General features: G+C 45.7%; 3 long non-coding RNA genes across 4 annotated transcripts; 2 read left to right on the forward strand and 1 right to left on the reverse strand.

Annotated features, from left to right (window-relative positions):
• Positions 1-17726: 17726 nt before the first annotated feature.
• On the reverse strand, positions 17727-35310 carry LOC107154980. 2 transcript variants are annotated; one of them, XR_007342116.1, is made up of 6 exons: positions 25682-35310; positions 25163-25226; positions 24815-24909; positions 22181-22254; positions 21272-21325; positions 17727-19476 (listed from the first exon to the last, which is right to left on the reverse strand). It is a non-coding gene; the product is annotated as an uncharacterized LOC107154980 (long non-coding RNA). The 2 variants fall into 2 exon arrangements; XR_001505131.2 differs by having other exon boundaries at positions 21272-22254.
• Positions 35311-35676: 366 nt separating this feature from the next.
• Positions 35677-39699, forward strand: LOC125611881. The gene is made up of 3 exons (XR_007342117.1): positions 35677-35754; positions 37753-37886; positions 38217-39699. It is a non-coding gene; the product is annotated as an uncharacterized LOC125611881 (long non-coding RNA).
• A 3236-nt stretch (positions 39700-42935) lies between these two features.
• On the forward strand, positions 42936-49582 carry LOC125611882. Its single transcript, XR_007342118.1, has 3 exons — positions 42936-43267; positions 45229-45410; positions 47247-49582. It is a non-coding gene; the product is annotated as an uncharacterized LOC125611882 (long non-coding RNA).
• The last annotated feature ends 22507 nt before the right edge of the window (positions 49583-72089 follow it).

Below are 72089 nucleotides of genomic sequence, written 5' to 3' on the forward strand. Positions count from 1 at the left end.
AAACTGAGGGACAGGAATGAAGGGTAATTTCTGAAATCACTTAAATAATGAAGACTCATTTGAATGGCCAAATAGGCTAAGTGGTAAATTAAATTTTCTCTGGCCCTTTGTGTGTGTATATATATATATATATATATATATATATATATATATATATCACTGTATTATCTATTGTTGCATAAGCCACCTCAATTGTGTAGATAAAAACAGCTCTGTGGGTAAAACAATAATTTAGTATACTGGGTTGTGCAATTTAATTCCTAGTGTTTGTAAGGCCTAAAGTTACTGTAGCTCTGTTTGTTATATCAGAATGAAACAAAAACATGAAGACCTGTTGGATTTTCACCTAGTTAAACAGGAAAACTTTCATTTCTAGACAGAATTTAAAGAGTCAAGGAGGAGGCAAAAACAATATTTGTTTTTAATTATGCCATTCATTTCTTGCCTATCAAACATGAATTTTGCCCCTCCTCCTTGAAGTGATTGACAGCCATGGGAGCCACATTGGTGCTGCCCTGGGATTCTGGAGAGAGTCCTGGTAATAACCTGCACTGAAATGCTGCAAGCCAACTAACACTACTAACTACACAGTCTAAGTCTCAGGACTCAGCCTACTTCTCCTTTCACTTAAGAAGATGGACAAATGGGTGCTGTTGCAAGGACCACACCTGAAATGCATATCCAGCCATCTCTGGGGGGCTCCAACAACCAAACCCCAGGTACCATGGAGGGAGGTCAGATTTCATAAAGTAAGAGAAGCACACTCTACAATGAGCCCTCACTTTTCTATGATCCTGGTAAACTACTTATTCCAAATAACCTCATCACACATCTGCCCTGAGTCCCTGGATCCCCTTTCCATTAAAAAGGGAAACTAGTCAGACCACCATTGTATCTCCTTCCTCAAGGACCTGTCAACCCCAGACTGGGAAGATTTGTTTTCTCCAACCTCCCCAACAGCATCTTTCTAAGGGAACATAGAGGTGTCATTAGCTGGAGGAGCAGGTTCAGGACTTCTCAGGCTGGACCAGGGAGAGCCAAAGAGAAGGCAGTGTGGTCAAAATTAAAAAATTGCTCCTCTTCTCAACTTAAAAATAAAAAAGGAAAACTTGATTAATAGATCCTTGGTAGGCTGGGTCTCACTGCTATTATGAAGCATGCAATTCTATGATATGTTACTATTAAATAGCACACTGCAAGGATATCTGATCAGCAATAATTGGTAGTAGAGTATCAATCAGCAAAATAGTAAAGTTCTTTCATTGAATCCTCTATCCCAGATGCATTTACTTCTAAGATCTGTAGCAAAAAAAAAAAAAAAAGCAAACATTTTAACAAGGGGAGCAGATGTTCTTGCTTTCCCTCCACTTCCCTTCTCACTTGCCCCTCACTCAAACACCTTGGGAAGGAAGCCCTGGAAATGACCTTCCTTCGCTGTTTGGTGGAAACCCAAAGGTGGAGTGGAGCAGAACAAGTGTACAAAACATATGCATGTGCTAGGGACTGGAGATCGTTTAATTACTGCAAGAAGTGGGAGCAGGTAGGCGGGAAGAGGCATCCAAGAGGGAGAGGGTAGAGGAGCCGAGAGATTATGCTTGCATTGACCCAGATCCTGAGAGAGACCCAGGATTTCCTATTCAGAGGATTAAGATGAGAGACCATTCACAAATCAAGGCTCACATCTGGAGCTTGGCTGTTTCTCCCCGCCCCCGCTCCCCCCCCACCTTTCTCCCTAGATATAATCCAGGAAAAAATTCATTAATGGGTTCAGTGCATTTTCAGAGGCCTAACAGAGAGTGAGGTGACCTAAATACACAGTGGCTGGGAGGCTCAAGGGACAGCTTGCCCTGGGAACTAACTGGTTTTCCCTCTCTCCTTCTTTCCCTGCCTGCCCTTCCTCCACTGACAAGCTGGATGGTTAGAACTGTGTTGTCACCATTTCTCTTTCTTTTTTCTCATGTCCCTCTCTTCCTCTCTCAAATATCTTACTATAGTATTCACTCATATAACATGAAAACCTCCTCACTATGAAATTGTGAATCAATACCTTCCCTTGCTCTTGAGGGTTAGAGATGTTTGAAGTGTGTCTGCTTTTCTCAATACCAGCTCCAGTTCTTGATTTCTAACTTTCTGCTCGTGCTCCCAGACCAAAAAAGACACAAAATAAGCATTTTATATTCAGTGGCTTTTCTACCGTGATGACAGCCCACATTGCATAACATATATTTATGAATTTAGGGTACGTATCAAGATATATGCAAAAAGAAAATTTTTCTAAAAATGCTAAGCAAATGTAAGACAGTTTTGTTATTCTATAAGCAGCATAATAAGTCTGGAAAAGTGTAAGTCTGGAAAAAACATGGGACCACTGAGTAGTTCTGTTATAGTTAAAGCTTGGTCACGGGGTTTCATAAATTGACTTCTAGACCACTCATGTATAATCAAATCAAGCTTTTATTGAATCACACCGGTGGCGACTGACCAGAACATAAAGCTATTCTCCTGATCAGCCCCGAACAATTGCAAGGGCGCTCCTTATAAGCCCGAGAACCGCAAAAGGGATGTTCCGGAGGTCTAGCCAATGCAAGCAAGCCAGGTTACAGAAGCCGGACAGTGCAGTCAGGTGGCGGGACACTTAACCAATCACAATTAGCCCAGTCACCCCAGTTACAGAAACAGAGCCCCATTACCCTAGTTACGGAAACAATGCCCCATTAGGTAGTTCTGTGTTCTTAAACGTTTCTATAGCAAAAGGAAAAGAACATCTTGCCTTGATCATGACCCTTCTACTTGGCATGGTTGTTTTACAAAATGAAGTCACAAAACAAAATGGAGTCACATTTGCTTTTTCTATCACAGTTCATGCAGGCCAGGTCTTTGCATCTGTTTTTTCTCAATGACCCTATGAAAATAAATCCTCTTTATTCTGATTTGGCAAAATGTTGGTTTAGTCATGGAACACAATTAAGGCTCACCTATGGCATCAATGTGGCTGGCTGGTTCTAGAGATGAAGGCTGAGATCGGATGGCTTTCAGGGCCTGGTTACTCTAAGTGTGGTCCATGGACCTGCCATGTCGAGGTCACCTAGAAACTTACTAGGAAAACAATTTTCCAAGCCCTCTCCAGGCACACTGAATTAGAGTATCTATGTGGCCCAGAAATCCATTTTAACAAGCTCTTGACATGATTCTGATACCCACCAAAGTTGGGAAACACTATCCCATGTGACATTCTGGTCCTTTTACTGGATACTATGGTGCATAAGGAATCTGGAAGCTGGGAAATAAACTCTGGAAAATGGCTTGGGGCCTGGATTGACATAGGCCTGTACAGAGTCCCCACAGCTCATGATGACACTCAGCTTTGCTAGGCCCATTTCTTCATCTGTAATGAAGTATTACATGTCTGGCAAATCATACATAGCTGGCAAATGCATATACGGGCCCTAAATTATACACATTAGTTGTCTAGAGTGACCAGAAAGGTAATTACTGGCCTTTCTCTTTGTTGATCCAATGAGGAAGTCATGATCTTCCAGGTTAGTGAAAATGAGACAAATGGATCCCTGGGTATTAGCCTCTGCAGATGCCTTGATGCTGGTATCAGGGCAAGAGTACCAGGGCCTGGACCTTCCTGGTGGTAGTAGTTTCCTATTGTTGCTATAACAAACTTCCAAACAAACAACATAAAATTACTATCTTGCAATTCTGGAGGTTAGCAGTCCAAAATGGTTGTGTGCTAGAATCAAACTGTTGGCAGGGATGGTTAGAAGAAAAAATGGAGGAAAATTCATTTTCTTACTTTTTCCAGCTTCTAGAGGATTCTACACTCCTTGGCTCATCAAAGTGAACAATCATTTTCCTTCATCCAACCTCTGCTCCTTTGACATGTCTCCTCCTCTGGCGCTTCTACCTCACTCTTCTATCTTTTAAGGACCCTTGTGGTGACATTGGCCCCATGCAGTATAATCCAATGTACTCCAAAGTATCCAAAATAGTTTTTCTAGTTTAAGATCCTTAAATGCAATCACATCTGCAACATCCTTTCTGCCATAGAGGTAATATGTCCAGAGGTTCCAGGGACTGGACAAGGACATTTGGGGGAGATCATTATTGTGCTTACAGTATTGTTCTTAATCCTATGAAGCATTCAAGGAGATTCCCAGGATGGATCTTGGAGTACTGCAAAGGATCCAGGAGGTTAACTAATCAAATCATCTCCTTTTGCAGTTAACAAACATTTGGAGATTTGCTCTGGAGATGCAGCAGAAGCTAAGCAACCCGAGACCTTGGTTTTAAACCTAGATTTATGGAATCTAGCTCCATGGTGCCACCCAGATTTCCTTGAAAATAAAAGGTGACACCAAAGGCTGAATCATCCCAAGGCTTCTTCTCTAAAAGCTGTCTCTCTACTCCTGAAAGTCCCTGTGCATGGATGGAATATTTGCAAATCAAAAGCCTGGTCTCTCATTAGTCACTGCCACTTCTCATGAAGCAGGAGACAGCGTGATTTCTCACACACAGCAATCATTTCTTTCTCTGGTAAAGACAGTAATCTTGGGAAGAGCAATTATCTCAGCAGAATTACCAACCTTGCAGTATGACATTATCGACTGTTTGAAATTACATGGTGTTCATTTGCTGCTATTTTAACGTCTGCCTTCTTCTGTTTCCCCCTGCCCTAGCCCAGTGCTGAATCCCCCACACTCCCACCCTCTTTCTTTCTTTTTATTAATCTTGGGAAATAACTTTCTTATTTTTAGTGGATTGATGCCACTTGTGAGAATATGATAATGAGGATCAGAGTAAGGATTTTCACACTGAGCTGGGGCTCAGCCATCACTCACTGGATTTTTCAATTGAGTGTTAGAGCTTTTGTCTCTGCAACAAAGACATGGCTGATGAAAGCCCCCAAGGCTGGCTTCATGAACTGCCTGGCTATTCTCAGCTCCCCAATAGTGTTCTACTAGACTGAGTGATCTTGAAAGTCAATTACCAAATGGTATGGGCTGGTATTCTAGAGCTCAAGAGTAAGACAAAATTGGAATGGGGGGGGGGGTAGAGAGAGAGAGAGAGAGAGAGAGAGATGATGATAGGTCGAGTAAGGGGGTAGTAAGGGCAGGGGTGACTTNGGAGGGAGGGGCAGAGAGGGAAGGAGGGGGGGGGGGGAGAGAGAGAGAGAGAGAGAGAGAGAGAGTTATGCTAAGGGTGAGGAGGGGATAGCTGCTAACTCTCTTAATAATGTAATGAGCATGACGTTGGCAGGCAGAAAATCAGGATTTGAGTCCTACTTTGTACTTCTATTAGTGACAAGGTTTGTGTAAGTAATTTGCCTGCTCAGATCTTTTTTTTAATCCATTAAATGGGAAATATTGCATTGAAATCATAGGTTATAATGGGTCTCCTATAAAATGCACATTGTGATTAAACTGAGGTCTACTGGAACATGGCAAAATACATAGCTGGTCCTCATCCTCATTTCCAAGCATATAACTCCTAAAATGCTTGCAATCTTCAAAGTGAAATTCTTCTTTTTCTTTTCTTTCTTTCTTTTTTGGTATGTTAACAAGTTGGCTGGTAGCTGGCAGCCCCTAGTTTAGCTATAGGATGGGGGCTGTTACCAGAAAGACCAAGGCAGGGTTAGAAGGTTGGAACTTTTTAGCCTCAGCCTCCAACCCTAGGAAGAAAAGAAGGGTGAGGATTAGGTTGCCCCACTAATGGTCAATGATTTTATCAGTCATGTCTATGTAATGAAACCCTCTCCTTAAAAAGAGAGAGAGAGAGAAAGAGACAGAGACACACAGAGAGAGAGAGAGAGAGAGAGAGAGAGAGAGAGAGATCAGAGAGCTTCTGAATGGCTGAACCCATGAAAGCTAGAGTCTGCCCCAGGAGAGTCTGGAAGCTCCATGTCCCCTCCCGCAGTCATACATTACTTCATTTGTATCCTTTGTATTATCTTTTATAATAAGCCAGTAAATGTGACTATTTCCCCAAGTATTTCCCCAAGTTCTGGGAACTCTGGGTCAGAAACACAGGTAAACAAACTGGGGCTTGTGATTGGCATCTGGAGTGGGGGTGGAATGACAAGTTTAGGGAACTGAGCCATCCACCTGTGGGATCCGATGCTGTCTCCCAGGAGACAGTGTCAGAATTAAATTCCGCTATTGCAGCCTTGATTGCTAGCTGGATGAGCAAAACCCCACCACACTCGGTGTCAGATGCATGTTGTGAAATATGAGACTGAGTTTGGTTCTTTTCCTTGTATTTTCAGAATTATGTTATCATAGTAGTTAATGATAGATAGCAGACAGACATGAGCAATGGGAACATCAGGTTAATGGATAATTTTATAGACTGGGCTGTCGGGAGCTGCCACATAGGGGTGAGCACGGACCCTTACCTTTGAGCAATGGAGGTATGAGACTGGTTGCCTGCATGCAGAAACAGGTGGATCTCACCTCACTCTGCAGGGGAATAAAGCTCTGGGAGTGGGTGTCACACAGTGAGACTGAGCTACACCGCCCCCCCCCCCAAACCCAATCTCTTGCTTCATTTGGGTGGAACTTTCTCGAGTGTCTTTCCCCTCAATAAATAGGGCTTCAGGTATGCTCGCTCTCTCTTTTGCCAGCTTCCCTTGACTCCCTTGTGGGAGCTGGGGCAGAGGAGCCATGGCTAAACCCCAAGAAAAAGGTACTTTCTGTCCCTGTGTGATTATTTCATGCCAGCCCAATTCACCTGGTGTGACCCTGACTAATTTAGTCACATGTCCAGGCACTGGGCCTACTGTGCTGACCCGCCTCCCCACACACACACATGCTTTTTTTTGTAAAAAGCAATTTACCTCTGACTTAAGTCAATAGGATATGCTGCCTTCCTCAGCAAACAACCTGTTATCTGCAGGAGAAATGCAGACCAAACACTCTTTCAAGACAGTTAGAAGAGAAAGTACTCTAAAGGGAGACTTTTGTGACCTTTACACAGACCAGATTCCAGGACTCAAGGAAATGGGATAATTAGAAGCAAAGTCACCAACCATAAAAATCTGTAAGCACAAGTTCCAATTAGAACAAGTCAGCATGGGCCCAGCTGACCAGAGTTGTCTTGAGTTTTCAGCAAATCTTATAATATCAAAATCTCCCCTTCATGGGATGAGACCCTATGCAATGGGAACTTGAAGGTCTGACTCGATCCTGCTGTCAGTCAAAAATTACATGGTGCACCTGGGAGGGAGTCTCTGGAAACTTCCCTGAGACCCCCAATAAAACTGACCTATAAGAGAGACACACCATCCCTCTCTTTGAGAGGAAATGCTCTCTCCCTTTCTCCCTTGAGAGTGTCCCTTTATCCCTTTTCCTTTCCCTTCAAATAAACTCCTGCCTGCTATTATGTACAACTTGCTCAAAATTCTTCAGACAAGATTAAGAACTGATGGTTGGTGGTTGCAGACCCCCAATGGTCAATTCAGCTTTGCAGGCACAGGCAGATCTTCCTGTATATTGGGTTAACATTTCTTGAGCTGTTATCGTGTGTCCGAACTTTTAATACACTGTGACATTTAATCCCCCAAACAATCCTGGATGGTAGATGCCATTATCAATCCTCATCTTTAGATATAGAAACTGACAGCTCATTAGGTTAAGGAGATTGTTGAGGTTCTATTGAGTGGTAAATGGCAGAGCTCTGCTAACTGCAGATTACTGTGCATTATTGGGTCATCCTTTTGAAGAGCTGTAGGAGAGAGGACCTTTTCCACTGGATTTCCCTTCCTGTCCCTCCGTAGCCTTCCAATATGCCCTTGGTTCCCTCAAGTCTCTGACCCAGTTGGAGAATAACCAGGGCAAGTTATGAAGGACAGCTCCAGGTCTCTGCTTTTTATCACACAACAACCTCTAAAAGGAAGGAGGTCCAGCATCTTGTCAAAACTAAGTGACTCAAAGAGGTGGAGATCTTTTATCTGGTTTTCTGTGATTTCTGATGTTGGGGCAGACACATTGCTTCTCCAGGACAGAATTCTTCCCACCTGATGGCTTCTCTCTCACACAGTCAGATCCATGCACATGGCTGAGATCAGAGGAAGTGAGGTGAGAAGGAAGCTATCAGGAATCATGGTGGGCATGGTGGCACGTGCCTGTAACCCCAGTGACTCTGGAGGTTGAGCAGGATCGCAAGTTGAAGGCCAGCCTCAGCAATTTATCGAGACCCTCAGCAATTTAGTGAGACCCTCTTTCAAAGTAAAAAACAAAAGGGGTGAGTGGGGCCATAGCTCTGTGGTGAGTTGCACCTGGGTTCAATCCTAGTACAAAAAAAAAGACTCTTGTGAATTTGGTTTTCAAACTCAAAAGAAGGATCCTCATAGAGGCCGTGATCATTGTTTTTGAGAAAGAACTCAGTCGCTAGGAACTATAGATGGACCATGTTAGCTTTCCCCCTCATGATGAACTTTATAAAGACATAGTTTTTCAGGACCTTCCTTTGGGGAAACTCTGGATCCTTGACCCCATCACCCTCTCATCACTGAACAGGAAGTAGGAGATGGGCTAGGACGGGAAGTTCAAATCTTTGAAGGAAGGAGACCTGTGTGCATGGCTATCAGTGTGAAACCTGACTTTGCAGAATGTAATGGTTGTGTGATCTTGGGTGAGTCACTTAACTTCTCTGTGCTTTCATTTTCTGTATCTGTAAAATGAGAGGAATTATGATGGCATCTTAACCTGTGGGGTTTTTGGAAAGATTAAATAAGTTAATATTTGTAAATTGCTTAGACCAGTGTCTGACACACAGCAGACACTATGTATAAGTTTATTAATAATGACATTTTAGGGTGGAGGTACCTCCCATGCCAGGAGAAGAACCCAACACATTCCTCCTTAGGAAGGCTATAATTAGAGCCAACCAAAGGCAGAAAAATTTCCTGTGAATTAGGGACCCGTGGTAGCTAATCAGTAAGTCAGAATGTAAATATATAGACTCTAGGATAAGACAAATCTGAGTTTAAATCACACTCCACCACTTACTGTCTGTGTTACCTCGAGCAAGTCACTTTACCTCTCTGAGCGTCACTTCTGTCATTTGTAAGAGGAGATGAGGATAACTCATTTACAGGGTTATCCCCCAGATGGTGATATATGTATGAAAGTAACTATGACCCAGCCAGCCCTCAATCAGGGGTTGTTATTGTCACCACTGTCCCCATCTTCACTGCCTAGGAAGAATAACAAGAACACAAGGGTAAGACTTGCGAGTGTAAGCAAAGACTCCAGGTAGCACATCAACATTAAAGGGCTGGGGTGAACTTGAAGGTCGAAAAGTGCATTCAATATCATAATATAGATTAATAGTTAGAAAGAGAAAAAAATAACACTATTATTTTTAAAATACAGACCAAATAAAGTGATGTTCAACTTATCTCTCTGCAGAAAATGACTCCTTAGAAAATTGCCAGATAGGAAAGTCAAGGTGAGGGGACAGGCTGGGAAGAGTTTAATTTATTCAAAAGGTGTCATGTCTCTCTGTAGCAGGTATTTAAAGTGACCAAAAACTCAGGCATATGGTGGCTATGAATTTTTTTAAAACCTCAATAAATGTTTTAAGGCCAAAGTATTTAATGGATTAAAGAGGGACATTTTCTGATTCAATGTAGAATACATGAAAAAAATGAATTCTATTCATTCATTCATTCTAATTTGTTATACATGACAGCAGAATGCACTTCAGTTCATATTACACATATAGAGCATAATTTTTCATATCTCTGGTTGTACACAAATTAGAGTCACACTATTTGTGTCTTCATACATGTACTTAAGGTAATGATGTCCATCTCACTCCACCATCTTTCCTACCTCAGTACCCCCTCCCTTCCCTTCCCTCTGCTCCCTCCCTTTTGCCCAATCCAAAGTTCCTCCATTCCTCCTATGCTCTGCCCCCCCTCCATCATGGGTCAGCATCACCCATCAGAGAAAACATTCAGCCTTTGTTTTGGGGGGATTGGCTAACTTCACTTAGCATTATCTTCTCCAATTCCATCTATTTACCTGCAAAAGCCATGATTTTATTCTTTTTTAATGCTGAGTAATGTTCCATTGTGTATATATACCAAAGTTTCCCTATCCATTCATCTGTTGAAGGGCATCTACGTTGGTTCCACAGTTTAGCTATTATGAATTATGCTGCTATAAACATTGACGTGACTGTGTCACTATAGTATGCTATTTTTAAGTCCTTTGGGTATAAACCAAGGAATGGGATAGCTGGGTCAAATGGTTGTTCTATTCCAAGTTTTCCAAGGAATCTCCATACTGCTTTCCAGATTGAAAACCTCAATAAATTTATGTGTGAAAAAATATTAACTTCTGATCATTATATTTATTTTTAAAAATATTGAGTGTTCATTTACAGAGGCAGAAAATGAACCCAGTCCTTGGTAGGTAAACCAGTCAAATTCAGCAGTGTTGACATGATCCCCCTAGAAGTCCTAAATTCCATTTCAGGTTGACCACTCAGTGGTTTTCAGTACATTTCTTTCATTTACTTTCCTTTCTCCTGGAGTTGATGCCAAGCTTGGATGGGGTGGCAAACGGTGCTAATGCTAAGGTAGGTGCAGCATTCATGAGGAACAGGCATGTAGACCCACATAAGCCTGGGCCTTAGACTGCTGTCTAAAGAGACTGTCATTTCTCCAATGGTTTTTGACAGATCCCTTCTACCCTGGCAATCTGTTGATACATCTGTGTCCTCACCCAATCCCTGGGAGGGCTATCCACGTCACCTGTGATATGATGTCCCTTCCTCTCTCTGAATCCCCTGGTAGTCCTCCTACATTCCCCCTTCCCCTCTTCCCTTTCCGTTTCCAGTATGGGAATAGGACACGAGAACTTTTAATTGCCCTCTTTGTAGGATGACCAGGCTTTACAAATAAAGATGCTTAGCTACACTCCAATTCCATAGAAATACTAAGTACATGTTTGGGCATTGTACCATATACTGCCTGGGACATGTTTATGCTTAAAATTGTTCATGGTTTACCTGTAATTCAAATGAAAGGGTTAACCTGCATTGTCATCTTGCATCTCCACCTCCTGGGCTATGACAAAGCCATGGAACACCAGGGAGCTATCTCCAGCACTCCTCAGCGTAGGCACCACCTGGTCTTAAGGCTGCTACATGGTGCCAGAGGCCTCCCTTATATGGACCTCAGTGGAGACGAGCCACATGGGAACAGAAAAGGCTATGTATTTAGAGCTCTTCAAAGTAAGGGAGCAGGTCATTTGTGTTTCTGCAAAACTCAAAAGCAGAAAAAAGAGTGGGAAAAGCTTTATTGGGGAAAAAAAGGGAAGGCTGCAGGTGTGCCCTGGGAGGCTATTCGCATGGGAAGCTGAAGGTGGTGTAACTAGAAGTAGGCATCCTATGCCATCCGTGAGGGGTTCATATTTGACTTATTTGATTGGTCCAAAAACAGAAGCAGAGACAAAAATTAGGAAAGATGTCAATTAATAATTAAGTCCTGGCCACTTGAGGTCAGTTGTTACATGGCACTGTAGTTTGGATCTTCAGTATACCCCAAAGGCCCATATATTAAAGTCTTAGTCCCCGAGAAAGTGCTTCTTAGGAAGTAGTGGAAGCTTTAAGAGGTGAGACCTAATGGAAGGTCTTTAGGTGATTGGGGACGTGTCCTTGGAGAGGATGGTGAAACCCTGGTCCCCCAGCACTATCCTTTGCTTCCTGAACATGAAATAAGCAGTTATTTTCTGCCATGTGCTACCTGCTACCTCACCACAGGCCCCAAACTAATGGGGTCAATAGATAGGTCATGAACTGGGACCTCCAAACCTCAAAGCCAAAATAATCCTTTCTCTATAGGACAATTATCTCAGGTATTTTGTTATAGTAACAGAAAGTTGGCTATCTTAGAGGTGTTACTAATTTTGTTCCTGGTCCCAATTGCTAGAAATAGTAGTCTGACCTCCTACAAGACTGTCTGACTTCCAGATAGCAGGCTGATTTCCTGGGATGGCTCCTATAAATAATGGGTTTGTTTTCTGGATGGGTTGTTGCCGATTGTGGGCCAGAGTTTTATTTTCACTCATGATCTGGCTATTATTGATTTGTATATTCAGTCCCTCATCTATAAAGATTTGTTACCTCCCTGGCCTTCCCTGAAGTCTCTCCCCACTTAGATTCCAAACAAAATGAAGCACAGTTGCCTAATCTCCAGATCTTCTGTCTTCCCACAGCTTTATAGGGTGGGGGTAGGAAGGGATAGGAAGAAAATGGAAAGCCCTGACCCGTTACACATTCTAATCTCTCCTTACAAGACAACTTCTCTTCCTTTTTTTCTCCAGAGATTTGGGGGGAGTTTGTGGCACTGGGATGTGCTACAAGGACATTGTATCAGCAAGGGTTCAATCAGAGAAGCAGAACCGGTGGGAAGTGCAGAATTAGTTCCAGGGACTTGACTCTGCAATCGTGGGGGCTGGTCGAATGGTCTCTGTGAGGCTATCTTGGCCTCTGGTGCTGGAGCTCAAGGTCTCCTGGGAAGGCAGCAGGGAGGGGAGGATGGATGTCAAGTGGGAGGATGTCAAGTGGGAGGATGTCAAGTGGGAGGAGGCAAGAACAAGCGGAACCCTTGGAACCCTCTGGAAGAATAGAGCCCAGCTCTGTTCTCTCTGTCCTGCAGGAGGAGCTGGTGTCCTGTCTCAGAACTAAGCACAGGCCTGGCCTGGGACACACAGGCTGAAGAAGTTTCCAGGGGAAAGTGGTGAGTAGCAATGGGCTGAGCTGCAAAAGCACCTGCTGCAACCCTTTAAGAGTAAAGAATAACAGGGCTGAGGCTTCACCTGTGCCCTTAGGTCTCAAGCAAAATGACTCCCCTCCCCCACTCTAACTGGAAACACACAGGCAAAGGAACTCTGGGAAATCTATGTGAGCCTGGCTGACTCAATGCCTGACAAAGAGGCCACAGCGATTGTTTGAAACCCTAGATGAGCCCTGTACAGTGAGTTCACACTGTCACAAGCCACAAGGTTTGCAATTCAAATATACAGAGCAATTTTTTTTTTTCTAACTAAAGTTTTCTCCTGATTTATGCTGCATTGGAGCCCCACAAACGCTTCTGGAAGGTAACATCTATATAGTGTATATGGAGGGACCCCTCATATACTTGTAGGTGTTTAATTAAAATGCAACAGTGAGCTAATTAATTAATTAATTTTAGGGAACTTAGAGGAAATGTGGTTTTCCACTAGGCTTGAGCATAAAGGGCATAGGAATTCACAAGTGAGTGGAGGAGGTTTCTACAGGACATCTATGGCCTTGAGACCAGTGGCAGAAACCAGCTGTCAGGAGAGCAGAAGTGCTAGGAGGCATGTGCAATGTGGAATTCATTACAGGGATGTGGCTGTGCCATTGCGGGGGCTGGTTGAACCTGTCTCTGTAAGGCTGTTGTCCTCAGATCTGATGCAGCAGGTCTGGGAGACACCCTGTGTTTCTTTTGTGATTCCTTGAGAAGATGGACACTGATACAGACCATTCCCTGGTCTTCCTTTTAAAAACAGGCTATTTAAATTTCTGTCATTGTGTCTTTCTCTTTTCTACTTTTTCCCATCCTGATCCTATCTTGATATTTCACAAAAGAGCTAAATGGTAAATTTAATCAGCATAGAAGGTGCCCCCCCCCTCTCTCTCCATGTATATATTTGAAAGGAAAAAGATACATGAGGGTGGGAGGTAATAGAAAATAGAAGTCTATTATCAATTTTCCAGATGGATGAGCTATATCAGAAGCTGGGATTCAGACCCAGGATATCTAAATGGCCCCTGTGTGTAGATATTCTTTTCACCTTGACCCAGTTCTAGAGGACACAGAGCACTGGTAAGAGAGTGGTATGTTGAGGTCCCAGTTCTAGTCTGTCATGCTATGGATTCTGGCCAAGTCTCTTCTCATCTATAAAAAAACCATTTTCTTCATTTCTCAGAAAAGTTTGTAAACACAAAGATCATTTTTAACTTGAAAGAGCTAGTTCCAAGATTGCCACCATTCACTACTATTGGTGATCTGTTGTAATATTATATGAAGACAGTCGTCAAGGCTTCCCTTGGTAAAAGTTCTTTGCTTGGCCAAACTTTGGTTAAGCTCCTGACCCTTCTCCTAGGTCCATCTGTGCACTTCCTCATATAAAATGCAGTTTTAGCAAACTAAAATATAAAATAAAATGCCAGTCCTCACTATCTCACCCTCCTCCCTATATGATCAGGTTCCTCGTCCTCTACCATCTCCCAAATGACCACCATGGCCCATCTACAAGAATCCCCCTATTAGGTCAGTTTAGCCAGAATTCCCCTTACCCTAGATTTTTTCCTCCTAGTCATTTTCCATCCACTGACACACCAGCTCCTTCGCTATAAATTCCCAATGCCCATGCGGTATTTGGAGTTAAGCCTACTCAGTTTTCCCCAGTGCAGGACCCCACTGCAGGGGTCCCTACACTTACCTTGATGCCCTGAGTAATCTTCCTTGCCAGATTTCAACAAGTATAATTGAGTAATTTTTCTCTAATATCCCTTGGATTCTTACTCCAAGAAGCCCTGCCTGTGAACCCAAAATGGGCCCATGATCTGTGCAAAAGTTAGTTTTTAGATGTGGATAATTTTAAAAGTGCCTAACATTTCAGTGGCCTTTAAGAAGGAGTTTTAGACTTTTACTTGGCTGAATGCTGATGTTCTGGTGTCCTGGGAGCTCCCTTCAGCCCAAGGAATGGAGTCACCATTCCATTCTGCATCAGGTCCACTGGACCGGTGATAAGCAGCCCCACAATCACATTTGCTATTTTGTTTAAATCTTTGTTCAAAGATTTCACTCCCACACTGGGATGAGACTGGCCTTCTTCCTAACTTTCCCCAGAGCAGTAGATATTGTTAAATATCTGACTTTCTAAGCATTTAGGGACCTTACAAAGGAAGCCAGGTTGGGCCTGTGTCTAGGTCTCTAACACCAGACTCCTTAATATTTCAGTAGGGTCAGGTATGTCCTCTAGTCAAAGATGAAGACCTAATGAGCAGATCAAATAAATCCTTCAGTAATTCTCAGGGGAAAAAAAGCTGCCTAGGTATTCTGAATTCAGCGAATTGTAATATTAAAATTTTATGATTAAAAAAAGAATAGGCATTATAGAAAAAGGAAAACAACAAAGAAAATTTTAAAATATCCATAATTTCACCAGCTACCATATCTGTTTACAGTTTTATTTATAATTATTTTCAAAATTGGCATTTTCTACCTTTTTGTTTAATATTATATTTGCTAAATTGTGTTTTTTAAGGAAAGGGTTTGTACTGACCATGTGTCAATATTCCAACTCTGTCAGAGTTTGTAGAGCTGAAAACACCTCTTTTTCTGAATTCTGTCCATGAAAAAGTCACCAGCAGATGATGTTAGCAGCACCACACTCCCTTAGCCAGGAAGAGGAAGGATTCTGAACTCAGGGGTTTTGAGACTCCAGGGATACCTCCTCCGCTGCAAATGAGTCTCTGATTGGAGGATGGGTTGGTGTGGTCTGCTTTAAATAAATATTCCCTGATTTTATTCATGAGCCCTTGTTCTCTCTACAGCTACTAAAATGTATCCCTTTGGTCCCCTATCCCTCCTCTTCCCACCATACATCCATGATACATCTGGTTGACCACTTGAAGCTCTCACACCCACAAGATACCAGATCCTGATAGTGAGGGTGTAAATTTCCAAAACAATAATTAACACCCTCCATTTCTTTTGTAATTTATATTTTACCCAATGACTACTGTTCTGTTTGGGATCTGGAATGTCATCCAAAATTTCATGTGCCTAGAGGTGGTGCTTTTGGGAAATGTTTAGATCATGAGGGCTCTGATGTCATTAGTGGATTTGTCCATCCATCTATTAATGGCTGAATGGACTACGGGGACATGAGACTTAGTCAGAGAAAGCAGGTCACTAGGGGCATGCCCTAAAAGTGTTTATCTTCTCCTCAGACCCTTTCTCCCCCCACCCCTCTGCTTCCTGGCTGCCGCAAGCTAAGCAGATGTCCTCTACCATGCCCTCCCACCATGAAGGTCTGCCTAATTCAAGCCCAGAGCAATGGAAACAGCCAACCATGAACTGAACCTCTGAATTCATGAGGTCAAATGAACTTTTCTTCCTCCAATTACTGTTGTCAAGTATATTGGTCATAGAAAACCAAAGCTAACTAACACGACTAGTCAAGGACGAAGGACAAAAGACAGAAGTTACCTTTGTTATAAGCAGGTGCTTCCACTTATAAGGAAACGGCAAGAAAGAGAGAAAGCGGGGTGGGGAGGGAAGGCACAAATGACCTTTTCTTCTGACTCCTGGCTCTAGGCCACCTGTTAAGGCGGGAGCTGTCCTTGAGAGAATGTGGTCAACCGAGTGGATGGTGGCGTGTGTCTGCCGTAGGCAGGGAGGGAATATCCTTACAGAATACTGAGCTGGAAGGGTCCCGTGAAACTGTTCCATTTAGGGTGGACTGAAAAGTCCATCAATTGGATGTACCCTGATCTATGAGGCGATAGCTAGGACATCAGCTATTGGACCCTTCTGGAAGACGGAGGTAAAGGGCAGGTCCTCTTCCATCAGTGGGACCTCCCCTGTCCCACCTGTGACTCTGGGCCCCCCCTGTCTGGGCAAATGGGCACTGTCTTGGCAATTTAGCTGAGCCCTGTTACAGTATATCTTCAAAACTCCAGCCAGCACCCTTCCTTATCATCATCTACAGTAGTCCATAGAGATGAACTTCTACATTGGGGAGGAATTCGACTGTTTTGCCGAATCAAATCAGCTTTCTGTCTTATGATGTAATAAGCAGAGGTATAGTTCTTCACAACCTGGAGCTTTTCCCCCAAGCCGTCTACCACACTGTCCCCCCAAAGTCATATTTCAGTGTCACCCAGCAGAGGTCACTTCCCTTTCTGCTGCCCCGTGAGGCAGAGGCAGCCACAAGCACTGAACAATATTAGCTCTGAACTCTGGAATGACTGATTTCCCCCTTATCCTGGCTGCCAAGCCAATGAACAGAACTCATTCCTATAAGTTGACAAAAATAAAGTTTTCCTTGAAACAGGCAGCCACCTTTGGAGGCACTCAACCTGTGCTGGAAAAGTGTGTGGGCTGTGCTCACTTCCTGTGTAACTTATGGGGAATGTTCTGTGAGTATTCTGTCTACAGGATGTAGCCCTGTGTGGCCTTGAGCTGATTACCTGGAATGCCTGATGAATAAATAGTCCCCAAATAGCACTGTGTGACCTTTGATAGTTTTCAAAATTTTCTTAATTGCTGAGGCATTGAAAAATAAGAACTTACCTAAAAAGAGCCAAGGGGACTGATTATAAAGAAAAATAACAATACACGGAGGCACAGAGACCATTCTCAGGCCAACTGCTTTCCAGGTCCCATCCAGCTCTAGGTTTAAAGAGCTCAGTAAATGTTCACTTCTGTCATACCATGTGATCTTGGCCCTATATCCCACTTTGGAAGAGTATGGTTATGCCCATTTTTATCTAATTTCTTCTTCATCCCTATCTCTCTTTGAAGGTTCTTAGCATGTGTTCAAAGATTTCTTAATGAAATTCCAAGTCCCCCAGTGAGACAGGAGAATCACAGTGGCTTTTATCTGCCATCATGGCACTTCCAGAGATTTATAGAAGAGACAAATAACACCAATGAAGAGAAACACAAATGGCAACATGTTTATTTCAAAATGTGTGTTCAGATATATGCATATGACCCTTTCCCTGACACCATTTACATACACTCTCTCTCTCTCTCTCTCTCACACACACACACACACACACACACACACAAATCATACAATTATGTAAATTCACCCGTAAGCAGAGATAAACAGAAGAAATGCACAGGGAATTATTTACACAGCCACACCAGAGATGGAACAGACCGCAATGGCTCTTGGATATTCTCAGTCACAGTTTCCAACCACCAGCCTTGACTTCTTTCACTTCCAGGCCTGTTCTTCACCAGAGGTCATGACTGCCAGTCACAGCATCCAAGGGCCCAAAGGCACATCTATTGAGACTCCATGTGAGGTATAGGGAATACTGGGAACAAGACAGTTCCTGACATGAGGTCAAGTAGGGGAAGGAGATGCACAAACAATTACAAGTCCAGATGAGAAGTTCTCTAACAGAAGTGAGTACAGGATGATGGGACCATTTCTTGTCTGCTCCCTGGAAAAGAGGCAATTTTTCTCCTTCCCTCATTGGATTAAATATAGTGGCAGAGGGATCTGCTCAGCACAGGTGGGCTGGGAGCCATGTTGTCTTCTGTCTAGGGACAGTTCCTCCAGTTTCAGCACTCAGTCCTGCTCTTTAAGTCAGCATCTCCTGCTTGTCCCTCAGGTATGTCTGGTGATAGAAGTTGATAAAAATGTTGATGAGGCCAGGTTGTAAGGACAACAGTGTGAACACCTGGGGTTAAGGGTAAGAGGAGTGGGCAGCCATGGTCACAGATCCTGGACAAAAGAAAGCATGGGAGGAAAGGGAGAGGACTGAGGAATAAGATCACACCCTGTCCTTGGTCCCTCTTGTCTTGGGCCTCTGTCTCAGCAGAGGGCAGGCCCCCAACAGCTCAGGAAGAAAAGGAACGATGAAGCCCAATTCATGGTTCCTCTTGGAAATCTTCCTGTCTTCACTCCTGGTCTGGTTCCCCATTTACCCCCATTTAGCCATGTCGTGCTGGTGCTGATGATGAAGCCATCCATCCAAGCTCCCTGAGGGACAGCTTAGTCCGTCACCACCATCTAGCAATGATAGTCTCTAACCTCCAGGGCACCCCAGCATCTGTGATGAATCCGTTCACAGACTTACAGGATATTGGCTTTGAGGTCATCTAGCTGAGCTCTTCATTTTACAGGTGATGAGGTTGAGGCCAAAACATGGAAGTCTCTTGCTTAAAGTTTCACATCATGTCACCAAGGGTTGGTGCCAAGATCTGAGGAGATAGCCACTGAGACACTTGCAAATTGGAGGACTAAGGAAGATTCAGGAATTCGATCCAGAGATTAGATGTTCATGGTCAGATACCAAGTCACTGGTATAGCCAAGAACAGAGCTGGCTCAGCTGAGGCATCTGGAGATTTGGGAGTCTTCTTACCAGATGATAGAATATCATTTCCACATGGTATAGCCACATGGGAGGCCCCAGGCTGGCCCATCCTCAGTATAGGTGCATGAAGATGTGGACCAAAGAATGAAGCATCCTAATGGAGAAAGCTGCAGAGTAGGGTGAGGAGGTGGAGGAAAATAAGTGGAGCTGGGCCCAGCTGTGATTAGGGTTTTCTCTTCCAGGTTTCAATCCTCCAGTCTTCTGAGAGCACTCCGACAAACCCTACAGAGAAAATCCTTGGGAAGGTCTCAGATGGAGGAGGTCAGGCTTGAGCCATCTGAAGTCACGATGGAGGCCTGGGGAAACTGGATGCCAAGTTAGTGTTTTTAAGTTTTTAATTAATTAATTAAATTTAATTAGGTATATATGACAACAGAGTGCATTTTGACTATCCCCTCCCCACTCCACACTCCCCTTTGCCCAAAGTTCCTTCTTTCTCCCATCCCCCTCCAATTATGGATCAGCATTCACTTATCAGAGAGAACATTCAGCCTTTGGTTTTTTGGGATTGGCTTACTTCACTTAGCATGATATTCTCCTACTCCATCCATTTACCTGCAAATGCCATAATTTTATTTTCTTTTAATGCTGAGTAATATTCCATTGTGTATATATATATATATACTGAAATTTCTTCATCCATTCATCTATTGAAGGGCATCTAGTTGGGTTCCACAGTTTAGCTATTGTGAATTGAGCTGCTATAAACATTGATGTGGCTGTGTTACCACGGTACGCTGATTTTAAGTCCTTTGGCTATAGACTGAGGAGTGGGATAGCTGGGTCAAATGGTTAAGTTAATGTTTTTATACCTCCCTGGACCCTCTCTGGGCTGATAGCAATGAGCCTCTCCCAGCTGCCTGCCCCACCCCAGGGAGGAGGAGCTAGAGATAGAAAGATAGAGATAGCCACAGAAATAGAAAGGGAGCAGAGTTCAGGCTTCATGGCTTCAGAGAAGGGACACCTCAGAGATAATATGTCATAGTATAGGGAAGCTCCTCTCCCAAGCCAGCACTGAGTCCAGCAGAGACCTGCCTTATAAGAGCCTGCCTTGGGTTGCATCACTAACTTGAACCACCTGGCACATATTTGACTCCAACCCACCAGTAGAAGCTAAACTAATCTGGTTTCTTTTGTAATGTAAAGAAAATCTGAAGAGGAAGAAAATATGGTATCAATGATGGAGGCTTTCTCTGGAATCTTCTCCTGGGACCTCAGGTATTCCTTCAGGGTGTGCTGGGAATATAGCATTTGCTTAACAGGTGTGAGGCCCTGGGTTCAATCCCTAATATAGCCCCCCACCAAAAGAAGAAAGAAAAGAAAAATAAAGAGAGAGGACAGGTAATGATCCTGCCTGCTTTACTAAAGGAGGGACTAAAATGAAAGACGAAAAGTAGTCAAACACTTTTTTAGCATCTACTATGCGCCAGGTACATTATATGTATCAAGAACAATTTAAATGCTACATAATAATATGCAATTTATACTCCCATTATATCCATTTTATAGGTGGGGAAACTGAGGCATCAAAGGTTAAGTAAAGTACTAATGGCACACAACTAATAGGTGATCAAAAAAGGATTGGAGCAGTGGGTTTCTGAGACTTGTCTCTTTCCAACATCCTATCCTGCCACCCAGGGAAGTAGACAGAGGGAGGATTCAGCCCCTTCTCATTACCACCACCCCGCATCATGATCTTGACCCACTAGGTCCTGCAAACCCTCTGGATTCTTGTGCAGGGTTCCTTCCTCTCATTAACATGTAGGGATGGTTTTTGCTGTCTGATGACCCTTGCCATAGAATATCACTTCTTAAAATTTGCTCATTTTTGAATTTTAATCTAACCTAGAACCTGATTGCTACTGGGGGAAAATGACTACTTTTATGCAGGTGAATAGATGAACAATGGGGACTCAGTGGAAGCCTGTAGCAGTGAGATGCTACATCAGTCCCTGAGCATCCTTCCTCAGTCAGATACTGGAACCAAGGCTTTACATTCAACAGGGATGCTGGAGGAAAGCATTCACACTGGGCAGGTGAAACACCACCTGAGACCTGGCTGATAGACCTGTAAAGGAGCCAGTGCTTGGGGAGTCTCACCTTGCCTAGAGACTCAGCAGCCTTTGAGCAGCATCACCAGCACACGCTCGCCATCTGCTGGGCATGAAGGGGAAGTTCAGTCAGACTGTGGTCCTGCTGGTGGCACAGCTTGCCCAGCAGGGCAGGATTCAGCCCTCCCTATTCCTGCACACTTCCTGTTCCCAAAGTGTCTACCTACCTGTCTGCTTGTTAGCCCAGGAATAAAGTGGCACAGCTTTCGAGTGGTCACAGGAGGACTTTCCAAATGTGCTCACCTCAATCCTAAGCACATGCAGATCTTATTTATTGAAAAGCAGATTCTTAATCTATGTGCTTGCTGCGTGAGGTGGGGCACAGATTTTGCTTGTTGAACAAGCTCCCAGCAATGCTGATGCTGCTGGTCTGTGAACCGTATTTTGAGTCGCAAGACTTTTAGCTCCTTGTTGGAACTCCAGTGACTCAACATCCCTGTCACTACTCGGTGACCTGTCAAAGCTTAGCTTTCTTGCTGCTGGGAAGCCTTTTGTTCTACTTCTAGTTGAAACTGAGAGCAGCTAGCAATAATGAAATAACTACCACTTAGATACCAGTAATACGGGCCTGTCTCAGAGCTAAACACTCAGACATTGTCTAATTCAATCTTTCCCCAAAGTTTCCTTTTATAAAGTAAGTGTTCCTATCCCCATTACATAGATAAGAAAATTGAGATCCAGAAAAGGTATGTCACATGGCCAGTAACTGGCAGATCTGATGTCCAAACTGAGGTCTGAGCTCCTCTGATTCCAAAGCCTGTGCCTAACCAGCCAGTACCCAGCCTGCCGTCAGAAAGCTTGGTGACTTTGCCTTGATCCAGTTCTGATTGTTATATGAGGGTCTTTCCACCAACCCTCTCTTCAGCCTTAATTGTCTCACTTCCTGCTGTACCCTCACCCTGAGCTTGCTCGGTTGTAGTCCACTGGCTGGCAGAAGTAGTTACAGTCAGCCAGGAGCAAGGTGGCCATGAACTGGAAGGAAAGGGAAAAAGGAAATTATCAAGTCATAAGGCCACTCCACCATGAGATCTGACCCCAGGGCCCGTGAGGCTGATTCTGGATTTGGTCATATTCCCCACAGCACCGTCCCCCTCCAACCCCTAGTGACACTAGTTAAGATTTTGCTAACCCATACTATTCCCTGAAGTGGATAGATCAGAGACAGGATTTGCACACATCTCTATTTTTTTTTTAATGTGAGTAAACCATAGACCACAAATATGGATCCCTATGGATACCTTCCACATGTGAGATCCTAAGTTAGGCGATGAAGGGCCAGGGTGAACCCAAGGCCATCCACACATGTGCCCTGCCTCCAAGGAGCTCAGAGCCCCACAAAGGATGGAGGAAATAATCCTAATCTTTAAGGTTGTTACCACAGAAGGACAGAGGGTGTTCTGGAAGTCAGCAGAGATGGAAGAGTGAGGAGGCCTTTGGCAAATGGAGGGGAAGAAGAAATGGTTTTATAGTGGTGCTTGGTCTTGGGTCCTAACCCTGTGTGCTGGCAAGAGGATCAGTGGGAGGATTCCTACCCAGGGGAAGCAACTACAGCGACTGACTGAGGGAGAGTAGTGTGGTCTAGTGAAGGGCCTGAATGTTGTGTTAAGGAGCTTAGATTTGATTACTTATTGACTCATTTGGCAGTGTTAATACTAATCACTTCTCCACACCATTCACAGGGACAAAACAAGGCAGATAAAAAATCCCCAGCCTCCAGGCTTTGAATTCTGGTCTTACAGGCAAAGACAGCTCCTAAGGGCTTTAAGAAGGAAGTTGACAAGGATATTGCAGTTTTTGAAGGATGGGGGTGGGGGGGCAACAGAATGTACTGCACCACAATTGACAAGTTCCCCAGGACAAGTCTCCTGTCTGGCAAGTTATTTCTCATTTGATACCAGACATTCTGCTGGGCCTGCCTTTACAAACAGGAGTAAGACCCAGCCCTTCCTTTGATGGACTTGCAGTTTGGGAGGAGACAAACATGCCAGCCAGGTTCGCAGGGTGGGAGAAGAAGGGCTGATCTGTTGTGTTTGTGAATTTCTGTGGTGTAAATACTGCCGGGGCTGACCTCGAGCTATTTAGCAAGACATCCCTGAACATGGACTTGGGAAGAGACCCACCGCTCCGCAGCTGATGGAGTGGGCTCCAGCCGCCCGCGGCTGAGGATAGAGGCCTGTAGCGAGAGTGTGGAAACCCAGCAGGAAAACTAATAGCCAGGCCTGGGAGAGAAGGGAAAGGCTTGCAGACAGGCGACAACTGACCTGAGTGTAAAGGCTGTCTGGGCATTTGTCAGGGGGCCAGGGGAGAAGGGCAGCCGGGGTTGAAAGACTGGTGGAAAGACAGCGATGAGCCCAGCTCTGGGGGCCTGACCACACCCTGTATGTGGAGGGAGGCCGGTGGGCCGGTGTTGGATGAGGGCTGCTGACCGGGAGCAGAGGGAGGCCGGGCTGGAGAGGAAGGCGGAGGCCAGAAAGGACCTGAGGCTTCATGCGCCCATCCCAGAAGTTCAGTCGCTGTCTCGCTACATGGGAAGCCATCAGGGTCCCCAGCAGGCAGTGTAAGATCCTTTGGGTGTTTGGGTGTTTGGGTGTTTTCTGTGGGTAATGTGGCAGTCGGACTGAAGATGAGCTAATGAAGGCAGCAGCGAGGGAGAGAAGGGGGAGGAGCTTAGCTTGGGACCCCCTTCTCCAGGCCCTGCTTCCCCCTGACTCACCAGGAGGGGGAGCGCTGGGGTGGAAGATGCGAGCTCTGCAGGAAGGACAGTGCTTTTGAATTCTGTTTCTACCACTTGCCACCAGCTAAGTCACTAAGTTCTGTGCCTCCAGCAGTGCTGTTGTGAGGGTCCGATGAAAGGATCCTCACAAAGTGCCCAGAGCAACCTCTTGCCCATAATAAGCCCTGATTACTACCACCCGCTCCCAAACTTTCCTGGACCCCCACTTCTGGCCCACAGGCTGTTTCGTTGCTCTCTGTTGTCTGCTAACACTGAATTGCCACGGCCGGGTTCCACATCTGTCCCTACCCTTCTACCTAATCTGTGAGCTCCTCAGGAGCAGGCAGACCTTCTCTGTAGGTCCTAGCAGGGTCTGGCACAAAGCATATGCTCAATGTCACTTGCTGAGTGACCAGGCAACTGGGTGGAACACCGGGTGTGGGGGTTCAGAAAGCTGGGCCAAGGCTAGCAGCCCAGATAGAAAGGGGAGGGGGAGGGGGTCTTTTAGGAATTCCGCTCTTGCTTTCCACTGAGTTATGGAGCCCAGCTCTGGGGGCCTGACCACACCCCTGTATGTGGAGAGAGGCCGGTGAGGACCTCTGCTCCTCTATTTAAGAAAATGAAGGACAGAAGTTGGTAACAGGGATGGAGAAGTCAAAGACCAACAGAATCCCAGCCCCTGCCTATGCCCCACCTAGGCTTTGGAACTTCTTGTGTCAGAAGCTCATGGCTTTATTTACCCTTTGGGCTCCCCAAGGAGTAATAGACGCTGGAACTCTGCAGGGAGCGCTGAGCAGCCTTACCTCATAAAACACATACCTTGAAAGAAGCACCAGGCCCAAGTTGTAGGCAGTAAAGGGTTCTGTCAGCTCCAGAGAGTCCCTTCAGGACGTGGAGCAGGAGCCCACCATCACCTGAAGGAGGCAGAGAACAAAAAAGAGGGTGACAGGGAGCGGCAAGGGCACCAGGAACCAGGAATTTGTTTGTGAATCTAGATAAGCAAAGGAGAGAGGTGACAGGCAGATTGGCCATCCACCTGCCCAGAGCCCTCCCATCAGCCAGCTCCAAGGCCCATTCGTCCCCACCTCTTGTTCCCCAAGCATCTGACACTAAGGCTGTGGCAGGTGAAAAAAATGAAACCTTTCATTACATGATACCATCTCCTACCTCCACGGCCTAAGTCCCAGTGTTTTTATTCCAGAGCTTTCCAGGGTACTGGCATCATGAGCACCTGTAAGTAGAAGCAAAATCTGGGTCTTGTCCCAAACTACCACCCCCTCTACTTACTATTACCCACTGAGGGCCTATAGAACCTAGTTCCTCAGTCTCCCCAGCCTGACCACCAGCCGCAGGGCCACCCCTCCATTCTTTCCTTCAAATGTTGACTATGACCACCCACCATACACCACTGGGGAGACCCCATGGGCCACACTTGTACCACACCTCACACCCTTCCTTCCTTTACTTGGAATTTCCGGCCCCTGGCCGTGACCTCTGAATTTCAGGGCCCAAGGAACAGAGATGTAGATTCTATGCATCAAGCCACAGACAGAGGGCACAAAGCTCTCCTAGTTTCCCTTTTCCTCTCCTCTCTTGCTCTGTGGGTCCAGATCTTTCTGAGCATCCCTGGCTCCTCCCACCTCCCACTGAGCCCAGCCACACCCAACCCTTCAGAGCCTAACTTACTCCTGTGGCTCCGCCCGGGCTGCTCGGGGTCTCCTCTGGTCAGTGACTGAAGCTGCTCTGGCCTCTCGGGGTCTTGCAGGCTGTTGATGTCTGAGTGAAGAGTCCTCTGGGCTCCAGGGTACAGAGCTGACCTAAGGGCAGCCTCACCTCCCAGAAGCTCTCTACTCCTGTGCTCTGACCTGCTGTTAGCCCCAGTCCCTACACACACACACACACACACACTCATGCACTACCACACACAAACATGTCCATTTCCTGACTGGGCACTCTGCCCTTCTCACAGTCCAAGGGAGAAAGAGAATAAAAGGCACCCAGGAGTGGGAGGTAGCCACTCATAGGACAAGGGATGATGGCGGCAGCTCTCTAGAGGGGACAGGAGGAACTCAGGTGGTCAGTACTATGGGGAGGTGACCTCAGGACACATGGCCTCACACTCCTCCCTCTTACCAAAGACACTTCTATCCGAGGAGCACTATCCACTGGGACGTCACCGGCATCATGAGCCTCCCCAGGTTCGGCCACTCCCTATCACCTCAAGTTTAGGTCTTCTTCCTTTTTCTGCCACTCTTTTCCACATGGTGAAGGGTTATGCACCTTTCTGAGCCTTCTGAGTCCTCTACAAGTCCCCTCCCCGCCGCACTCTCCACTCGCTGATGGTCTAAAGGAGTACTGGGGTGACTGGAAACCCCAGGAGCAACCCTCTCCCTCCCAGCCCCCTCCACCAAACTGCACCACTGAGAAATGATTAAAATGGTTATTTGTCCAAATAGCCTCTCTTAGGTAACATAAGAGATGAGGGAAAGAAACCATTTTAGAAGCCAGATTGCTGAATAAAGGAGTCCCAGCAGCCCCCACCTGGAATCGGACTCCACAATGATTCAAGGGCAGCTCCTAGAACCAGCTTCTTTAGAATACAGTGCCTTGGTTTCACCTTCTTTTTAAAAAATATTTTTTAGTTGTAGATGGACGCGATACCTTTGTTTATTTATTTTTAGTAGATGGACACAATACCTTTATTTTAGTTATTTATTTTTTATGTGGTGCTGAAGATGGACCCCAGAGCCTCACACGTGCTAGGCAAGTGCTGTACCACTGAGCTACAACCTCAGCCCCTTGGTTTCCCCTTCTGACATGATGGCACCCTGTGGTCCTGCTAAGACTTATAAAGTCATTTGTATGTAAGCCCCAGATCACAAGCTCAGAGCCAGAAGGATTAAGAGACTGGAAAACTCAGCAGAGATAATGGTTGTGTGCAAGCACACCTGGTCACACCTGCAAGCTATATGTGTGTGCCTTTACACGTGCTGTGACAGACCTCACTCCAACTGCCCTTGACCTTGTCAGGGAAGATTCCCAGCCAGGATCAGGCAGAAGACAAGGCCTTCCTTGTGAACCCCTCTCCCAATATGTCTGTCCTGTTTCCTAGAGAATCAAGCCAAATCTATTCCAATGGGGCTTCAGGGTTATCCATGCTCCAGGCAGACCCTTCTCATCCAAGATCCACACGCCATTTACCACTCCCATCAGCCTGTTCTCCTCTCTCCTGGCCCAGCACACCCTCATATAACCATTCCTGCATCCCTGATATTCCCAGGTTCTTCCTTCACTTCCTGCTCAAACGGAAGTCCCACTTCTGACACCAAGTCTCCCTCTCCTCCTTTCCTCTTCACCCTCCGTGGTGAGCACTGTCTGTACCACCGACTTCAGCCTGAGAGTTTGGTCTTGCAAAGCAAATTGCAAGTCCTTACAGGAAATGATAGCTTGCCACCTGGACAGACAGGTGGAACCACAGGAACCTCCTAGAATGACTAGAGGGATGGGTTGGGGAGGTGTGAACTGTCCAGCTCGAGGTTCTGGCTGTGGCCCCTGCCAGCTCTCAGGGGCCACTAACAACAACCTTGACATGCATGTGGCCCCTTAGGATTCTTATGGGAGACCCTGGGAAGTCCCCTGTGGAGCACCTGACACCCTGCAATGCCACCTTGTCCCTAAGAAGCAGGTCAGAGAACAGGACCGGGAACTTTAGGTGAAATCCACAGCAGTCCAGGGTTCTCTGCTCCAGCCCAGCCTGGGAAACTGTTATGAAGAAAGCATTCGCTGACCACCCGTCTACCCCAGCAGACGCCCTCTGGACTTACAGATCATATAGATTATAAAGGAGTTTGCTATAAACATCCCACAACCATAAAATAAGATTGGACCTGGATGCCTCCACAGAGTATGTCTTCCCCAGCAAAACAACAAAAGGCACAGAAGCCCAACCAACCACATTCACAGAACTCGCTGCAGCACAAATCCTTGGCCATCTGCTGAGTGAACAAGCCCCCTGTGGGGTCCTGAAGTGAAATAGGATACCTACTGGAGGGCCAGGAATTATGTGTGCAAAAACTGGTACTGCAAGGAATCACACACTTCCACACCCATAACAACAGCCAGTGTTGATTACATCATCACCCTGTGTCATACATGATTCTAAACCCACATACACACTAGTGTATTTTATGCTCACAACAACCCTGCAAGGTAGGTACTATTGACACTCCCTTCTACTGATGAAGAAACCAAGGCACAGAAAGGGTAATTAACTTGTCCAGTATCACGCAGCTAATAAGTAAGGGCCAGGGTTCAAACTGAGGCAGATATGCTTAACAAGGATAGTACCCACTGAACTATCTCTTCAATCTCTTGACATCATAATTTGTTTTATTTGGATTTAAAGAATCAAAGGGCAGTTTGATGTACATGAAAAGGAAGTCCCAATTTACCAGATTCAAAGTAAAAATATTCTTGCTGGTTCTTACTACAATGTTATAAAGTAGCAATAAAAATCCTTCCTTCCTCCCCCCCCCCCCAGCTCCGCCCTCTCTCCCTCTTTCTTTCCTGATGTCCATCCATTCACCTAGAACAGAGAAGGGGTTTTCAGACGCTTGGGAATGAGCAGTTCCTATATAGGGAATGAGAGGTCTAGAAAACTGGCCAGTGCCCAGCCCCATAGGAACTAAACAAAGTCCCTACCCTCCACTGGATTTTAGAAGAGCATCGCTACTTTGTAAACAATGTTGAAAACAGCCACTCTTGATAATGAAAATGAGCTGGGCGGTATCTGGCTCGCATTGATAAGTGCCAACAAGGAGAAAAGCAGTCCTCACCAGGCCCTTCTCTTTCTCCACCCAGGGACGCCATCAGAGCACCACCCTCTGCCCCCACAGATCCTCTTGATCAGAACCCAGGGAAGTATCTATCAAAATCAGGAAAGGCTATACCTGTCAGGGTTAAAGGTGCAGCCTCTCTGGTCTCAATAATTTTCAGGTATTGATCTCATCTTTAACTTCACTATATTCTTCACTCAGTATGTTCCTCTCACATAATTTAGTTCTTCCTGTGTTTCATTATTATTGTTGTAAGCTGCATCAAAATATTTAGAAAGTGACATGCGGGTAGCTGTCAAAATAAATAAACACGTAGCTCTTCAAGCATATTTTGAGCACCTACTAAATTTTGCTGTGGATCAAGTGGCTTATCCAGAGCCAAACCAGTAAGAAGGGTGGGCCAGGTCAGTGTCCAGACACCAGCTCCTCCAACAGCCCCCAGTACCCAGCTCTCTTGTGAATAGTCCGCTGAACGGTTCTGCTCATTTCATAAAAGTCCCTTAAGCACATTTTCCAATCACAACTCTAGACAGCTATTTCCCAGCCTGAGGAAGTTACCCCTGAGTAGAATCTTCCAGAAGACCAGAGGAGGAGAACAGTGTGTGTGTGTGTGTGTGTGTGTGTGTGCATGTGTGTGCATTCATGTTTGTAACACAATTTTCTTCAAATAACTATGCTTATTTCTCTCTATGTACCTTGATCAGTTCCAGTCCCCCAGCCGTGTACCCTCTTCTGTCCATTTTCTTGATGGTGATCTCTTTCCTTAGACATCAGCGAGAATGGGCAATAGAGCTAGACTGCGCCCGCAGGAAACCAGAGGGTCCTGGAAGGTCCTGCTGGGAGGCGGGGGAGTGGAGGTGTGGTGCTGTGGGAAAAGGAAAGGGTGCTCCTGGGGTGCCAGGGCGGGAGCCACCCGCGGTGGGGTCCCGGGAGAGGTGGTTCAGGATGCCCCGATGCAGCCCCTGTCTGCCAGTCAGCCGCTTCCTCCCTGGACGGCAGTAAACCTGGCAGATTGCACATCATTACAGGCCTCCTTCTCCAGGTGCGGGAGGAAGCAGCCCCAGGCTTTAGTGGGTCACAAAGGCGATAAGAAAGCTCATCTCGGGTCTGTTCCTGTTCTGCCCCTAGACGCTCCCAGCTCTTGATGCAGCGCGGGGAAGGTGCAGGGACCAGGCTACGGGCACCCCCCCCCCCGCCCCCAGTTAGCCGAGATGAGAGAGTGACTGTAAGGACTGCGCGCAGGTGCCTCCCCAGCATCCAGGCCAGCCTCACGGATGCCACAGCGGTCTTTGTGCGAGGTGGGCTATTACTAACAAGGATAACTAAATCATTCATTTCATTAGCAACAGGGTTTGGCAGATAATTGTGCAAGAGGCGATTATCAGTCATGCACATTCCAGGAAGGAGTGTGGTCCGCTGATTTTCAACAGAGCTGCCAGGGGAAATATGAGACAAGGCTGAAACCACCATGGGGCTCTCACCCCAAGAAGAGCTGCTCTTTGAAGCCTGTGGCTTTATGGCTTTACAATTTGAGCTGAGAGAGGAAGAGTGACAGAGAGGAAAGCTGAGAGATACAGAGAGAGAGAGAGAGAGAGGAGATCAGGCTTGCTTCTGGCACAAACGTCCCCAGGTGACCTTGATATTTCTTTCCTGTTTAGAAGAAAAACCAACGACCCAAACCCATCATCCTTCATCTTTGCCCCTGTGGCTTTCAATGGCATAACTTAGCTATCTTCCTAAAATACAGATTTGATAAGGGAATGGAAAAACATGTTAATTGTCTGTAGGCTTCAAGTGCAGCACAGAACAGTGCCCAAATTCTCCTTGATTGCATCAACATATAATGGGATAAATAAAATGCAGTATATCCATACAATGGAAGACTACTCAGTTATTAAAAAGGAATGAAGAGCTGATACATGCTACCATATGGATGAACTTGGAAAATACTCTGCTAAATGAAAGAAGTCAACCACAAAAATCACATATTATATGATTCCATTTATACAAAGTGTCCAGAATGAACAGATCTAAAGAGACAGAAAGTAGATTAGTGGTTGCCAGGAACTGGAGGGAAGAAGAAGGGAGGAAACTGGGTGTGACTGCTAGTGGGCATGAGGTTTGTTTTTGAAGTGATGAAGACGTTCTAGTATTGGGTAGTGATGATGGTCACATCAATCCAAATATACAAAAAGCCACTGAATTACATACTATAAAAGATGATCTTTATGGTTCATGAATTAAAAATGTCTTCCCTGAACCCAAAGCACAGGGCACAGTGGGGGCTGCACTAGGAGGGCAGGGAGAGCTCTCTGTTCCTGGGCACAGGCTCGCAGCACTGTCCCCAAAACAGGACTCAACAGACCCCAATGAAGCTCAAGTCTCGGGGTCCCTTCCAGGGGATCTTGGAGCCAGTCAGCTCACAAAACTAGCACTTGGTGCAAGTTGGAAGGAGAGAGAAAGCACTCATTCTCTCTAACACCCCTCCCATGCGTTGGATAATCAGATTAGCTCAGAATCCTGAATGGCCCTTCTCCCCAGGCCTGTCCTCAATCACGAGGGAAGGTCCTGGGGCTCTCAGTGCATTTCCACACAGACTGGCAAGTTTCTCCCAAGGGCTGGACCAAGAAAATGCCCAATGAGATGTTTCTTTATTACTTGAACTCACTCCCACATCTCCAAATCCTGTCACTCTGTCTGACAAATCACTGTCCAAAAGGAATATTTTCTCCTGTAAATTTCACAGTATTATATAAATGCTATTGGAGCATCTCTGAAACCACAACTATGATTATCCTCAAGGCACGTTGGATGCAATTCCGGGAACTGTTGCTCTGTGCTGCAGAGACAGACATTTACAGAGGGATGAAGCATACATTGGTGGCTCTGGTGAATAGGATAACGTGGACCGGTGTGTGTGGTTTTAGATAAATGTGCTAAATGATTGCTTCTCTTTCCTCACAGCCACCCCTCGAGTGCCTCTCTGGCTCCGTTGCTCCATCTGAAGAGTGAGAGGAAATACTCGCTGGCGGAATTCTCTAGAACATGACTCACTTCTTCCATCACTGACACTTTACCGTTGAGAAATGTTCTGATTATTATGATTTTCTCCTGCCTATTTATTTTATTTATTCTTGTTTTATTTGGCTGTTTATTGTACTGAATTGAGAACGGAAGGAAAACTACCAATAAAGTCACTTTATCATTTTTGAGTATTTCCTAAAGACCAATCTGGGGAATAAAGGAGTTCAGCACCAAGAACAAAGTTTGGGCTCGTTTGTGGACTTGGGTCCCTACAACCCTGGCTGGTGGAACAGGAGCAGGCCCATGGTGTGAAGGGAGCATGGGCCAGAAGGACTGGGCCCCAGGTTTGTCACTCACATACCCAGCAGTCCTGGGGAGATCCTGTTCAGGGCCTCAGTGTCTACCGATGAAAGGAAGCGTCTAGAACAGGTGAGCTGCTCTAGGCTCCAGGCTGTCTTGCATCAGGGAAGCATTTGTTGACTCCACACCTACCAACCAAGAGAGCAAAGTTTTGGAGCACTGAGTGGCTGTCCTCTCGTGTGTCACCTGTGTGTAGAGGCAGCAGCAGGCTAACTGCTGAGATCTGTTAGGTACGTACGGAAGAGGTGTGATGATCCCATCTTCACCAAGGTCCCAGTTGCTTTGGTGGACAACACTATCAACACATGTCTGAGGAGGGCAAGCTGGATGGGGACACGGGTGCATGTGGCCCAGGGATGCTGGGGGCTTAGTCAGGTTGCCTAGGGACAACCCAGAAAACCCACGTTCACAGAGGGCCTCAACAGGGCTACAGGGCGAGTAGCGTCACAGGGTCCTTCTGAGCAGGAGCTGCATTGCCATCTTCTTCCTATGGCCAAGCCAGGGCTGCTTAGCACCAGAACTTTCTCTCCCTCCCTAAAAAGTACCCATTAAAATGCAATCCTCTGTGTCCTCCTCCCCCAGCCTCCCACCATTCTGCTTTCTGCTCTATGAACTTGATTACTCCAGGTACTTCACCTAGTTGGAACCACATGGTGCTTACCCTTTAATACCTGGCTTATTTCACTTAGCAAATGTCCTCAAAGTCCATCCATGTTGTATCGAGTGTCAGTATGTCCCTTCTTTTTAAGACTGAAAAATATTCCATTGTATGTACACACACACACACACACACACACACACACCATGCACACAACACTGTCTTAATCCTTTCATCTATTGATGGACACTCGGTTGATTCCATATCTTCACTAATATGAATAAAGCTGCAAAGGACATAGGAGTGGACATCTCTCTTTGTCATCATTTCCTTTGGCTATAAACCTAAAATTGGATTGTTGGATCATATGATAGTTCTGGCTTTAATCTTTTGAAGAAACTCCATAGTGTTCTCCATGATAGTTGTACCAATTTGCATTCTCACCAACAGGATCCAAGGGTTCCCTTCTCTCGGTGTCCACTCCAATTTTGTTAGTTTCTGTCTTTGATGATGGCCATTCTCGTAGACGGGAGGTGATAACTCATGTGGTTTTGATTTGCAAATCTCTGATGATTAGTGATGTTGACCTTTTTGTTGTTGTTGTTCATTGATCTCTTGGCTACTGTAGGTCTTCTTTTGAGAAATATCTAATAAGGTTCTGTGCTCAATTTTTAATCAGATTATGTTTTCTTACTATTGAGTTGTTTCATTCCTTTTATATTTTAGATACTAACCCATTATTAAACGTCCGCTTTAGAAATATTTTCCTTTATTTTTCAGGTTGTCTCTTTCACTCTGTTGGTTGTTTTTTTTTAATTTTGTTTTGTTGTTGTTTATTTTTTTTTCTGTGCAGAATTTTTTTTTAGTTTGATGTAATCCCATTGGATCTGTAGATCACTTTGGGTGATGGAGACAGTTTTCGTGGTATTATTACTTCCAATGACACAGGACACTTTCCCATTTGTGTTTTATAATAATTTTCAGAATACAGATCCTTCACTTCCTTGGTTAAATTTATTCCTAAGTGTTTTATTTACTCGGGACTTCTCCCTTTTATTCGTAGGCTAGCTAAAGTTTCGTCTACTTCCTTTATCTTTTCAAACAACCAAATCTTAACTTCATTGTTCTTTCCCATTGTTTTCTAGTTTTTTCAATTTTCTCTTTTCTGATATTTATTATTTCCTTCCTTCTGCTAACTTTGGGCTTGGTTTTTCTCTTTTTCCTTGTTTCTGTAGGTGTATGATTAAGTTGCTTGTTAGTGATCTTTCTTTTTCTTAACATGATCATTACAAATTTCCTTCTTAGAAATGCTTTTGTTGCATCTCATAAGTTTTGGTGTGTTCTGTTTTTATTTTCTTTGTCTTAAAATGTCATTTTTATTCCCCTTTTGATTTCCCTTTTTAAATTATTTACCTATTTATTTTTGGATGTGCAGTGCTTAGAATCAAACCCTGTCCTCACTAGTCAAGCGCCACCCCTGAGCCACACCCCCAGACCTCCTTTTGATTTCTTCTTTGCCCCACTGGTTGTCCAGAAGGACATCTTTTGGATTTCCACGTTTGTGGACTTGAACTTTTCTGCCATTATTGACTTCTAGTTTCATTCCAATGTGGTTGGGAAAAATACTTGATAGGATTTCAATCTTCCTAAATGGGTTAAGAATTGTTTTGTGGTCTCATATATGATCTATCCTGGAGAATGTTCTGTGTGCACTAGAAAAGAATATGTGTTCTGCTGTGGTTGAATAGAACGCTCTGAGTCTGCTAGGTCCATTTGATCTAATGTTAACTCGATGCTTTCTTTATTGATTTTCTGTCTGGATATTCTATCCATTATTGAAACTGGAGAGTTGAAGTCTCCTATTATTATTGCATTGCTAGCTATCTCTTTCTTCTATTCTGCTAATATATTCTTTATATATTTAGTGACTTCAGTGTTGGGCACATATATTTATGACTTTATCATTCTATAATGACTTTTTTTTTCTCTTGCACAGTGTTTGTCTTAAAGTCTGTTTTCTCCGATGTAAGTGCACTCACTTCTGCTCTCTTTTGGTTACTATTTCCTTGGAATATCCTTTTCCATTTCTTCACTTTCAGCCAGTTGTGTATCCTCAAGACTGAAGTGAGTCTCTTGTAGGAACCATACTGTTGGATCCTGCTTTTTAAATATCCACTCAGCCCTTCTGTCAAACTCCTGAGGCTGGATCAGCAGGAACTGTCCAGCACTGGGACTGACTGGGGCTCTCCTTCCCCCACACGCAGGGCACCTCTCTCCACACTGAATGGCACAAGCTATGGAGAGGTTACAAGATAATGTGAACCCAACTTCCCTTCCTTTTCAATGTGTCTCTTCCTATCCAGGTCCTGTAATCCCTCACCTGGACTTTTAGCTCTTGTGAAGGAATTTCTGTGCCTGGATGGTTGTTCAAATTCATGTTTCAGTGACGGAAAGAGTGCTGCAAAGTCATCATCACCATCTTGCTGAGACCCACTCCTATTGCCTGACATGATCACCCACATGATCTCACTACCTAGAACCACACATACTTGGTAGACACTCCAGTAAAGCTTGCTGATTGAATGAATCCAGGTGATGACTCTATTTATTTTCTTACCTTGGATTTGTGCTGGGTCATGCTGCTGGGCGTTCAGGTAACAACCCCCCCTCCCACCATATAAGATCTATCCTGGTGAATGTTCATGTCACCCAGCCCCCTACACACACACACACACACACACACTCGCCATCATTCAGTCTTAACAAGCTTAGCTGGGAGCAGCCAATGCCTTTCCCTCTATGGCCACTAGGGGGCAGATGTGTCGAGTGTTCAGACAACACCAGTTGGTGGCGCCGCCTACAAAGTCACCTTGGGTGTCTGGGCTGAACAGAATACTAAATGGCTCTGTCAGGATCCGTCTACCTCACAGGTCACCATAGAGGTAGGAGGTGCAGAAAGGTCATAAATGCAAGTCCTGTATGCTCATGCTGAGTGCGAAGGGTGAAACTAGAGTGGGCTCCCTTTTTCTGCTGCCCCTGCAGTGGGGATCCCAAGTCATGTCACCTTTGGGGAAGAAAGGCTTGGGATCTGTTCCTCCATTTCACTCCCCACAGTGAAAGAGGCAAGGATTCCTTACTAGAAAATTGCCAAGGAGTAGCAACAGGCCTGAGCAGTGGAACAGAAGGAAAAGGACCCCTTTGGGGGCCCATGAGTGGGTGGGGGTCAGGATAGGCGGGGCCAGGGCCAAGCTGAGCTGGTGTTTGTATCCTTGTCCCATCTCAGCTGATCCTCCAGGCACCTTTGGGAGGTGAGAATCATTATTCCAAATTTTCACATCAGGAAACTGAGGGTCAGACTGGTTAGGAAACTAGTCCGGAGTCTCACAGCTGACATGGGACCAAGCCAGGCCTCCAGCAAAGGGTAGGCTGGTTTCACAGGTTCTGCCCTGCCCCCCATAGGACTGCCAATCAAGAGGAGACCAAGGCTTTGGAAATGAGCAAACTCTGGTGGTCTGGGGAAGGTAGTGGAACCCCAGGGGAGAACCTGGTTGACCCCTAAACATCCCTCAAATCTCATGTAATTCTCATCAGCAGAGGTGGGTGACTTAATCAAGGAAATAAGGAAAGTCAAGGAAACAGGAACGGGCAGGTAAAGTGCCCTGCCCAGGGCTGACCACTCACAAGCAATAAAATCTAGTGATTTTTTTACTGGGGGTCAAGCAATGGAGGAGAACACATGCCGTCCATCTCTCGAGTCCCAGGGGCACTAGACATGCTCAGGACTTCTCTGTTTCTTACTCTGGTTCCTCCTGTGTATGGTGGGAGGCAGTCACCTCCACTACCCTTCACCCGGTCTTCAAGATGCCAATTAGCCTGCTCCACTCAGGCCTCGAATGAAAAGGTTAGAGACATAAAGAAAACCAAACTGTGGGCCTAAAAAAAGAAGGGTGTAAATTCTGAGTTTTTTTCAAGGATTTTGATAGAACATGAGGGCTTTTTGGAGTTTTTTGGTTTTTTGGTTTTTTTGTGTTTTTTTACGGTGGTAGGGGCAGGGTACTAGGGATCAAACTCAGGGGCACTTGACCAAGAAGCCACATCCCCAGCCCTATTTTGTATTTTTTTTTTAAGTTTTCAAAAATTTTTTTAATATTTATTTTTTAGTTGTAGTTGGACACAATATCTTTATTTATTTATTTTTATGTGGTGCTGAGGACCGAACCCAGGGCCTCACACATGCTAGGTGAGCCCTCTACCACTGATCCACAACCCCAGCCCCCCTAGTTTGTATTTTATTTAGAGACAGGGTCTCACTGAGTTGCTTAGCACCTGGCTTTTGCTGAGTCTGGCTTTGAACTCATGATCCTCAGCCTCCTGAGCCTCTGGGATTACAGGAGTGCAGCACTGCACCCGGTGAACATGAGTTTTTATAGAATAAAATGCTAAGTATTTTCCTTTTCCTTTCCTCCTCAACCCCTACTCATTTTGATTCCAGGAAACAAACAGAATCAGCCGAGCGCTGGCCCCATGCTAGGCAGGGGTGAGGCCAGGGGCGCGGGCAGCTGGGCCCCTGGATGGGAAGAGCAGCAGCACACAGCTTAGGTCAGCGAGGGTCATGCTGGGACACGTTCTTTCCACTTGGTAGCTATGAGTGACCTCAATATTGGGACGGGACTGTCTGAGGAAATGTCCCCCATGTCCACCATGGGCTCCTGGTGGGAGAAAGTGACAGGGCACCTGGAGCCACAGAGTCCTCACTTTCTGAGAGCCAGGTTTATGTTTCCAGGAGACGAGGTGGCGATGGGGCTCCATCTCCCTGTGCCAGTTCCCTTCCCATGGGCTCACATGGGGAAGGGCCAGATTGCAAGGGACCGTGTCCTCCTGCCCCATTAACCGACAGGCATCTCTCCTGGATAAGAAAACATGGATTTCTTTACCTGAAGTAGGTGCTCGGACCCCTGCCTGCTCAAGCCAGCACCACTGCTTCTCCTACTGCACCTGTAGGAAAGCTTTCTTCAGTTGATTCTCCTTCCTCTAAGGCACTCAGAGATCTCCAAGTGTCCTCCTGATCACAGAGGTAAGCAGGTCCCAGCCCTATTCTCCCTAATTAACTGGGAGAGAGAAGATCAGTTCATCACGGATCAGATGGACAGGAGCACACAGGTATCCCACTTCTCAGGTCTGGGTCTTGCTCCTGAGACAGAGGTTACTGCACTTTAAGGATGGGTTTTAATTTTAAATTTTAACACAAAATTTTCCTTTGTGTAAAGGCTCGGATGGGAGGTGTCCCCCAAAAGTTGCTGACACGTAGTGGGTGCCCCCGACACAGCAGCGCTCAGGACCTCCACAGGTGCAGGCTGTTCTTGCTCCCAAGTGTGACAATCTGTGATCCTCCTTCTCTTGCCAGAGGATTCTCTGACCCTGACAGAGGCAGCAACAGCCCCTGCTGTGAGGAAGAGGGGAACAGAATGCAGATGGGAACAGGACCGCAGAGGCTGCAGCATCTCATCCTCCTGTGCCCTCGGAGGCTGTGGCCACTGAACAGGTCTGGTCTTCTCTGGGTAGAGCCATCAGGGTGACCCCTTGAAGGCCCTCCAGCATATGAAATCAGTAGCCAATTAGAAAACTAAGCTTCGGGTAGCTTCTGATGGGGCTGGAGCACAGAAGGGTCTAGACACAGATGAAAGGTATTCTGCTTCCCGTGTGTTTTGGCTTGGATGTGAGGTGTCCCCCAAAGGCTCTCAGGTGAGGCAGTGTGAGAGGGTTCAGAGGGAAATGACTGGGTGGTGAGAGCCTTAACCCAGTCAGTGAGTTAATCCCCTGGTGGGATTCACTGAGTGGGAACTAGAGGCAGGCAGGGTGTCTAGAGGAGGTGGGAACTGGAGGGCATGTCTTTGGGTATATATTTGTATCTGGAGAGTGGAGACCTTGCTCTCTCTGCTTCCTGGTCATCATGGGAGCTGCTTCCCTCTGCCCTACTCTTGTGCCTTGATGGTCAGCCTCGCCTGGAGCCCCGAATGGAATGGAACCTAGTGTTATGGACTGAGACCTCTATAACGGTGAGCCTCCAAGTAAACTTTTCCTCCTCTACAATTGTTCTGGTCAGGGTCTTTGTCACAGCAGAAAAAAAAAAAAACTGACTAAAACACTTTGTGACCCAAAGCTCCAGACCACTGCCACCGGAACTCTGTCTACCCCAGAGGTCATGGAGGGCAAGAGCACCAGGCCTGATGCCATGAGAGGGGTTCCAGACAGGGGAAGGGAGCTCACAGCAGAACCTGGGCGTCTTCACGGGGGCTGGACATCAGCTCCCTCACCAGGGGGCCCTGGGGCTGTGCTGTGGAGAGCCAGGGCTGTGAGGTGGATGTTGTTCCTCCAAGGGTTCCTGTGTTGGAAACTCAGTCCCCAGGGTGACAGTGTTGAGAGGGGCCTAGTGGGAGGTCCTGGGTCAAAAGTGATTAAGGGATCTCTCATGGAATTCTGATTAGTTTTTCCCCATTGATTCTTCTTAATTATACATGACAATAGAATCCATTTTGACATAATTACAAAAGCATGGAATATATCTTGTTCTAATTCCGATGCCAGTACCTCTTCTTTTCCTTCTCTCTCCACCCCACCCCTGGCTCCCTTCCCTATATTGATCTTTCTGCCATTTACCCATAGTTTGTTTTTAATTAATTTCTGGATGTACTCACTGTCTGATTAGTACTTGTGAGAGGATTGTTATAAAAGCTGAGCATGACCCCCATCCTACCTCTGGCTCGTTTTGAGATGTGATCCTCCCCTCCCCCACCCCACATATGCTCCCATGGCCTGCCAAGGGGACTTCACCAGAGCCTGCTTTGTGCTGCTTAGACTTTCAACTCTAAAACTGTGAGTTTAATAAACCTCTCTTCTTTATAAAGTTAGTCTTCCTCAGGTATTTCATTCTGGCAACGAAAAGATGACTAATAAACCGAGTTCTAGGGGTGAAACATACTTGCCTGGCCCAGAGTTATACCTGGGATGCATGGAGTTTTTATGAAGCATACAAGCTCTACACTTCTTCAACCCAAAGTCAGAGAGAAAGAGGGCCAACCAATCTCCAGGTCTGGGATCTGTGGAAATAATGGACACCTATAGGCCTGAATCACTGGTAAGCTGTGAGACCTAAGCAAACCATTTCTCTTAAGGAGCCTCATCTTCAGCAACAGGAAATGCCCATGGGTGACCTGCTCAAGTGATTCTATGACATTTAGCATTGGTATGTAAGTTGTCCACAAAATGACCCCTCCTATGACAGGCTACTTTGAAACTCTTCAACACTTGACAAGCACACTTTGAATGCATCCAAGGAAACAATGGCAGGTTCCTTGAGTTATGAAAACTTAAGCGATTCTCATCCTCAGGGATTTCTTAGAGTGTGAGCTCACCCAAGGTCTTGTTCTCTCTCCTCCCTGCCTCAGGTGCATAAACCTCCTCACCCTAGAATGTTTAGGTGGGATGAGGCCTTGTTTAAGTCCCTCATATCCCATGCACACCTGGACAGGGCAGGGGCCAGGCTCAAGTTACACAGGACTCAGAGGTGGAGAAGAGACAGAGCCTAATCCTGCTCTGCCCAGACACACTCTTCTGACCTGTCAATTCCCCTCTGTCCTTTTCTGTCTCCCTTTACTGTCACCTCTATCTCCTGACCTCCACTGAAGTGGTCTTTCCTCTCCCTTCCAAAAAGCATGAGAAAGGAAGGACATAAAGAGGCAGACAAATAAAAAGCTGGGGAGAGGAATCAAATTAACATTTTACATGATAAAATGTGCCATTCCACATCAGAGCAAATCCCTAAAAGATGGAAAATGTATTGCCATTCTGTTCTGCATGAAATGATTGAGGGCGCTGTAGAAGGAAGAGGGAATACGTTCCAAACCCTCCGTCGGTGTTTGTCTGCTAGATCACATGTGTGTGCAGGTATGTACTCATGAAGCATGAGGCTGGGGGAAGTCAATTGACCTAAGTCTTCCCCAAAGAGAGACCTTCAGAGTATCACTCATGGAAGCAAAGGACTTATAACTGTTGCAGGAAGGTATAAACCCAGCCTCCAGGGTCACATAGTAAAACTCCATTATAAACAGATTTTAGGAAGACGAAGCCCAGAGAAGTGAAGACACTTGCCTAAAGCCATCAGAGGAAGTTAGTTCCAAATCCTAGGATAGAAATCTGCTCTCCACGTACTGTCCAATGGAGTGATTAGTACAGTTTAGGTATGATTTTGCCCGTGTTTTCCACTGGTGGGCACTAAAATCTTTAAAATAAAATGAAAACAGAATGGAAAAGACAGAGTAGAATAGAATAGAATAGAATGGGGTAGATGAAATTAGAAGTCAGGATAAGTGTTATTTCCCAAAGCATGTGTTTCACATGTATGCACATGTGGGCACATGGACACACGTGTATATTCACCCACATGTACACGGGTGTGTGCCCTCTGCGTCAATGGATCAGCATCACAAAATGTTTGAAGGCTACCAGTTTAGCCTGGAGGTAAAGTATATAGGCCTGGTTCAAATCCTGGTTCTCAGTGAACTTTTGGACAATTGCTTTTACCTTTCTGAACTTTGGCTTCCTATAAATTGAGGATAGTGATAGACTCTATCTCACAAGATGCAGAAAGTGAACGGACACAATCCATGTAAGGTGTGAATCCAGTAAAGGACACCATGACACTGTGACACCAAGTAAATGCCAACTATTAAATACACATAGGCTGGTGTAGACGTGCGTGTGGGCATAGACACGGTATGTCCAGGTAGGTGTGAACATAGGGGTAGGTGTAGGGATGTGTCTACACGTGCATATAAAGGATCCTAACTCCAAGGGAAACAAAAGACCCCAGCAGTCAGCCCCAATAAAGAAGCCAGCTATTGGGAGGCTATTGGGAGGAATCAGTGATACTAAAGGAGGCACCTGTCCACAAGTAGGGTCCGCACCTGAAACCCATCATCCCACCATCCATGTTCAAGTGCTGCCTGGTGCCTGCTTATATAAGTGTGTTTAAAGGGTTGGTTCCCTCCACAGGAGAATGGGCAGTTTGGGGTCACCTGATCAAAAAGGGGAGAAGGGGAAATCCTGAAGACGCATCTTGCCTCCTTACTCACTCCACAGGGCTTAGGGGTCACTGTCTTTCTCACTCTGCTGCTTCCTCCCAGGACAGCTGGAGAAACCAGGGACTGGAGAATTTGCTGCCTGGGGAGACCTGCAAGAGGGAGAGCTGAAGGGCAACGATGCTGCTGCTGTCGCTGCTCCGTGGTATTTATTTATTTTCTATTCGCGAGTAAACTCTCGGCCCCCTGAGGAAAGATGGAGTTGGGGGAAGGATGCGGAGCCTTGGAATCTTTTGCATCCAGGGATGTGAGTGGGATTTTATATTTAGCGGATGACTCACCTCCAAGCACATTAGTCACTGCCTCCCAGCTCCATTCTGGCAGGCGGGATGCTGGGGAGCTCAGTGGGGTGAGATCAGACAGGATGTTGGGAGAAAGCGTGAGAGAGCTCCAGGGGGAAGAGACTGGGAGACCCAAAGGAGAGAGGGAGATTAAAGCCCCAGAGCTGAAAGCACAGAGAAAGTCAGACTCAGCAGAGAAGTTCCAGGGCAGCAGGGGACACGGGCTCCCATTGCCTCATGCACCCAGCCACAGGGGAGGGAGAGGAGAGGAGAGCAAGGCCCAGGGCACCTGCATCGTCACCAGCCCTCCAAGTGGTCATCTCTCGCAGTGCAGGATGTTCATGTGCTTGGGCCTCCTCTGTGGGCTGCCCATGGCAGTGACTGTCTAGCAGACAGTCTGGCACAGTCTAGTGGCCAGAGCAGACTGTGCCTAGACTGCGCCTGGGTCAGAGGCTTGAGCAGGGCAGATAAAGACAGCATTGTGAAGGATGCTCTGTGTCGTGAGAGGGAAAGGAGCCTGTGGGGTTTAGGGCCAACGATCTCAGCATGGACTCGGGCCACCTATGTCAGAAGACCTGGAGAATTCCAGCACCTTGAAGTGCCAGCCCCCATCCTGGCCCTGTTCCACCTGACTTCCTCTGGGCAGGTCCAGAGACGCTGCCCTCACAGAGTGCAGGTGCTTCTCAGGCATACTCAGGGGCAAACCCCGGGTCTCCTGCTGCATTGCAGCCTCCGGAGGCTCAACTTCTGGTGGACGTGGGATGGAAGCAAGTTGATGGGCTTCTGTGAGCCTTGTTTACCATGAGAAATGTGAGGTGCCCACTTGAAAAGGATTGTTTAACTTTTTCAATAAAAGAAAAGGATATAAAGTTAGCTCATTGTGTTTTGTTTTTTTTTCTCCAGAAGAAATCTACATACTTCCTAATAGAACAGGGTCAGGCCACGTGAGAGAAAAACCAAACCTGACCAGATCCCCAGCTCCAGCAATGGCAGATGTTGTCCTGAAGCAGACTCCCTTTCTCACCACGACCCTCATGGTAGGTATCTCACTGCCAAGGACAGGAGACAGAGGCTGAGCCGTATCCATGGCTGGGCAGCCATCACTAACTGTTAGGACTCAAATTCAGGCCCAGAGCCCATGTGACAGTCCTTCAAACCATCACTTGCCTCTGTACTAGGATCCTCCAGGTCACTTAACAGACCTACCAGACTCTTGCAGATATAGTCAGGTATGAGTTTTGCCCTCAGGCCAGCCCCCTCTTCTTTCTCCCTTCTATTCATCATGCCCCTAATTTTGAAAAGGCTCCTTTAGGTTCTCCCTGGACTTTCGGCCCATTTCCTTTAATTCCTGGAGCTTTGTAAAGTTTCTTCCTGACATTCGTGGCTTTCCTGGACTCTGGACTCCTGAGAGCCAGGGTTGTGACTTTTCACTTTTCCTGCATTCGTCATAACTTAAAGATTTGTACCTAGAGAAATAGCCCTCATTGACAGGTAGACCTGCCATGCAACGAGCGTTCTGGAAGTGCCCCAGCTAGAGCTACACATTCCACCTCAAGATGCAAGGACCTAGTTCTGCCCCTGAATAATTTCCTTCTCTGCAAGTCTTTGCTGCCTTCTGCTGTCCGTAGAGGTGACTGGCATGAGCAGCTTGCCAGGCACAGCCCTGGGCTGGGTGCTGAGGACAGGAGGCTCCAGCAGAAATAGAACCAAGTGCATGCAGTTCTTTCTCTCTCCCTTTCCCTTTCCACCAACTAGACTGCAAGCCCCTGGAGGAGGGGGCCATGCACTTCCTTCCTGTGCATCCTGATCCCCAACCCCCAACCTACACTGCCTGCTGGTGCTGAGGACATATGTATGATAGACCAGATGTAGTGAGATAAGCAAATAATCCCAGAGCAGATGTGAGAGATGATGGAGGGCTGGAAGACTCCTCAGAGAACCCTGTCCACATTCCTCATCCCCAACCTCAGTTATTTAATCTAGAAAATGATGAAAATAATAGCTACCTCACAGGAGGATTCAGTGAGACAGTACCTGTTAAAAGTGATCAGCCAAGTGCTGGCTCATAAGACACATGCATAAAATGGCAACTGATGAACAAAATTAACTTTATGTTAGTGCAAGCTACATGTGTACCAAAAACTGAAGGTGGGAGTGTATTAAAGGTTACAGCCCCTTGCGATAAGCCACGGTGCTTTGGCCATGTCGCCCTGTAATGTTCACATCAATCCTATTTTACCGAAGAAGAAGCAGAAACTCAGAGAGGTCAAGTTATCTACCCAGAATGACACAACTGGCAGGTGATCAAGCCTTACCTTAAACAGATGCTTATCTGCCCCCATAGTTGGAGCTCATTCCTTTAAATAACAATGATTCCACACTCAGGGAGATTTAGGGAAGAAGATTTTTTTTTTTTTTCACATGAGGTGTGGAAGGTTATGGGAGGGTCACAGAGAGAGGAAGGATGATGAGCCACAAAGCAACCTTGGGACATTCCTTTAAGGCCAGTGGCTTATCCCTAGAGAGGAGGCTGAGCTGTGTACAGTTATCATGAGAAAAGCAGAGGCCATGTCAAGGATGAGCACAGGTGATCAGGAAAAGAGTCTCATCATAACATTGGCAGTGCCCAGGAAGGCCCTTTGGCCTTAGAGATACCACTGGCTAGGGGACAGAGTAGGGCAGGGGTCCTATAGGAGGCAGGGGTGGGCAGCACCCCAGCTTTTACTCCATGTGCATGAGTGTAAGGTGCATATGCCCCATTCACAGAGCTATCTAATGTCATGAGCATGAAGTCCCTGGAGAAAAAAGCATCACGGCCCTTGGTCCCTTGGATCAAAGAGTCAAGAGGGAAAGAATGTCCCCTCCCCACTTGCATCTCTCTTGATGCCTAAAAAGCCATTACTGTCTGGAAGCATTGCACATCCAGTTGAGATTTCTCCTACTGAAATCAACGCAATGAAACACAGGAGAAGACAGATTCCCAACTCCTTTATTCCAGGTGCAGGGGCCTGCAGAGTCTGGCCGGCTGGTCCATCGCCTCACACTGGCAATCACTGCCTGGTGCTGCAGAAGATTTCTCCATGCCCTCTGACTTCCCCACCAGACTGAGTCCCCTAGAGGAGCTGGGGACATGGTGCTTTTCTATGATTTGGACGTGCCCAGCAGACCACCTGGCACACAGTAAGCAGTTAATTATACTTAATTAAAGCCTATTAGGGGGATTGCCTTTTAGCATTCTAGAAGAACTGGAAGACAGTGTAACATTTTCCTATCCTTTATTGTTTGTCATTTCTAATTTGTGAGTCATTAATCATTGAAAATCCAGCCTTAAAAGCAGAATGGGCCCAGGGGATTGGGTGCTAGATATCTTGGTTCTCTGTCTTCTGTTTTGTGATGTTCTGAATAAGAGCAGGGATCGGAGGAATTTGAGTGCCTCAGTTCTATTCTATCACTCTGAGGTTTTGGTTGCATGTTGTTGGCAAACATGGGATGGATGGAGGGCAGTTCTGTCTTAGGACTGTAGTGGGGCTGTGATTCCAGGAGCCACTCTCCCTCCTGGTGCAATTTTGTCACGTGCTCTCATCTGGATTTTCCCCCTTGAGTTTTCAAATTCCTGGCGTTGAGAAGGTGGTTTTCTTGCAACTCTGCTGCCAACACCTTCTTTCTTGAGTTTAGGTCTATGCATCTTTTTTAAAATATGTATATATATATTTTAATTGTAGGTGGACACAATATCTTTATTTAATTCATTTATATGTGGTGCTGAGGATCGAACCCAGTGCCTCACACATGCAAGGCAAGTGCTTTACCATTGAGCCACAATCTCAGCCAAGCATTGCCATTTATATGTCCGTGGTTATCTGACAATTCATCAAAATGTCCTCTGCCTTAAAAAAACTCTAGGGGCTTACAATGCTCAAGAAGCAATTTTGTTTGTTTGCTTCTCCAAGTTTTTCTCTACTCAACAACAGGAAATTCTGCCAGATGTAATCTACCCCCAACACACTGAAGGCAGAATGGATCTTCCCACAAGGCTTGGGGACCAGATAGTCAGATCTGGGGTAGGGAGTCGGAATCTTCCTCCCTTGTCCCTCTCCTGTGTGGCTGGGGCCACAGGATCCAGTCCTTCTGCTCTTAACAACCTTCCCTGGTCCAGCAGAGCCAGGAACACCAGGTAGAACTCCTTCCCCACACACCTGCATGGACCACTTACATGAGCGGCCCTTCCTGGGGAAACCTGGGATGTTTTTCCACTGTACACCAGTTTAATTAGCAAAGAGAACATAGTTTGGGCATGCAGTTTTTCAAAAGAACTGTCTTGAGGACAGTCCAAATTTGACTTGATTTTGTTTCTCACATATTTTATAGCTATAACTTATTCTGATACTCTGGAATTATGAATGACAAAACCACCTCAAGCAGGATACACTCAACTTCAAGATCTTCACCTACACTATCCCTAACTCTCATAATAACTCCACAAGGTAAATAGGATCTTTTTTATTTCTGTAGACCAGTTTTCTGTCCTTCTAAAGTTTTGGGGCCCCCAAAGCTATATCCATGTGAGTGAATGTGTGTGCGTGGATGTGTGTGAACCTGTGCAAAAGATGGTAAGAGCAGAATCGCAGGCCTAATCTAATCATGTGACTGATTTAACCAAGGACAAAGAAATAGATCATATTGCAAAGAATCAACAGGGTGGATTAGATGAGCCATTAAGCAATTGACGTGTTTCTTGGCAACTGAAAAGCATGGTGCCAAAAAACAAAAATAAATTGACTTGTGCCCATAGAACTGGTTGTGCAAACAGGCATGGTCACAAATACAAATGGGTAACTGAGAATGGAACAAGGGGTGGATTGTTGTCCTTTATGAAAGGGGCTCCATACACCTTTTTTTTTTTTTTTTTTTTTGCAGCATGGCTCTGTTTGTAAACCCATTTAGCTACTCGGGCACACCCTAGGTGGCCTTTCTGATTTCTTTCCCATACCTCACCTGTCCATGTGTCACTGACAGCTTTCCTGATGAACAGTGAGGCCCGTGCATCTCACCTCCAGGTGAGGACACTGACATTTAAGGGGATGGAGGATGGAAGACTCTAACTGGCAGCCATCTAAAATCATCTAAATAAGTAATTTGTCAACTACTACGTCCTCTCATTCTGCTTCCCAAAATTAGGAGAGGGTTTTACAAATGGGTGGATGGAAAGAAGAACAAATGGGAAAAAAATAAATGAATAAATAAAGAAATGTACATATAGACATGGAGCATGAATGAGCACTTCTCTCAAGCTATCCATCTGCTGATGATATCGAAGACCAGCATCTGGGCCCTTGTATGGAGGTATTATCTTAGATGATTTGTTAAAGAATTCCTGCTGAAAAACCTAGCCAAAGAAATTGTACTTAGGGTAGAGAACATAAGGAACAGGGACATATGTACTCCTCTGGATGTTATGATGCCATATCCAAGTGAATGTTAAAACCAATGGCCCTTCAGGAGCTTCACAGAACTGTCACCCTAAACTGTGTCTTAATGCTATGACTTCAGCTTTAATCAAGATTTGTTGTGTGACAAAGTTAGTTCTGCATGTGCTGTAAAATTATGGTTGAGAAAATTGTCCATTTTGTTATTCAAAGACAACTATGAACATTTTTGTTATGTAACTTTTATCCTCTTCCCTGTTTTATCTTGGCTGGTAAGAAGCTCAGTGACAAACAAGATGATCAATCATAGTGAATAGATTGGCCTACAGCAATAGCACAACTTTCAGTCCCAATAAACAAATATATTTACTCTTACTTAGACCTATATCTTTATCTACATCATGTATAACCTTAGTTTTGCCTGTCTCAGATAAGAAAAATAAATGAATAAAAGCATAGTGTTTATGTAATGCCAGCATGTTTATTTCTAATGCAGACTAGGAAGAGTGAAAAACAAAACAAGACTAATCTTCAAAGCACTTGTGTAGGCTCTGGGAATCAAATTCATTTGACTGATTGGTCTTGCACACCCAGCCATGAACACATGCATCCACCATGGTGCCCATAACATCCAGTGAGGCACACTCACTGTGAGCCCACCCACCCGCACTGCCACCCTCATCCCCAACATTCTCTGGCTCAGACCTCAAGTTCTGCCAAAATCCAAGACCCAGCATGTAGATAGATGAGCAGATGATTTACCTACATGCAGTCAAGGTCTAACTGGTTCTGTTTAGCTTCAATCCTGTCTCTCTATCCAACTGCAATTATTGCCGTCTTCAGTGAGTATGGAAAGTATCACAAGGAAGACCCTGGCTTTCCCCTGCTTCTCCTGCTGTATCACATCCACATTTTAAAACCATCTTGAGCCTGGTGTGGTGGTGCATGCCAGTAATCCCAGCAGCTCGGGAGGCTGAGGCAGGAGGATGGCGGATTCAACGCCAGCCTCAGCAAAAGCAAGACACTAACTCCGTGAGACCCTGTCTCTAAATATAATTCAAAATAGGGCTGGGGATGTGGCTCAGTGGTCGAGTGCCCCTGGTTTCAATCACCGGTACCCGCCAAAAAGAAAAACATGTTGACGAGGGAAAAAAGACCTGATTATAACTTGAAAGGCAAATAACAGAGACAGGTGGCTGAGAGAGCCTGGTGTGGGGCATCTTGGATTTAAGGGGAAGAATGAAGCCTGCGTGTCTCGCCCGCCCTAAGGCAAGGACTCCGATAAGTCTCATCCTGGCTTCCTGCCTATCTGGCTCTCCCAGGGCAGCTCCAGACCCCTGAGTACTTGCCTAGAGCAGGCTTTCTCCAGCATTTGTTGGATCTTCCTTTCTTGTAGGGGCTGTCCTGTGCAGTGTAGGATATTGGTCAGGATCTCTGGCCAAAGCCCACTAGATGCCAACCACGCCTGCCCCAGCTGTGGCAGCCAAAGATGTCTGTAGACCTTGAGAAATCCACCAGGTTGAGAACCACCAGTCCAGGGCATGGGAAGAACACCACAGAGCATGGGAGTCCATAAGCAGAGGCTGTCAAGGGGCCGTGGAGGTTGCTAGATCACTATTGCAGGGCACATGGTTTGTCCCAGAGAAGCATACGGACTGTAAGGGGATTCCAAGGAGCCAGGTCAGTGACCGCTTCCCAGCCCTTCAGCCTAAGTGCCATCTTCCCAGAATAACTTTCCAGCCCCCCACCCTGAGAAATGGGTTGGAAATCAATGGTGTGGACCCTTTCCATTTTCTGGGTGTTTTGTTGTTGGGGCCCTCGTGATTTGGCACTGGTTGCAAACAGGCCCACCTGGGGTGAAATTTACTCTTTTCCTCAGCTGAAGGGGACTAGCTTTGTGATGAGCGTTAGAAATAAACAAGATGACCCCAGGAGTGATCTTCACCCTGCCCCCAAGCACTTGACACATCTACTTCCTTGGCTCACTTGTCTGCTGGATGCAGATGAATGATATCTATGAGAACAGATGTCCTGGGGGCTATCAGGAACATGCCTCTTGCATGTCTCCAAAGGAGAGTTATTGACAAGCTCTGTAATCTATTTCTCATGAGTTCAGAATACCAGCTCTTCCCAGACCCCATTGACCTTTGTAAGTGAAGCAGGAAATTAATGTCCCAAGGAAGTAAAACAAGAACCATTTGCCCCTGGCCCCACTCCATGAGGTCATGTCTTGAGTCCTCTGGAGTTGGGGCCAACCTGATTCCTGATGGACAGCCATGACTGACCAGCAGTCAGAGGGGTCCTTCTGGGGACTGGCTGGTCACCAGGGCTCATCTGTTGAACTAGGCCCTTAGGAAGCCCTGGGATCCCCTCACAAAGGCAGAATCTACACTTCCAGGCCTGGTCCTCACCTCTTCCACTCCCAGAGAGACACCTCAGGATATTTGTATGAAATACAAATTTGAAAAGTCACACCTGAGTAGTAAACCTTCCTGCTTCAAAGGGAACCCTGAGGAGGCCTCTCTGTCACCTCTTTCCCCATGTATAGCCTTCAGCCCAGAATCAGCCACCAGCATTCCTGAGGGTTGGTTAGACACAATCCTGCAACCTTCGGCCTCACAGAGTATCTGAACCACAGACTGCATTTGAACAAGATCCCCAATGACTGGGTGCCCAGTGAGACTTGAGGGTATGTCCCTAAAAGCTGAGAATACTGTTCCCCAGACCCCTGACCATGAAGAATATGCCCTTCTGGATTTACCACCCTCACCTCCTGTAACCTGACAAGTCTGTCTGTCCTGGTCATAAGTGGTCACTGGAGAAGATACCTCTACCGCCCCGTCAGCCTGTTCCAACAGCCTCATAGTCCCACCAGCCAGGTAGGCCTCCCTGTGGGCCGCCCTCCATCTCTCCTACCAATCATTTCTGCTAAATTATGCTTGCTTCATCCTCAGTGCCTCACTACTTCAATAACACTTCATCTGCTTAATGACAGTGAGTCACTGGCTGTTTCATGGCTCATTTCTGGTTATATTCAGAGAGGAGCCCTGAGCCACTTTGCTGTAGGGATGGCAGCGGGCTGGTCCTGGGCGCACAACCAGGCACAGAGCCGTCAGAGAATCAAAGTCAGCTTGTAGAAAAGGTGAGGGACAGGACGCCAGGACCTTGCATCTCCACATCTGGTCCTATACCTGCTTTCAGAGAAGACACTTGGGAATCTAGAACAGTGGTTCAAGTGCACTTGAGATTACAATATGAAGATTCTGTGTCATATGGAGAAACCAACAGCTCAAGGAGGGTGGATGGCAAGTAAGCTGGCAGGAGAAAGCTCTGGAACCCTTTCCTGGACATGCCCCCTTCTCCCCTCCCTCTGGGGAGTGAGCAGGCCCCAGGCTGCTCCAGGGTTCTCCAGTTTGTTGCAGGCAGAGCCCTCTGAGGACATGTGACTAAGTTCTCCTGTGGGCCCTGGGCTCCATGCCGCGAGTCTTCTCTAGACCTTACCAATTCTGAGCAGGGCTTAATAATTCCCATCGGCAAAATGGGAAGAAATAACTCTGCTCTTTATAATAACATAAATACCTTTGGGGAAACCCTACCTAAAAGAGCCAACAAGATCAGTGAGGGGAAACATGAATGGGTTCCTCCCACAGCCCAGGTGGGCTGCTTACGGTTCCATCTCAAGCAGAGTCTTCACCTTCATGAAGTCACATTCTCCAGAGTTCCTCCCTCCTGCATCTACCTGTGGGGGCCTTGCTATAGTTTTAGGGACCAGCTCAACTTCAGACTCATCCAGGTAACTCTCCCAGGCTCCCCCATAAGAATGACACTTTGCCTTCCTGGGAACTTCATGCATGACTCTGGTGTAGCCCTTTCCAGGGTTCTGGCCTCTGTTTGCATTATTTGTGCCAGTTATTATTACTCCTGAGCTCATTCCTTACTAGCGTGGTGCCTCAGCAGGTGACTTAATCTCTCTGAGACTTGAGTTATTTGACTGTAAAATGGGTATAACAGTAATAATGCCTGTCCCTTAGATGTGGTAGAGAAATAAATGAGACGATGCCTGCCAAGTACTTTGTGTACTGGCATAAACATGAGCTCAGCCACTCACGAGGACCATCCCGCCATGTTGCCACTATTGGTAGTGACTGTAATGGTGGTAAACCACGATGGCCACCAGTCTGAGCTCCAGGAGGGACAGAAACATTTTAAAATCACTTTGACCCTTGCAGTGTCTAATGAGGTGCCTTTCATACAGTAGTAACTGACCACATCATACTATGAAGATTAAATGAGATAATAAGATAAATGAAAGCAACGACGCTCCCACCACTGTGCCATTTAGCTCTCACCAAGGAGCTCATGAAATTTATTCTTTTTCTCAAAAAATCATCCATCAATCTATCTGCCTTCCTCCCTGCCTGCCTGCCTGCCTATCTCCATTGAACTATAGTTCAACAACCTAAATCAAGGCCACTAGTTTAAAAATGCTTAAAGTTTAGGGGTTGGGGAACCCCAGGAACTAATGTGATTTCTAAAGAGGCATTAACTTTATAAACAGTGGGTCGATTGATTGAGTCAATCCCAGCCGTATAGCTATAGGTTTTCTGATTTGAATCAAATCCTCCATAGCTAGGAGTTCATGTCACCTACAGAAACACTAAAGGTAGCTGGGCACGGTGGTGCATGCCTGTAATCCCAGTGGCTCAGGAGGCTGAGGCAGGAGGATCACCAGTTTAAAGCCAGCCTCAGCAACAGCAAGGCGCTAAGCAACTCGGAGACCGTTTCTAAATAAAATTCAAAATAGGGCTGGGGATGTGGCTCAGCGGTTCCCTTCCCCCCGCAAAAAAAAAAAAAAAAAAGAAACACTAAAGGTAGATTGATGAAGAGGCAGACGTACTGTAGGAATGTTTGGAGGATATGGTGGTGACATGAAAGAGCTTTGGGAGATTTGCTGTGGGGACAGAGCAACCCCAGGAGAGCCCAACCTGACACCAGGGAAGGGGCTTGAAGGCATCAGGTTGTTTCAGGGACCTTAGGAGCCTGGACCTGGGGGACAAGCTGAATGTTCGAATCTCTTTCCCAATCGTGCCTTCTCCAGCTGGAGATCCACAGCTACTGGAGGTGGAAAGAAGCACTGGTTTGTGTTCTCCACCTTGGAGAAAGCTAAGCTTAAACCAAAGAGCAGATGCGTACCTGAGGCAGCACACACACACACAGGCCCACACACCCCCGGGCTCCAGAATCCGTCCCTGCTGCTCTCTCCTTGCAGACAAATATTCTGAGTGGTGGTGCTTAGTGCCAATAAAAATAAACAATTCCATGACAGAGTCGGAGGAAAGTGTGACTGGCAGACAGGGGAGCAACAGAGAAAAGACAGCTGGGACTCTCCCCCTCTCCTGTCCCTTCTCCTCCCCAGAGGCCTGTCTGCCATCTTCTGCCACTGCGAACAACTAGTGCCGAGGCGTGCTGCTGTGAACACCTTCCGCTACCTGCAGGTGCTTCTTGGAGTCTAGACCTCCTAGGTTCTGGAGCTGCATGGTTGGCTAAGACCCTGGACAGATCTCTGGGTCTCAGTTCCTACCTGTGCAATGGGCCATGGGGAAGGCACAAGGTAAGGAAGCGATGGCTCTGGGGTAGACACCAGGTAAGCATTCAGTTGACTGCTGTTAGGCTGCTCTCATTGGGATAACAGCCACGATGTGGACTTGCCCTACGTTAACTGTGGCATGGGTTGGTTGGATGCTCATTGAGCCCATCTCAACTTCCTGGTATGAGCTAAACTGCTTTTCTCAGCCCCCAGCTTCTAAGTGCACTCTATGGTTGTTGTCGCCACTGGGACGGGAGCAGCAATGATGTGAGTCCTCCCAGGTGAAGCACGTAAGAGTGGGTGTCTATTCTCCATCCTTCCTATCACAAGACAGAGCCCCCTGCTCCCCTGTGTAACTGCTAGACCCCTGCGCTCCCCAGCCCACATTGGGTTGTGATGAAGGTCAGACCTGAATTTTTCTTGACTCCACAATTTCAAAGTTACCTATCAATAGCAACTGGGGGGCTGGGGATGTGGCTCAAGCGGTAGTGGGCTCGCCTGGCATGCATGCGGCCCGGGTTCGATCCTCAGCACCACATACAAACAAAGATGTTGTGTCTCCGAGAACTAAAAAAAAAAAAAAATATTAAAAAAATTCTCTCTCTAAAAAAAAAAAATAGCAACTGGGGTTACTTAGCTGGCTGTTATAGGCACAACCCTCCCCTTCTTGGAAGAATAAATACTAGTCCTCAATTACTATTCTTTAGCCTTTTAGTGCAAAGAGTACTGAGATCTAAGTTGAGAGACGTAGCTCCTAGTTCAGGCTCTAGAACTAACCAGCTTTTGATTTTGAGGGAGTCTTATTTGAACCCTCAGTTCCTGATTTATAGGGTAAGAGTGTTGAACTGGACATGCATGAAGATGAGCCAGGGGGCTGGCTCAGTTCCACTGACTAATCCACCTATCACCGAAATGTGGGTGAGTGGTGTCTCCCAGGTTTGAAGAGTGCTGACCTTCTGCTAGACAGTCCTCAATAACCCTTGTGTGTGAAGAAGGCAAAAATGGCAGAAGTAAGGTAAACCCCCAAATTCCCAACGGTTGTTCAATCCATGTTTGCTGAGCAATTGCACATTGATGACTATGGCAACAAATTAAATGGATGTGGAATTTCTGATGATTTGTCACTCCACTCCTATCCCACCCTTCTCTCAGGCCACCATGTTGCCTGACTCCAGGCTGCATCATTCATATCCCAGTCCTGCCTTACTGTCCTCCCCTGCAGCTGGGCAGTGCACAGCTGGTGCAGCAGTGGGAGGTGGCCTCGGCTCATCTGTGTCCTCAATGAACATACCATGCACACCTCCTTGTCTTTGTCTGTATGGCTGCCATTGCCTAGAACAACTTCCTTCTCTTCTCCACCTGCAGGACTCCAGTGTGCTTTTAAGACCAGCTTGAAACATCTCTTTCCCTGGGAACCCTTCCCTAATCATCACTCTTTGTAGAAGATATAATTGTTTATTCCCCCTAGATAGCATCAGTCACTTCCCTGTTTGGTGATTTATTTACATGCTTATCTCCCCCACTGGATTGTGAGTTCATCAAACACCATGATCTTGTCTTTGTTACTTTAAATTCCCAGCACCTTGTTATGGTTTAGATGTGGTGTCCCCCCAAAACTCATGTGTAAGACATTACAGGAAGGTTCAAAGGAGAAATGACTAGGTTATCAGACTCTTAACCCAATCAGTGATTTAATCCCCTGATAGGGATTAACTGAGTAGAAACTGAAGTGATAGAGTGTAGCTGGAGGAGGAGGAAATGGGGACATGGCTTTGGGGTATATATTTGTATCTGGTGAGTGGAGTGTCTCTCTCTCTCTCTCTCTCTCTCTCTCTCTCTCTCTCTCTCTCTCTCTCTTTCTCCTTTCTGATCATCATGTGATCTGCTTCCCTCTGCCACACTCTTCTGCCGTGATGTTCTGCCTCACCTTGAGCCATGAGGAATGGAGCCAGCCTTCTATGGACTGAGATCTCTGAAACCATGAGCCCTCACATAAACTTTTTCTTCTCTATAATTGTTCTAGTTGAGTCCTTTTAGTCACAGCAGCAAAATAGCTGACTAAAACACACCCCAACAGTGCCAGGCTTATGGAAAATTTTCAGTGAATACTACTGAATTGAACAAACCATGTTTTCTTTTTCTTGCTGCCCTGGGTCAAATACAGAGATACCAGAATGTATTTTTGGAAAAAAAAAATCACAAAATGTGAAGATCTTAAACTACTCAGAACCACTCCCCACACACCCCCCAAAACTATCATTGATTATTAAGTTATGAAAAGGTGACTGCTGATACTTGTACTTTGAGATGACAGCAGGACTGTGCTGTTTTTCTTATGCAAATAAAGGAATGTGACAATTTTTGTGTGCCCAGCCTCCTAAAAGAGGCCTCATGATGAAATTAAGTCAGGTGATAAAAATTCCTGGGGCATAAAGTCATGAGCACCCATTCGAGAAGGCCATATTGATATGAGGTCTTTATAGACCTCATTAATATTAATACTTAACAGTTTCTCAATGATGCCACCTCTCTCCAGGTTGTCATGGTTCCTCTGAATTAGTTTCATGGAATTGCTCATCCCCAGAGACCCAGGCAATGAATGTGAGGGCCAGTCATAGAACATGGACTGTGTGAGTGGATAGGAAAGGACAGTTGATTTGAGTACCATCAGGTCAGGTGTTGATGATGAGGTCAATGGCAGGATGAGCAGACTCCTGGGAGGGAGAAAGGTGGGAATAAGTAGGATGGAGATCCTGCCTCGGTCAAGTTGGCAAACAGGGCCAAAGAGCATCCAGGGACATTTCTCCATCCCCACACCAGATGGAGCCAGGGAAGAAACTGAAAAACTAGAAGCAAAGGAAGAATGTTGGTGTCCTCTTGCTGATGGCAGGGGAATCCCATGCTGCAGCTATGATCATTAGGACAGGGAGGGCCAGCTATGGCAGGTGGGCAAAGCCTGGTCTCTGATGGTTTACAGAATCATGTCCACACACTGTTTTTCCTGGTCAATCACACATTTACTTTTACTCAACCTTACTAGTGTCTCAATCATTACTGAGATTTGAGCTTCCTGATTTTTCCAGGAGGCTCAGATGTCCTACCCACCCATCCACTCACTCAACCCTCCAAGTCAGTGAGTGAGGTAGGCTGTATGCAGAGATCTCCTGGGCCAATGGCACTGATAAGCATGTCAATCACAGTCAAGAATTTCCCTTCTAGAAATGTTTTGAGGGTCTCACCCCCACATACAAACTTTACTAATCAGGTGACTCCAGGTGATGGCTGCAAGCTCACAGACCAAGCCTGATCTTAAGGGAAGAACCCCACTGCAGCTCCCTCTGGTGGTTGTGGGCAACAGGACACTCACACACCACACCAACAGACTTGTACTGGTTACATAATTGTCTGTCCCTGTAGACTGGGCTTCCCAGGATGGGCAGTATCTCATTATCTCAGTCTACCCAGAGCCAACACAGAGCCTGTATAGTGTAGAATTTAACCTTTCCCCAAAGAGGTCTGGTTTTACCTGTAGGTCCTTGGAAATCTATAAGCCCTGGGAATTTGCCTGGGGCCCCTGGGCCAGGCAGAGAGTAACAATGCCATTTATCAATGTGAGGTCAAGTAAAGGCTTTGGAGTCACATGGTATCAACTCACACTCTGGGGGGCTGGAGACTTAGATGAGTGACATGAAAGTCACCTGTGCTGAAATAATGGAGCTCCAATAAAAATTCTGGACACCAAGGTTGGAGTAAGTTTCCCTCTCTGCCAGTATTCCATGGGTACTGCCACACACTGATGTTAGGAAAGCAACACTGACCTAACCCCAGGGGAGAAAACACTCAGAAGCTCCACATTTGGGACTCTTCGTGAGCTCCACACTATATTCCTCTGCCCCTGGCTGATTTCAATCTGTTCCCTTTCCCTGCAACAAACTATAGCCAGGAGTAGAACTACTGTCTTGTAAATTATTTTAGCAAATGATTGAACCTAATGGAGGTCTTGGGGACCCCTGAACTTGATTTTGGCATCAGAAGTGAGGGTGGAAGTGTATAAACTGAATTCCCTCAAATTGTTACAGAGCTTTTCATCTCATCAGAAATGATAAAGCTGTGTCCACTGAACTTTCCCTTACCTAAGCAATCTCCTAGGAAGCCTCACTTAACCCAGAGGAGTTGGACAGTAGGTACTCTGGGTGGTTGAGGATAATTCTTCTGGCTTTCTTGCAACCTCCAGACTCTTATAAGGGTTCCTCTCACAAAGGAGAGACCTAGCCGCAGAGCATAGCTTCCCTAGAAACTTCCAAATCTTTCTTGTGATTGTGAAAGGTTTGAGGCCTTGTCTTGGGGCCTGTCTTCAATTGTCCTAAGCTTGATGATCACAGATGACGTCATTGTAGAAGCCATGACCTGACCCTGAGGTGGTAAGCAGCAGAAGCCACCACCTTGTGCTGAGTCCTCACGGGCTCCCTCTCATCTGAGACGTAAGAAAGTTGATGATAATCATAACTGTAATAGTTTCAACTAAAATTGAACACCTTCTACCATTTTAATTCCTTTGCCTTCAATATCTTACTTAATTTTCATAATTCTATTAGGTAGGTATGTTATAATTCCTGTCCTACTTGTCCAAGGTCACAGAACAGGTAAATGCCAGAACTGAGGTCCCAGCCAGGGTCCTTTAATTATGTGGCCATGCTCTTAGTTATTCTGCTTGTCCAGCCCTTAGACTCCAGGGCCAAGACTGGTATGTCTGTGCTGTCCGTGGGGCTGTAGGCCTCTTGAGGGAAAGCAGGTGTGTGTCCAGGGACAACCTCAGGGACTGAACTGACTAAGCTCTTTCACACAGGATACCTAACTAATCCTCCAACGACACTATGGCATGATAGTCCCAATGTAGACTGAGGAACTTAAGTCTGTTGTGAAAATACGAACCCCCAAACCTTCTTGATCCTCTCAAGTCAGATAACACATATTTATTTAATACCTTTGATATATTAGGGTGAGTTATAAAATAATGTCAATATGAGACAATTTTGATCAACAAAAATGACGATTTCATATGACCCAACTTAAAATAATATGCTAGGTAAAGTATAGTCCACAAAAGCTGAGGGACAGAATAAATGGGAAATACTCTGATCAGTTGGTGAGCCTTGGGGACTCCCCGATGTTCAGTCACCTGTATGTTACTCCCTTTGAAGGTGTTGACAGTGGCTGGGGCACCATAATTCTCCTTGTGAGCCTGCACCACTCCAAAGAAGGCTTCAAACATGCCATGTCTAAGAGCCCAGAAACACTGGCACAAGTGTATGGTTTATTAGAACTCCTATAACTCAAAGACTCAAGTTAGGTTTCAACTCTGCCATTCAATATGTTCATGTCCTTCAGCAATTGACTTAACCTCTTTAAGCTTCAAATAAAAAAATCCCAAAAAAAATAATGCCACTTTGTTCCTAGGACATTGTAAGGAATGATTGATACTAAGAGTATGCAAAAGTTTTGAGCAACAGGATTGTGTGTAAATATTCTGTCTCAAGTCCCCTCTGTGTGGAGCAATCTTAGGTCATGTCATTCGTTACTCACAGGTGGTCATTGCCAATATTCCCTCAGCACTTGTCCACCTGACCCAGTTTTTGATGGTAACTTTTCAGGAAAGCCTTCCATTCAAGTACCGCATCACCTGGTCATTTGTCCAGCCGGCCTGCTGTCCTGCTGCGTGTATGCTGAGCAGGGCCGGGTACAGCCTGGATTGCAGAGACTGAATCCAGAGCTCAGCTCTGCAGCCTCCACTTCCTCCTCTCCCACCCATGTGCTGGGAGAAGGGGAGGGGGTGGAAACAGACACCAGCACCCTTCCTCCCTGGCCTCAGTCCTAGGGGAAAAGAAAGAACCAGCTCAATCTCCAGGAGCCAAAGGAACAGCTTGCACTGCCTGAGCAGGCTAGTGCCAGGAGGGGATCTGAGTCACTCTCTGACAGCACAGAGGGCGACGTGCCAGCCCATCCACAAGGCCTCCCTCTGCTCCCTCTCGGGCACTCCTCTAGGGCATGACAACTGACACCATAGCAGGGAGACACAGCTTCCAAGCAGAGGGCTCTGGCTAGGCGTCCAGGCCACCAGGCACTTGGGAACACACAGACACAAAGACCTCCTTTTCTTAGGACATCTCATGATGCAGGGATCCCTGATTTCTCTTCCATCCTTGATCGCTTGCATGCTGCTGCTAAATGACCATGCACCTTTCCTCCTCACCTGTCTCCTGTGGGCCCCATTGTCAATGGGGGAGAGATCACACAGCCTGACGTTCACAGCTCCATAACCAGCTTCCTAGCTGTGTCTTCCCCAGGCCGGCACCTCCCCAAGCATGTTCACATGCATCCTGTCTATTTCACTTGACCATTTTGCTCCTGTTTTCTCTTTCCTTTGGTGTCTTACCCATGCTTGAAGGTCCAGCTCATAGGCCACCATCCCCCCCAAAACTCCCTTCCCTCACTATTCACTCAACAGACATTTATGAAGCACCCAATATGTGCCAGGTCCTGTTCTGGATGCCAGGATACACTAGAGAATAAACAGATGGGATCCTTTTTCTTATGGGATTCCTATTCCAGGGGGAAAAAGACAGAAAATAAACAATTGCACAAAGAACTAAGATTCTAGTCAGAGATAAGTAAAGAGAATCAACCGGTGTGATGTGTTAGAGAGTGAGTGGGGAGGAGAGGAAGAATTAGGATGCCCCTCTGAGGAAGTGACATTTAAACTAAGACCTTGATGACAGAGTCAATCACACCAAGACTGGGCAGGAGAACATTCTAGAAGGAAGGAACAAATGTAAAGACCTGGATACAAGAGTTGTTGCTGCTGAGTGTGGGAGACTGCCTTATCTGATTTCAGGTGCACTGCCTATAAGCAGCCTCAGGTGAGTTAGCTTGTCTTGCTGAGGATAAACAGATCAATACCACTGGTAACTTCATTGGGGTATAGTGCATATCTTTTCTCACAGGTGCTCCAAATCTCCTCAAATAAACAGTAAGTTCCTTGAAGGCAGGAACTGTGTCTTGGAACTGGAGGACCTTGATCTGCCCACAGAAGATGGTCATTAAATATTTGTGCCTTTCATTGATTTTACCTGCTGGCCTGTGGAAGGTCACCCAGGTGGCTCACCACCTGGAATCTCCAGGCTCTCCATCTGCAAAATGAAAGAACTTCCACAGATGGTCTCCCACCCAGCCTTGACCTTGACCAGCCTGTACATGTCCCCAACTCATCCCCCTTCTGGCCACTGCCACAGTACATGATACCTGCCTGGCCAGCCACAGGAGGAAGGCACTACCCACAAGTTTCTGAGACATGCCTGAGTGGGGATTCCTATTTTCTCTTTTAGTCTCCTCCTTAGTGTTGGGGTTGATGTAAAAAAGGACTGCCACCCTCCCCGTGAGTCCTAGGTAAAGCTATCTTCACACAGACCACCAGGAACAGTAATGCACTACCCCTCCCCCCATTCCCTGGGACCCCAAAGTGTGGTCTCACCTGGAGGCAGAGGGCATGATGAGTCACCTGTTTCCAGGTAATCTTCAAGGAATATAAGACGCTGTTGCTGCCCCTCAGAAGGACTTCATGTGTCTTCTGGGTCACCACAATCCTGAGGGATGGGTCCTCAGTCCTTAGAGAGAGCTGTGCCAAGGGATGCCAGCATGGGAGAACAGGAAGCCGCCACCACACCAAGACGCTCGCAGGCCCAGATGGCACTCACTAGAGAGGGAGGCATGCCAGCAGCCCTGCCCTGCCCCCAGCCTCAAGGGCAGCCCAGGAAGAGCCAGATCCTCTGTTCTGGGACCTTGTTTGTATCTGGTGCTCCCACTGAATTCCAAATCTCCTCAGAGGGAAGACACAGCTCCTTCAATGTCACAGCTCAGAAGGAAGAGACAGCTCCTTTCATCAGTCATGGCTCAGAATCCAGATGCTCAGTCTGACCAGTCACTTCTTGGGTGACCTTGAGCACATCCCTTAACTCTGCTGAGCCTCAGGCATACTGTTCGTGAAATGGCCTGAACTGCCCCATGCCGTTCACTTTTCCAGAAAGTGATGAGGATAATTTAATTACCATTTACCATCTATCTACCAAATCATGATAGTTCCTAGCCAAACAAATCAGGCTGGAAAAGGTAAACTGGTGAATGAAAACTGTATGGGTAGCCGGGGGGGCTCTGGCCTTTCAGAGTATTATGTATAACAGTGAAAAGAACAAGAGATGCACAAGGGTTCAAATCCCATCGATTCTCCTTACCTATGGGGCCATTTATGCATCAGCTTTCTTATTAGTATGGTGCTGACATCAAAGTCTAGCTCACAGGTATATCTAAACAGCAAGTTAACCGAAATAGGTGTGTCCCATACACAATCGTCATTGATTGGGGCAGGGAGAGTTGATTGAATATTTTGATTGAATATTTTCCAGCTTCCTGATAATACCCCCGCCCCCCAGAGCCTCTGCATTTTTCTAGAGAAAGATTCTTTTTCATGTCATCAGTACCATGCTCACAAGCTCTGAGAAGCCAGTAGGAAAGGTTTTTAAGCCACAGCACAAAGAGAACAGGGACCTACTCAAGGCCCCAGGACCAGCTGAGGGATGGTAAGAGAACCCAGGTTTCCTGAATGTGACCATGTCAAGCCAGGACACTGCATTACACTACAGGCTGAGAAGGGTTGGTCCAGCCCTGAGCTAAAAGGACTCCTGGCAGCAGCTTCTTTGGGACAGGGCTGAAGCAGCGGCAGCCTGGCACGGGCTCCTTCCAGAGCCTGCCCTGCTGGCCTGGGCCTCCCTGCCAGCTCTGCGGCACAGCCCTTCCCATCCGGAGAGACAGTGCTGGTGGTTACGAAAGCAAACACTTCTGGATTTCAAGGTCTCTTAGTTTTAAATTCACGACCTTCAATGAACTTAAAATACTGCTCTCCATTTCACAGGAGCCTTTCTGGAAGGGGGCGGAGGAGGACTGTGCCTGCTGTACCATGTGTTTCGCCTCCAAAAGCCTTCTTAGAAAGGTCACCTCACCACCCAACACTGGCCACAGGCTAGGTGCCTCTTCCTTCCCCTTCTTTTTGCTGTTTTAATTTCATTCATTTGCTTTTTTGAAAAAAAAAAATCCATGTGGCTTTGTGAGTTTATTCAGCCTCAGCCTCAGCCTCATTGTGCTGCATACCTAGGGGCTAAGTAGAGGCACAATCCCAGTGATCAACACTCAGCAGGAGGGAGAAGACAGGGCCAGATAAAAAGAGGTCAAGAGTGAGGAAGAGAACCAAGAGCAGGTTTGTCACCAAAATTAGGGATGGAGGCTCATAAAAAAGGGCATCAACAACTCAACTCAACTCACTTCAATAACTGTGGTTTCAAGCCTATTCTTCCCAGCAAAGTGGTCAACCAGCACCTCCCAGAGAAATATAACGGAAGCCACACATGTAACATTAAAATGTTCTAAAGGTCCCCTCATGAAGGTAAAAAGATACAAATAAACTAATTTTGATAGTATATTTTAGTTAACCCAGTATATCCAAAACCCAAGCATTTTTAACATGCAATTAATATAAAATTATTAATGAGAAGTTTCATGTTTTTATACTAAATCCTTGAAATTCATATATACTTTACACTTATGGTGCATCTCAGTTCAGAAAAGTCACATGCCAAATGCCCAACAGCCTTTTTTGGCTAATGACTACAATTGTGGGTAGCCCCAAGTATTGGCCATTCTAGGAAAACTGAGACTCTAACATGAGTGAGGTGCAGACCTGGGTTTGAGAAGTAGGGGAAACCTGTGGCACATTCCAACCAAACACATTAGGAAAAACTAGATTAAGGTGTCCAGGGGCACCCTAGGACACACCTAGTTTAGCTGAACCTGGAGACTCAGAAAATCTCCTCAATCAAGCACTCAAAAGATTAGACAATATAATAATAACAATGTTAATTATGATTGTTATAAATTATAAGACAGATAATGAGAGCAAGCAGATCAGGAGACAGGAAGGGAAAGGAAAAGTACTGGGGAATGAGATGGATCAAATTATGTGTATATGTGAATATAGCATAATGAATCCCACTATTATGTACAATTATAATGCACACACACAAAAAAAGAGAGAGAGATCAGAGAAGCCTAAGAAAGGATTGCTGAGAACAGACCATAGCCCATGGCAATCAGAAGAGAGTAGATCCTGCTAGCCAAGTGTTGGGAGCCACTCTGGAAATACATGCCCTTAAATCCTGAGCAAGATACTGAACAATTACTGTGCCCCGCAATAACTTGGGCTTTACCTCCCTTCGGATAATGAGGCATGGCTCCAGGAGTAGGCGTCACCCGATGGGGTTGAGTTACACTCACCTGTTCCTTTGTAATCCTACCCCTTTGCCCTTTTTGGGATAGAATGTTCCATGGAACCTCCCCTTGTGTGTACTCTACATAAAAATAAAGAATTCCAGTGGCTTTCTCTCTCTCTCTCCTTCCATGGACCCCTAAGGTCAGAGCCATTCCCGGATTTTGAAAAGGTACTTCTGTGTGTTTGGTTGCCTGCTTCACCATTTTCTTGCGTTATTGGAATAGTCAGATTTTGTGAACCCAGCCTTAGGTCCCCAGCTAGGATAGATGGCAACAGCCAGGAAAGGCCGATGCAGATTTGCAAAGGCTTTAGAATCAGTGACAGGGAGAGAGTAGAAGATGGCTGTGAAGTGAATCGGAAAGAAAAACATAAGACAATAGCTCAAAAGAACAGTAATGGTCGTAATTAGGATTGTTCTCTTCAGTACTTACCATGTATTTAGCTAGGAGAAACTTTTCCATTTAAAATTTAGGAGAGGAAACTAAGTTTGTTCATAGGTAAGAGGTTTATCCAAGGAGGAAAATTCAGGAAATTCAAGTAAGAGAGATAATCTGATGAAGAAATCTGTCAGAAGCATCCTAAAGGGGGAAGGTCGACAGTTCCCATAAAGGAGCTGAACTCAGAATATGTGGGCAAGAAGTGAAGATGTCAGGACTCCTGTCCATTAAGGCAGGAAGGAAAAGTGAGGGTGGGGATGGAGAGAGCCTTTAGGTGGGGAGAAGCTGCTTCAGGACTCTGATCATGTCATTCCCCTGCCCCAACTCTTCCATGGCTCCTTGATGACAAGGGAATAAAACCCCAGCTCCTTAACATGGCAGTATGACGGTCCATGAACGGTTGATCTCAGCCCTCGTGTCCACATATCAGCTCTTGAGTCCTTAGTTACCCTCAGCCTTTCCCCACCTTTTCCACCTCTGGTTGACTCGTAGCTCTTCTTCCCTAAGCCCACCTCTACTACTCAGTCCAAGCCACCCTGCCTGTCAAAATCCAGAGATCCACAATAACATTGCCTCATCTAGAAAGCACACCTTGAACTTTCCTAGGTGAATAATCCATTCTGTTTCCTGCTGTATGCTTCCCTTACTACTGCCACCAACACCCAACGGGCAGGTCATAGCCTTCACTGTGTTCCCTGGGAGTTTTCACAGGGCTTAGTTTATATTTAAAAAATGCCACTTCATGACAGCAGGACCCTTATGTTTTTGCTCACTGCTATAAACTCTGTGGGGGTTTATAGTCCTAAATTAGGCACATAGTGGGTATTCGGTAAATATTTTTTGGATGGATGGATGGAAGGACGGATGAATGGACATCTGTCTATGCAATTAGACCAAATATTTAAATCCTCAAAAATTAGAATCATATTAAAAAATTATTTTTTTGTTGTTTTTATTCTTCAACACATAGTATGGAACCCTATCCATAAGCAACATTTAAAATAATGATGATGATATTAACTCGGTCACTGATGGGCAATAATAATTTAGACTTGCATGTTACCTTTCTTCCAAGGAGAAGATCAAACGCTTTAGAACAGAGGTTGCAAATTAATGGCTTGAAAAGTGTTGCATTTGGAAGCCTTTATGTAGGTCCTGGGTCCTCCAATCCTCCTCACTATCAGCTAACACCTTATTAACACTCAATTATCAGCTTATCCCAATAATGTTAGCTACCCAGTCCCTGAAGGTATATAACTATTCAGAAACCATTGCTTCCTCTTTACAGATGAGGAAACAGAAGATGATGGATGAAGTGACTTATTCTAACATAACAAAAGTCCTTGGAAAAGAGAAGACCATGTCCAGGTGTCCCTTACCTAAGCACTGAAACCCTGCTCTGAGTGACCAGGCAATAAGAACAGGCATACACCTTCCAAAGATTGTAACAAACTTGGATTTCTTAAACCAGCTTCTCCTTAGCCTAAGATACATATTGATTCTAGTAAATTTAGGGAAAAGGGCATTCTGTCCTAGTAAGCTCCCTGAACTTCAGTAGCAGCCTTTTCCAAAGAGAAAATATATATAGAACAAATGACAATTTCCCCAAATAAGCGCCCAGTGTCTACATTTGTATATTCATAGAGGGCATGTCCATATATCAAAGTAAACCCCATTGAGAGTTCAAAATAACTATAATTTTGCCTTCAGAGCATCCCCATAAATTCCTGATCTGGCACAACCAAATCAAATCCCTCTCCATCCTCCATTCCCAGGTAGCACCTGCCCTGGATTCCTAACCCCATCCACGCCTGACATGAACACAATTGTCCACATCCTGCTTGCTCTCTGTCTTCAGGGAATCATCTGACTGTTGTCTTGATTAAATACCCAATGGTCACACAAACCTCTCAGATGCAGCCTGGTGAGTTATTGTGATGTGCTGGTCACAGACACTCCAACTTCATTAGTGCTAGGAAACTTTGATTCACCAAGAGGTCTGAAATGGGAGAGTTAAGTTAATGCTTTGTAACAGAGTGTGGGTTGCAGAAAAGACCCTTCAGGTCGGGAGATGGTGGGCAGACTCACTTTGAAGAGAGAATTCCTTGCAGTAGAGGCGCAGGGATGAGCCACAGTGTGCCTGCAAAGGAGTCTTTTGGAGAGATGAGCTCTGGCAATCTGGGACCTCAACTGATCAGTACTTATTGAGCACCTTTATCACATCATGGAACGTGCCGGGGTGTGGTGATGAAGACCCCATGGCTCATCACCCAGAGTTCACCAGGTGGTAGGACCTGCAATCCAAGGCCCTATATGATATGAAAGGCAAACTAATTGCAGAGGGGACCAAAAGAACTGATTATTTTCTTCAATCAAGTTGAGTTTATGGACTTTGGGAATTAAATCATCTTTTTTCAAGAAGATTAGGTCACAAGGAGTGAGGGACAACCTTGGTGAAGATGGCTTGGGCTTATACATTATCTATGTATGTTCAATGCATAAAAACATTTTGGGATTTTCTTTTTAGGAACCAAGAGAGAGAAAACGCATTCATCCAGGAAGTAATTACTATTGAACTGAAGCAAATATTGACTCATGGCAGGTAATTGAACACCCAAAAGTGTGTAGATGAATACATGAGAATACAATCTCTTTAGGGATTGGAGAATTGTCTGGAAAACTCACGAGCTCCTTATATGGTTTATTTGGATTTAAATGTAAATAACACCAATCAGGATTTTAAAAGATGAGCTAATAATTGACTACCTTCCTCTGTGAATAGGCCTCTATTCAAGGAACTCAAAGTATTTTCCATTTTAATCTTTGGATCCCTGCAACTTAACTCAATGCTAGGAAAATAGTAAGTGTTCAATAAACGTTGAATGAATAAATGCCAGGATGAATGAACAAGCAAGAGAATGAACATGCAGAAGGGCATATAAAGTGGGTTCTAGTCTTCCTGCCTATATCCATTAATGCTTCTCTAGGTTTTGGGCAAGACATTTAGCTTTGGGGCAAGACTGTCCCTGAGCCCCAGTTGCCTCATCTGCTACATGAAGAGGACGATAGAGACCTCTCAGGACTCTAGGATTAACTGACATGAGAAAATACTTTGGAAAGCACTGAAGAAATTTCCTTCTTCCATCTCCACAACATTCTCCAAGATCTACCAGCTGAATGTGACTACTCCTTTTGCTAAAATGTCTAAATCAACGTGTCATTTGCATAATAAAGGAACACATGTTATTGGAGGACCAGAGAGTCACCTTCAAACCACCTCTGTCCAGTTTGCCCTGAATGAGAACTGTCCAGTGAAATCCATTACTGGAAGAGAAGGTGCCTTCACTATCACTTCCTATGCAGGGCAGCAATCATGAAATTTCTAATGCAGATCCATCACCAGAGATGTCAGCATGGCCATTCCTGCCACATGGAGCCCAGGAGTTTCTCAGTCTGCGACTTAGAGGCAGTAAGTTCTATTGTTCTCGCACTGGATTTCCTGAGCCCTAGAATTAAGATGCCAGCTGGAGAGGCAGGCTTGTTCTTGTGGAAAAGATGCTGATTTATCAACAACCTTTACACATGCACGCACCCAAGCATGCACTGCTGACACTTGCCTGCCCCTGACAGGGGAACTGGGCCATGTGGTGACAATATTAATTAGACAATTGCTGCTGAAGAATGAATCTATAAAACTGTCCACCTGCTTTTCCATGATACTCTGTTTGCACACAACAAGTTTTGGCAGGTCCAAATGGTGTGGCTATAGCTTTCTTCAGGATAGCTGTTCCAGAAGAAAGAGTGAGGATGCAGAGAGCACAAAGATGGACTTCTGGATTGGAACCTGGCCTCTGGACCCTTTTTTGCCAGTCACTCATTGTACAGAGGGTGCAGCAAAAGCCTAAATGCCATTTTCAGGGTTCTGTAGCAGTTTTATTAGGGAAGTAAGCATCTGCAAGAACATCCTAGAACTCAGGCTTGGCCTTCACATGATCTGCGTCCAAACCCCTGTCTGCCTTGGGCTAGCTGTGTGATCTTGAACCCTGTAGCTGTTTCCCCCTCTCCTTAGTTTCCTGTGGACTAGCCATGTCAATCACCTCATATCCTCAGGACAGGTATTTTCTCACAATCATTGCTTTGCTCGGATATATACCATCACCTGGAATCCTCCACTTTCCCACTTATCCAAATTAGATCCATCCGAAAATTCTCAGCTCACATCTTCCATCTCCACAACATCCTCCAAGACCTACCAGCTGAATATGACTACTCCTTTTGGTGAAGTGTCTAACAACATTGCCAGGGATCTTCCCAATGTGTGTGGCAAAACTCCTTGAAAGTTGCAATTGTTTTTTGTACATCTTTATATTTAAAAAAAAAAAACACTTTTTCAATTGAAGGACTATTACTTCCTGATCTATGCCATATGTCTTCTTTACAACTTTACACAACAAGCTGCAAATGATCAGAATTCAGTTTTCCTAGCAGTGGAATTACACAGTGTATTTTAGGAATATGCCAAAAAATAATCTTGCCAGGCATGGTGGCACATGCCTGTAATCCCAGCAGCTCAGGAGGCTGAGGCAGGAGAATCACCAGTTTAAAGCCAGCCTCAGCAAAAGTAAAACATTAAGCAACTCAAAGAGACCCTGTCTCTAAATAAAATACAAAGTATGGCTGGGGATGTGGCTCAGTGGTCAAGTGCCTCTAAGTTTGATCCAAGGTACCCCCTCCAAAAATTAATAAAGATCTTACTTGTGTCTGGTAGTGATTGAAAAGTCACTTAAAAAACAAAAATAAAAACAAAACAAAACAAATAAACAAACAAAACACCAACATCAATCCACTCTCAAATGAGCAATATACTCATTTAGTGGGCAAGTTGTTGGGGTTATTTTAAATATTTTATTCTAATTTGTCATATATGACAGCAAAATGCATTACAATTCATATTTCATATATAGACAAAACTCAACTCAAAATGGATCAAGGACCTAGGAATTAAACCAGAGACCCTGCGTCTAATAGAAGAAAAAGTAGGCCCAAATCGCCATCATATCGGATTAGGCCCCTACTTCCTTAACAAGACACCTATAGCACAAGAATTAAAATTAAGAATTAATAAATGGGATGGATTCAAACTAAAAAGCTTCTTCTCTGCAAAAGAAACAATCAGTGAGAGCCTACAGCTACAGAGCACACAGCCTACAGAGAGAGCCTACAGCTTGGGAGCAAATTTTTACCACTTGCACATCAGATAGAGCACTAATTTCGAGGGTACTTAAAGAACTCCAAAAAACAAATAAACAATCAATAAATGGGCCAAGGAACTGAACAGATACCTCTCAGAAAGTGATATACAATCAACAAATATATGAAAAAATGTTCAACATCTCTAGTAATTAGAGAAATGCAAATCAAAACTACTCTAAGATTTCATCTCACTCCAGTCAGGGCAATTTGTTTTTGATGCCTGCCATGTAGCAGGATCCATGCCGACCTCTGCAGTCACTTACAGTCACTGCTCAGATCATGAAATAGTTTCCAAGGAACACCTACATCAGAGTTTCTAAAGAAGCTGACCTGAAAGGCAGCTTCTGTCTCAACTCTAGAACTCCCAAAGCAATGCCTTAAAGACTGATGCCTATGATCTGGGTTTTAACAAGCTCCCCTCACGAGTCTCAGGTAGATTAACATTTAAGAGGTAATGCTCCAGGACAGAGATCTTACGGTGGCCATGTGGCTCTAAACTCACATCTGCTGTAGCACATAACTAAGAGGGCTGTTCACCCAGTGTCTGGAGAGGAGAAGGAAAATGAGCAAGAGATGGCACAGTGCTTTCCAGAGGATGAGAAAGAACAGGCATTGTTGCGCCTAGAGAAGATATGGTTACGGAGGTCCCCATTGAACATTCTCCCAATCCCCAGAGCCTCCTAAGGATTGTGACAGTCCTAGTTCTCATCTGTGGTGGGGGCCCTGCAGGGGACTGTGGAAGTGTGTGTGCTACTCATGGAGTGGTCAGTGTTTCACAGGCACTAAATGGAAGAGTCAGGTGCAGAAAACAGAACTGGTTTCCATCCAGAAGCTTCCATCTGAAGGTCCCAGGAGGTCAAAAATGCATGAACAAGTGATGCACTTCTGTAGGTTCCTTTTCCCTCTGAGATTTAGAGAACCCTTCTTTACACTAGGCTCCAGTGTAAACAGCTGTTGACCATAAAAAAATGTCTGTCAGAAAGGTGACTACGGAAATTAAGAGGTGTGCATGAACTAGGGGCTTGGCAGTCTTGACCTGGCTGGCGTCTCCATAAAGCGCAGCAGCGTGGCATCAAGGGAAAGGGGCTGGATGTGGAGTACAAGGGCTGTGATTTGGGTCCTGGCTTTTATGGCTACAAAGGTAGCACTGGAGTCCAACATCTTAGCACCCGGTCTCCAGTCTCCTCATCTGTGCCACTGCCACCATCATACCCACCTTGCTCATATCCCAGAATTGTTATGAAAAGTCAAGTAGGAGAACCTGTATCCAAGTACTTGCAGGGCTGGGGAAATAGCTCCGATGGCAGAGTGCTTGCCTTGCATGTACAAGACCCTGAGTTCAATCCCCAGCACCACAAAAACAAAAGAAAAGAACTTTGTAATACATAAATTGTTTAAGAAAATCTTTTAAAATTTAGTGATAAATATAATTCCACATTTCATTGGTGCTATATTTTCCGAGTTCCTTTTTTAATTGTGTGGAAATAATTCAGATGGAATTCATGTTTTATGAAGATAGTATTGCTTTCTGAATCATCTTTTATTGAGCCAAGTGATAGGGGAATTTTTTTTTTTTTGAGGAAATGTGGGGAGATCTAGTGTATGCCTTGGAACCTTTAGGATTTGACCCATGTGTTTAATTTATTTTACCTGTTAATTCTTAAAAACCAGAAAGGCAGCTTAGCGTGGTGGTGCACACCTGTAATCCCAGTGGTCTGGGAAACTAAGGCAGGAGGATCATAAGTTCAAAGTCAGCCTCAGCAACTTAGCAAGTCCATAAGCAACTCAGCGGGACCCAGTCTCTAAGTAAAACATGTAAAAAAGGGCTGAGGATGCGGTTCAGCGGTTGAGCGGCCCTGGGTTCAATCCCCAGTACCAAAAGAGAAAAAAATTTAAAAAGACAAAAAAAAAAAAAAAAGGCAATGACAACTGAAAGGGCACAAGTGAAGGGGGAGCCCCTGACAGGAGGAAGGGATGGCCAAAGTGCCTCAGCTGACCATCACATCAGGGCACCGGGGAGAAGGACTGGTGACGGTTCCCTGGGGACTGGGGTGTGCCTCTGTGGAAGAGCATGTGCTGAGCATGGGCAAGGCCCTGAGTGCCACCCTGGCACCAAAAAACCAAAAAGTGCCTTGTAACTCCACTCAGCCCAGGACGGACTCTGGGACTTGGGTGGGGAGAGGACGCGCCACCTTGTTTTATTTGGTACTAATTCCAGAAGCCATATTTCTAATAGGAGAAAACACCCTCTGGATATGTTAGAATCTCATTGGAGACCTCAGCTACAGCTTAGAAACTGGCCAAGCGCTCTCTGCCTCTCCTGGCCAGGCTACGTTCACGGCCTTTTCCTCAATGCCCTGGTGAACTGAGTGGGCCGAGGACAAGAGGACAGGTGCAAGAGGAGCCGAGAGGAGTGCTTTCCCTGCTTAGGATGTGTGGGTCCTGCTTCTCACTCAGTCATCTCTGGCTTGTCGCCAGAAGTCTTGAGTTGTTGGGGTCTGTAAACAAGTCAAGATGGAGCCTGGCATTTTGCCAGAGGGAGTGGTTTGTGAAGTAAAGCCAGCGAGCCATTAAGTGTGGAGATTCCTTATTGGTTGACTGCTGTATCTAGTTTATGTTAATTAAGATAAGCTGTGTGGAATGTATATATACCCCTCCTGTCCTACAATAAATGGCTCCCACTCCTACTGTATCAATCTACACAAGTTGTTCATCACCCCCTGGTTATTTTGCTGCAGCCGGACTGCGGCATTGAGTTTCCGAGGAAACTAGATACGCATGACT

Source organism: Marmota marmota, unplaced genomic scaffold, assembly GCF_001458135.2.
Source record: "Marmota marmota marmota unplaced genomic scaffold, marMar, whole genome shotgun sequence".
Lineage (NCBI taxonomy): Eukaryota > Metazoa > Chordata > Mammalia > Rodentia > Sciuridae > Marmota > Marmota marmota.